Here is a 68,698-nt window from a genome sequence, read left to right as displayed (position 1 = left end):
AAAGTATATTAGATTAAATAATTGCATTACATATACATTACACAATACCATGTATATTGTGCACATGAGGCATGATGTATATGATGTATGCGGATTACAAATACTGGCTGGATGCTAATATGAATCATTACTGGCAATAATCTTGGTGCATGACTCGTCGAATTCGCACTATCTAATCAACTTTGTTTTTATATATAGTTATAGGATTATATGTGCTGCAATTATATGTGTAAGTATATATTAATATCAATTAAGAAACTAAGGTAGGCATAAACTAATATACGATCAATAAGAACAGTAATGAATAATACGAAAAACAAAATATATATCTCATACGACGAAGAAGGTGTGTACTGAGCAAGAGGGTTTGGTGAAAAAAGAAAATCACAATAATAAAATTGTAGTGTGCATAAAGTGGTAGGTAAGGTTGTATTTTTATTTTGTTCATTTTTTAGATATGTATGTGATCGTCACATTATGATACACTTATATAGCCACATAATTTTTGTTTATTTTTTCATTACCTATAACAATAAGCTGTGGCTGTGGTTATAACTAGGGCTGGAAGTGAGTCAAGCCAGCTCATGAGCCAGCTCGAGCTCGACTCGTTAACAGCTCGATAAGCTAAGCTCGTGAGCTGGTGAGCCAATCTTGAGCCTGAAATTGAGCTCATAAATTAAATGAGCCGAGCTTGAGCTTAGATAAGCTCAGCTCATTAGCTCGTGAGCTGGCTCGATATATATATATATATATATCTTAATTATTTAATATTTATATTTATTTTTTATATATAATTTTAATATAGGACATAAATAAAAAATTTATAATTTATTGATAGATAAACAATATATAAAATTGATCTTTTTAAATATTTTTAAAAATATATAAGTTATAATTTATTGTTATAAAATTATAGATTATGTATCTATGTTTCTCTTATTTGAGCCAGCTCGTGAGCTTTTGGTGAGCCGAGCTTGAGCTTAAGAAATAAGCTCGATTGTTAATGAGTCGAGCCGTGAGCCAAGCTCAATTTTCGTGAGCCGAGCTTGAACTTGGTCTAGCTCGGCTCAGCTCGGCTCACTTCCAGCCCTAGTTATAACTACGCATACGTATGCCCTATCTTAAATCCACGATCCTTTTTACTATTTTATATTTCATTTGTGGTTAGGGGTGGGTAGGGGAGGTTTTTATCTTATCCGATTTTGTTTTATCCCACAATAACTCACATAAAATTTGTTTTGTTTCTACTCACATGTAATGAAAAGTTAAATCTTAACTCATTCCGTCTCTATCCACTACGGTTATAATTAATAAAATTTAATAAATAAAATAAAATTTTAAAATTTATATAATTATTATCACATATATAATATAAATTAAAATAAAAATTTAAATATGATACAATATTATTAATTATTTTACTAATTATTACATATATTATATATTAAAAGGGATAAGTATTGTTTTGGTCCCTCACGTTGAGGGTCAGAATCGAAATAATCCCTAACGTAATTTCCGATTTAGAATCATACTTAACGTTTTTTTCGTATTAAAATCGTCTTTTTAATTTTTTTTAGACCAAAATACCCTCACCACTACCAACACAATTACCTCCTCCACCAGCACCACCACCAACACCAACACCACCACCACAACCAACACCAACACCAACACCAACCACCACCACCACCACCAAGACCACCACCAAGAAAGCAGGAAACAACACCAAACAGAAACAGAAAGCAAGAAAGCAGAATCAAGGCGTGAGGCGGAGGCAGAGGCGGAGGTGGCGAGGCATGAGGTGGCAGAAGCGAGGCGGAGGCGGCGAGGTGAAGGCGGCGAGGCGTGAGGGGGCAGAAGCGAGGCGGAGGCGGCGACGTGAGGCGGCGAGGCGTGAGGCGGCAGAAGCGAGGCGGAGGCGGCGACGTGAGGCGGCGAGGCGTGAGGCGGTAGAAGCGAGGCGGAGGCGGCAAGGCGAGGCAGCGAGGCGGACTCCAACGGCAGTGGCTCACCGTCCCCTCCCCCCTCCTCCTCCCCCTCTCCCCTTCCCCCCACCCCCACCCCCACCCTGCGACCTTTCTCCCTTCCCCCTTTGCCGCCGCCGTCCCCCTCCCCCCTTTCCCCTTCACCCCACCCCGAACCCGCGTCCCCTTCATTTTCTTCCTCTTCTTCTCCGACTTCTTCCACTTCCCCTCCTCCCTCTCTTCGCCGCCGGCGCCGTCCCCCCGTCGTCCCCCATCCCCCTTCCCCTTCCCCCTTTTCCTCCCCTCCCCCTTCGTATACCCTTTTCTCCCACCCAACCAACGCGTTTTCTTTTTTTTTTTGTTTAATTTTATAATTTTGTTTATTATAGGGGTAGTTTAGGAATAAATTAAAAAATTTTATTTGAAAGGACGATTTTAAATTCAAATACGACTTTAAGGATGATTTTAAATTAAAATATACACCAGGGACGGGTTCGATTCCGACCCTCAACATAAGGAACCAAAACAATACTTATCCCATATTAAAATTATATATCAAGACGGTTATTATCTAAATCCGACGTCAAAATCCGACGTCAAAATCTCGTTTCCCTAAAAACTTACCCTGACATCGAAACGGGTTCAAACATATAAGAACAGAATGGGTATTTGTGGATTTGGATAGTGTTACTATCTCTATTTGTGGTTAACTCTATTGATTCATATGTTACCTTTAACTATATTGATGCATATGTAGTAACGGGAATCTTCTTTGTACAATGCTGAAAGGCATCACTATGTAAGTATGTATAATTATTGAGAATTAAATGAGACACAAAATTAAACTTTATGAAGTTTATTTGCCTGTTTAATTTGATGATGGTGTTCCATCAATAGATAATATAGAAATTTTGAGTCCACTCAAATTAAAGTAAAGAAATTACTCCAACTACTAAAGTATTAACATTTTCTCCCACTATATATATATAGATTAATAGTAAAAAGAAGAGGCTCGTAATTGATGTTTGGTGTTAACTTTTAATAATGATAGACTAATTATCTCTATACATATATAAGAAGAGATCCATATACATCAATTTCTACCCTATTCTTGAAATAATACATAAAAGAACACTTTGACAAAGAAAGTAAACCCTACAATGGGCATTAGGAATCTAACATTTATTTATATCTTAACACTCCTAATGTTGGATTCTCATCTTTAGAAAGTAGATAGGCAGATATAACTAAAAATTGACTTAAACTATGACATATTATCATAATTTAATTGAATTGCACCTTCTATACCACCAGTATGTGAAAATCCTCTTCTTCGTAATTCTTTGTTTTTCCAAATAAAAACAATTTTTTTATGGTTGTAAGAAATTTCATGAAAAGAGAGAATGGAATAAAAACTAACAATACATAAGATATCAAGTTTCTGCTTTTCATTTTTTTTTTTAATTATTTTTGTCCATTTGGTGGTGGATTTAGATTTGTCCTTAAGTTCAGACAAATTTAATAAAATTTAAGAGAGCAAGTCCGTTGTTATGTTTCTTTTTTTGTCCATCAATAACCATATAATCAGATAAAGGAAGCCCATTACCTTTCTCGCATATTGAACAATATTGAAGTCCAAAAAAAAAAAAAGAAAAATATTGTATCTTACATAAAAAAATGATTGTTGAGAGTGGGATTTGAACCCACGCCCTTTCGGACCAGAACCTTAATCTGGCGCCTTAGACCAACTCGGCCATCTCAACTTCGATGTTAATTTGTTATATATTTTATAAATATTAATATTATTAAACGGAATTTCATCACGTGGCCATTGTTCTTGTCATGTTATACAAAAGAAAACACAAGTGAAATTATATTTAATCATGATAAACCTTATACAAATAATATATATAGCTGAAATGTGACCCAGCAAGGGTAGCACTAGCAAGTAATGCAGAGGCAGATGTTCACTTCTTCCTTTTCACTATTATTTAATTCGAATGTTAGTAAGAAATCATGAAATAACCATTAGTGGGTATTTATTTAGAATATTCCCGCTTTCCGTTATAATTCCTCTCCTACCATTGGCAAAGCCAATAGTATAGTTTGATGGCACATATTTTTGATACATGTAAAAAAATCCAATGTCGGAAAAGGAAAAGTGACCACTAACAAAAAAAATGCTACTAAGTTAAACTAACTAGAACTACGAACTATGCTCTATTTAATGAGGATCAAATCAAGATTGAAAAATTGCAACAGCAACAATAAATGCATATAGTTTGGTTTGAACTCTCTTGATTTGAATTTGAAAGTCTACTTGTTAATAAAAGAGAAGAGACAATTTGGGTCAAGGCCGTACATAGATAGCACAAAAGACAGGAACACCAGTTGACCTAAGCAAGCCTTAAATAGTTGACACGTGACATGTGTGTATATATATATATATATACACACACATGTCCCGCTTGATTATTCTGCTCCACCCGTTTGATCATCTGAACTCTGAAGAGATTCCTTGGAGTAGCTAGCTCTGCTAGTTTTATGAGATTCTTTAGGGTGAACTCTATGATGAAATAATTGCCACATTCTTGTCTTTGCTTTTAGGATGGGCCATCATATATATTGGGGAATCAAAAGTGTTCTAAATTTGCCTTAGTAATAATATAGTAGCAATAAGTTTAGAAAGTAAAAGATGATGTTTTAATGAGGACTAATATGGCATTAAGAATTATCAGAACCTAGCTATAATTACTAGTTTCTTAATCCTAATATCCATAATAAGATATGGACAAATTAAGTTTGGTATGTATGTGTTTTCTGGCACGCATGAGTTATGAACAATTGAACATGACTTGCCATACTAAGATACAGCAAAAATTTCAGACTGTTTAGTCAACACAATGACTTGTCCATTATTACTATGGTACTGTTGCATTTGTATTTTAGCTATATGCCATTTCCAATTATCAAATCAAATACCAACCATAACCATAACCTCTTTGCTTCACACTTTCATGTACCACCTTATTCCCATTTCTCAAGGGAATACATCCTTGTTTTTACATCCTTTAACTTTTTCTTTGTCTTCCTCAAACAGGTTATTGTTAGTTTGACCATGGAATGAAATCCATTCACCCTTTTTTACCTTATTTTCATAACTTTTCACTCTTTCACTAATGCTTGGTAAACTTACTTTCTTCACATAGTGCGTGGATTCAACAATGAGTCACAACTCAGAATTACTATAAAAAAATTTTACAGCCACCATTTAACCGTAAATCAATAACTACTCAAGTAAATTGTCTTCATATGAAAACGATATATGAAAACTGTTAGATGATCTGTGACATATTTACTAAATATTCATTTAACAATTTTTATCAATCATTTTTATATAAGATAATTTCATGTGAGTAGTTCTAAATATTTATCATTTTAATCCACCGATTTTTATTTTCTCTTAATATATTCCTTCTCTTTTTTTCTGGATGATAATATGATACATATAGTGGAATAATATAGCATTTAAAGAATAAAGAACTATATAGAGCTATCACATTATGGTTTAAGGCACGTAATGTTAACTAATCAAGCTTTAGAATAATCCAAGTCAGTTCCCAAAGGAATTGATCTCTAACCTGTGTATTATTAAAGAATATATGAATACTCAAATATATATATATATATATATATATATATATATATATATATATATATATATGCCGAAACTCAATTCCGACAATGGCTTCTTTTCCTTTAAATTGTTTATTACGCTTAGAGCAAGAGACAGAAAGATTTAAATCTTCCAAAAGAGGAGCAAAATCTAGGCTTCAAATCTGGCTCTAAATTAATATACACTATTGGTTCCACAAATCACAATAAGACCCGCTAACTCGAAATTCCAAAGTGGAGCAACAACGTAGTAGTATGCAACAACTTTACGCAATTTCCTATACATATATAACATAACACATACACCTTGCACTCTGCGAGGGAATATTAATTGGAATCTGCCATTTTTTTTAGATGCACATTAGCAAGTGATGAAGCACTATCAGTATTAAAATTAAATAAATCAATTCAGCTTTATATGAAGACTTATCCAAGGTTCATAAGTTTGCCAAGTATCACAAATGAACATTACATGGTGAATTAAAGTACAAATATATAATTAATAAAATGAATAATTAAGCTCGATCATAATTGAAATGTATTTGGAAGCATGCATATATATGAGAACCGTGTCTATCAATGATTTAATATAATACTGCCAATGAAGATAAGAAGAAAGTCATTGCTTGCATGTGTGTATGTGTGTGTGTCTCTTCCTCATTCTCTTCTTTATATATATATATATATATATATATATATATATATATATATATATATATATATATATATATATATATATATATATATTCTGATGTGGCACTACAAATGGTGGCTTTGCCACTGATTTTGTTTTAATTACCAAGTGGAGAGGCAACTTCGAAGCATTCTATTCATTTTTTAGTATCTGAAAATTTCTCAAGACTGATTTTATTTGGCCTCTATAACTCTTAGAATTTAATAAGTTTAAAAACTTGATCTATGACATTTGTAACAAGACGAAGAACGTGTAGTAGAAGTTATTAGTTGAGAATCGTTAGATGATTTCACATATTTGACTAAATTATTATCTAACGATTCTCAACTAGCAACTTCACATAAAAACAACTGCATGTTAGTTTTTACTTTGTAATAAACCTGAATTAATATTTTTTATTAGATATAATATATATGATAAGCGCACAAAAAAATGCACCTTTAGTTATAATATATGATATTAAAGTTTTAATGACTAAAAATCTAAAATTAATTTTTTATTGACTTTAAAAGAATAAAATTTTAATATAAAGCAAATAAAAAAAACATATATAAAATTTACACAAACTAAAAAATAAATTCTTGTGTGAAGAAGTGTGTTGGACATATAAATAATTATATATCTATTTTTATCAGGTAAATGATAGTTTTTTGCTTTGATTTAATTCAATCTTTTAAGATGAGTTCTTGTGATGCCTTAAATAACAAGGCAACTTCAAAATCAGAACAAAAAAATAGATGGCATGGTGATGAAGATTTTGGCAAAGGTGAAGAGTTTAATAGTTAAGAGAGGAGGGTTGGACAACAGCTGTCAGCAAGTCCTGATCAAAGGTTGACTTTTTGTTGACAGTGTGAAAAGAGTGCCACTATCTGCATTGATGTGGATTTTTAGGCAGTGTGTGACTGTGTTGCTTTGGACCACTGCTATGGCAGACAATGACTAAAGCACCTTTCACTTGCTACCATCAAATTGTGGTCCTGTCTTCTCTGGTCTCATCACACACTACTACCATGAACACTAGTTTATTAAGAGAGAATGATAATATAGTAAAGTCTACTCATCTAAAATTGTTTTCATGTGAAAAAAAAACTAAGATGTTAATATATATTATGTTAAGTAATTTGACTATACATATTAAATTGTCTGACAATTTTAAATTATCATCTTTACATGAAGATATTTTTAGATAAATAAGTCTCGGTATGATATGGCTATTAAGTATTGACACATATGCTAATAAAGAAGCAAATAGAGAGGATGATGATGGTGAGTGGGGCCATGTTGTAGTGAGGTTTTTTTTTTTAAATGGAAAAAAATTGCCTCATTTTTTTAGGAACCTTCATGTGAACAACAGTGTACTACTTTAATTAATTTGCTTGCATGATATGTGTGTGTATTTATATCCACTTTCTGCAACCTCTTTCTTTCAACACACACCTATCTATCCATTCCTCTATACTCTGCAGTTTGAATGATAATCATGATGAAGCCAACTCTTCACTATGGACTCTTTCTCCTTTTCTTTTTCCTTTTCTTTCAAGTTTTCTCATCAAAGCTAGAGGCTCGTCCACTTATCACTCAGCAAGGTACTAATAAGCACTATTTGGTAGCTCTCAGTTATTTTGATTATGTGTCTGTTGAATGTTATTTGACCAAGTGGAACTTGCTTTCTTCAGGGGAAAACAGAATATTGGATGGATCCTCTGGAGAAAGCTTTGTTTTTCAGGAAGGTGGTGAATCTTCCAAGGTAAATCCTAAATTGAAACACATAAGAAATGTTTCTAAACATAATTCATTGTATTAGAGTGTAAACGAAGCTCGCGCAACATTCAAATCCAATTTTCAATAGATGATATGTCGGCACAGAATACGATAATAACTGCTGATAAAATAATATTGCTGTTGAAGTTGAACTATACCTTACTATTATTATGTTTGCTTAATTGGAATCTAGCAGCTGCTGGGGGTGGAGGAATGCAATAGTGAAGATGAAGAATGCTTGATGAGAAGAATGACTTTAGAAGCTCACATAGATTACATCTATACCCAGCACCACAAGCCTTGATTATCTCAGATCTTCAATGACTACTATCTTCCATATATGGCTTAGATGTGTTAAAATAGGATATTTGTATCTACTATTTGCTTTGTTATCACTACCATACTTGGGGCTTTGCACTAAGCTTATTATTAAAGTGGTATATGTGTCATAACAAATGCAACTGATGCTGAACATGTATAGAAGAAACCATGACTATTATTACTTTATTAGGTATATAATGTTATGTAACATGTGATGACTAATAATTAGTTCATCCAATATGGGCTCCTTTAATGGTTTTGAAGTTTGATCTTTGGAATTTGGAGTGAAGAAAATTATTAACAAGTATATGAATAATCAATATATGTATTTATAGGTTTTATTTTTATTTTTATTTTTTTCCTAGTTTCCCATCTATTTTTTTATTACATAACCAAAGTCCAAGTAGGAAACTATATTCCTTTTAACTAACTTGATTTGGCCATTTCCGTTTGCCAAGCTTACTGTGCCATGTAAAAGTTCAACCAATTATTATCTTCGAATTTGGGGTTGGTTCTACATTTCTAGATTTCTTATGTAAAAGTCAAACAAAGTCATGACATGTTTATTTTATTCCACGATGTTATAGTGGTGGTTTATTTTATATCTCACTTCAAAAGCAGGACAGCATGGAAAGAATTTGTGTTTTCAATTTATGTCACCGTGAATGATATTGCATTTGGGTTTGCTCAATTTTGGCATTATAGCTTAAATAGAATTTTTACAGTGATTATCTTATGTCTAGTAGCATGTAAAGTTATAATGGTGGATTCAAAACAGAAAAAAGTCACGCGCCGAAAGCAGTGCTACGAATATTTGTACAAAAGAAAATAAATAAAAGCAAAGGATGGGTAAAGCTAAACAAGCATATTTGCGCAAAGGTAGAAAAACTATATGAGATTAGCCTATCAAATGCAAGCCTTGCATCATCGCCTTATTAATAGACAAAAAAAGAGAGAGGAAATTATCTTTATTTAACTTGTTCATGAAAATTGAGAAGCATCCTGGCCAGTTTCTTTTTCCTTGCTTTTCAAGAAACTCATGTACACCGATCATTAACACAAGAATGCTGAATTGCTGATCATCATCTACATTCGAATTAACACCCTACTTGTTTTTTAATTGGATTTAAATATATAGTAATTCCTTTGGTGAAACCACATGTACAGTCGACTTCACGTGAAATTGATTGCTGAGAACCGTTAGATGAAAATTTAGTCAAATCATTTAACAACCCTCAGTTATCAACTTCACGTGAAGTCGACTGCACCTAAGTTTCCACCAATTCCTTTCTTACCTTGTTTGTAAAAAAGAGATGATTAACCTCTAGGAAGTTGGCAACCTCCTCAAAATAGTTGAGCAAAGGTACAATGTAAACCGAGGGCAAATAGTTTGGAGTTTGAAAGGAACCTTTAAAAACCACCAACCATCAGTCCATCACCCATACAAAACTTTTTAACATTTAGGCTTCGCAGATTTGATAAGAGTTTTCATAGCAAAGCGCACTCTTCATTGTAGCAAAATGTACACACGCGATACCAATAAAGGTAGGATAGGATACATAATTTTTTCTGCCCGATCCATATTAAAAAACTAACTTTTTTGACAAATTACAGTGTCCTCGTTACTCTATTAAATTCTTAATACAATTCCTTGTCTCCCATGGGTTTTTCACTTTTTCTAATTAAATGTTAGAAAAAGAATGATAAATTATGGTTGATATTGGAAAACTCATAACAAGTCCACAAGGGAAAGAATTAAGTTTAAAATGATGGAATTCAAATGAAAAATTAGAAAACCAGTATATCAGTAGATGTATAGAAGTGGTAAATATTTAGACTTTCAAATAATTGAAGTGGCAAATTTTAAATCTTAATGCGTAAAGACTTAACTTCCGGAAATTCTTAATGCTATGGGTATAACTAGGATTAGCAAAACTTCATAATTTAATATCCATGATATACCTTGTCTATCATAACATGCATTTGGCATTTATGTTAAAAAAATGGCAAAAACTAGGACTGCTTGTTATTCAGCAAAGACCGAATTAATGAGAAGCTAATCTTCTTCATAACTTAAGAAGTCAAGCAAACAAAGAAGAAATCTCTAATTATAGAGGCAAGTTTCACCTTGAGCCCTGAATTGTAAAGAAATATAGAGCAATACTTCTCGCTCACACTGCTCTTACTAAAGCAGCCAGTAACCCCTTCACCCTACGGCCACCCTAACTCAAGAGGGAAGCACTATGCCTTAGGCGCATCATCAAGCAAATCCCCATTGCTTGTGTTCAACAAACAAGCCAAATATAAATAAGATTAAAACCCACCCAGAAAAGCATAAAAATACATATAAGAATCAGAGTAATATGAATCCAACATGTAAGATAAAATTAAAAATCTACCAAAATCATATGCAATATCATGAAAAGACTAAGTAGTATCATCAAGTTCTAGAGAAAGTTGTAGAACAAAGAGTCTTACAATTTAACAAAACTAAACATAAATATACCATAAACAGTTAAACAAAGACAGAAGGCATTGATCCTATCTTAGAAAAGCAAAACTTTCAAGAACTAAAAAGCAAAAAGATGTCACACCGATTTAATCCCCCTTCTTCCTAAAAGAGCAGCCCTCGGTCAGCCTCGCTCGGCCGCCTGTCGGCTGGCACAATACTGTCTGGCAGTTTCCGCACACCACGACGGTCTGAGAGTGGCTGAATACAGTGGTACTGCATCCAATCACAAATTTGGGGCGAAAACAGTTAAAACTAATTCAAGTGATTTAAAGAAAATTAGATATCACTAAATAAAAATCAACAAAAAAAAAAAAGGCAGAATCATCCAACTTACATGTTGAAACAACCTTGGCACTTCACATCCTGCAACAATAAAACGGGAAAACAAGAGACATAAAAGCTTGTTAGAGAAACAAATAACCGAAAAAAATAGGGAAAGATAATAAGAGAGAAAATACCATGAAGAAAGAGTTAGGAGATTGAACAAGACGCTTGAGTTTGTGTTTCCTCTTCTCAAGCTCAGCTGGAGGGTTAAGCAAATCGATGTCATTCTGAAGAACCTACTCAATCCACATAAAATTTCAGTTATTCAAAGAAACCACGTGGATAATCAAGAACAATTACGGATCTAATGAAATGCGAGGAAGAAGGACACTCACCATGATGGCTGCGGCACAGGATTTCGAAACCTTTCAGAGAAACCCTAATTGGGAGTAGAGTGCAACACCAACAAACTAAAACACTGTCTTCGGCGTTTGTGAATCAAAAACCAAATATTACTCCAAAATAGGGAAACAAAAACCCATGCATACAGAGGGTTTGGTTTTACACGCGGCCCAACATGTAACTGGCCCAAAATATAATAGTAAAGGTTTTATGAAGGTTAGGTCCAAAAACAGTTTTAACATAAGTAATGACCAAAACGAGGTTTATGAATTTAATTGATATAGAAGATATTACAAAACAATAGAAGATATTATAACCTAGTGTAGTTGCTAGGTTTGTGGTGGGGGGTGTTAAAAAAATTAAAAAGATATTATAACCCAAAAAATATATAGAAGAGAATCCCTCTATGTATATTCGTTCTGTATATATGAATATGTTGGGTATGACCAAGATGCTAAGATCATTGTCTTTTATAATTTGTATTTTTTTTCTATGAATAAAAATAATTATATTTTTATTATAAATTTGATTATTTTATTATAATTGTAAGACCAACAATTTTAAAAAAATTTATTATGAGCTAATTTTAATTTATTTATTTATTAAAGATTTTATTTTTATAAACCATTTTATTAAAAGTAACTAAATTATGTTTTAATAATTAAAATAAAAACTTTACTTAATTTTTTAATTATTGAATAATTTTTTATATTTAAACTATAAAATTTAGTAATTATAAAATAATAAGAATTTTATGTGACTTAATTTAAATAATTAAAATTTTAAAATTTAATATTTTAATTTTTATAAATAAAAAATTAATTATATTATCTCTAATTTTAAATTAAAATACTTGATAAAAAACTAATTAATAAATTAATAATTAAATAATATTAAAAGATTAAATTAAATTTTTAATTAATTATCTATATCCCTAATTTTATTAAGAGGAATGCTAGAGAGCCAACAAAATTTATGATGTGGAATTATCAATTAGCCATTATCAATAACTTTTTAATAATGTAAAATGACATCATTAGATGTAGAATTACTCATTTTTCTTTTAATAATTAAGTACTGGCCAAATTTTAATAAAAGTGCTAACCTTAAACTTTCTCTTTTATTAAAATTTTCTACACTATCATATCACTAACCCTTTTACCCCATGTCTCACCGTCGCTCACCCTAATTCTAAACCCTCAAATCTCTTAGCTACACAGACATTATGTGTAACTTTTGAAACGGGCTTCGTTAATAGCCTTCTTGCACCGTTGATTTAATCATCATCATCATCATTATTATTATTATTTGTAAATATGAGTACTCCATCCAGTCGCACACACACGCACTAAATTTGGTGTTGATGTCGGTGCTTGCGACGATGACAATGAAAGCTTCTATTGTGGAAGAGTTTTGATGAATTTTACTGGCTTAGTAGTTGCCTCTAATTATTTTTATATATTATGAGATTTGAGAGAGAGAGAGCAGAAGAGGGAAGAGAGGGCTCGGGGAAGAGAAAGGGAGAAGAGGAAGGAAGAGTGTCGCCGGAGGAAAGGGGACCGTCGCCACTTCTTGTCACGCCCTGCTGCGCTGTCATCACTGTCCGTCGTGCCGCCACCACGCCATGTCACCGTCAGAAACAGAACCGTGAAGGAGAAGGACGCAAGCAGGAGCCGACAAGAGAGAGAGCGCGCGCATGCGAGGGAAGGGCGGCGTTGCTGTCGCCGCTGTCGATGAGCTGCCGCCGTCGATGAGCTGCCGCCGTTGAGCCGCTGCAACCCGTCGCGTCTATCACCGCCATGCCCTTCCCCACCGCTGAACCGTCTTTGATGATGGAGACCCTGTCGCTGAGCTGCTGAGCCGCTGTTGCCGCCGTTGGGTTTGCCGGGAGGAGGAGCTCGAACGGGAGTGAGAGAGAACAAGGAGGTTGCCGTCGCGGGTGTCACTACCGGAGGAGGAAGAAGCCTCCTCGCTATTCTGGCCGCCGGGAGCAGTCCTGTGGCCACTGAAACTGCTGCCCGGACTGCCGCTTCTTGGTCCAGTTTCTTCTTAGTTGAAGGCTTTTTGTTTCAAAAAGTTCTTTTGTTACTGTTCTGTTATCTTAGTTGAGATTTTGCGGCGGTATTTATTATATGATTTGTTGGGTATATTAGTATGCGAAGATGACAAAATCTTATATTTGTGTAGTGGTTTCGAGGCACGATTAGATCGATTTTTTTAGAGAGATATTTGTCTCACACTTAGTTGCTATAGGGTTGATGACAATACTCTCCCAGGATACAATGAAACCTAAGAATTTCTTAATTAGCAATAGTAAGAAATTATTAACTCTCTTGAACAAAGAAAATTTCTTAATAGTTGATTAAAATGTACACTTAGTACTTCAATTTCTGAAATAGTGGACAAGGACTTATTTATACATATTGCACGTAGCAATTATGATTAGTTACGTATACAAATGGTTGTGTCTTTTCTATTGCCAATAGATACAATGTTTTGAACATATACAACTCTTAAAGAGTTGTGTCCCTTTAGCCAATAGACATAATGTTTTGAACATACACAATCCTTAAAAGGTTGTGTCCCTTCAACTAAATGGTACTAAACGGTTAGTAACCGTTTATTAATATTAATAATAATATCAATAATATTAATTAATCAAATTTGTAAATACCCTTCAATCCCCCACAATTTACAAAATTTTAAATGTCATACAAGTATATGCCTAAAGAATGTGTCACTAAGATTAAACATTCTTTTAGTGTAAATTTTAAAGTTATAACGAAGTAATAGGTGTCTAATCGATTAAACCTATTCTCCATATGCTAATACCAAAAATCACGCACATTACTTATACCCTCCAAGTTCAAGAGTTTACAATTTTAAACACTTATATGGCCTTGTGCTCATCCTGGTTTCATGAATATTTACGAGAATAAAACCTCTAAAATTCTCGATTAGAGCGGCACCACTCTTATATTCATATAGGTGGAATCTTTTGATAGATAATATTATCATTCCATTAAGAGTTTAAACTCACACTCCTAATTTATTATAAATAGCACTAAATCCTATACCTTAGTGCTCCAATTGCTAAATAACTTGTTATTACCCATTAAACCTTGCAACTAGTGGTCTACTAGAATAAGGTTGAGTTCCCATCATTTAGCAATAATAGGTTTTAATCCCATTTTAGCAGTAGTTTCTTTGATTTTATCCCTTGACAAATCTTTAGTCAAAGGGTCTGCTAAATTTCCTTGAGATCTTACATAAGTAATGGTAATTACACCATCATCTATTAGTTGCCTCACAAACTCATGTCTCAAACTTATATGTCTAGACTTTCCATTATAAACCTTATTATATGCTCGAGACATGGTTGATTCACTATCATAGAAGATTGAAATGGCTGTCATCTGCTGTGGCCACAGCTTTATATCATATAACAAATTTCTTAACAATTCCGCTTCTTTACCTGCGGCTGATAAAGCTACAAATTCAGCCTCCATAGTAGAATGTGTAATACATGTTTGTTTCTTTGAGGCCCAACTTATTACTCAACCACATATGGTGAAAATCCATCCTGAAGTGGATTTGTTATCACTAAGATTTGTAATCCAACTTGCGTCAGAATAACCTTCTAAAACTGTGGGATAATCACTATAATGTAATCCCAAGTATATGGTTTTCTTGAGATAACCAAGAACTCTTGTTATAGCTTTCCAGTGTTGATTGTTAGGCTTTCCTGTAAACCTTGATAATTTACACACCGCAAATGCTATATCAAGTCTAGTACAATGCATTGCATACATTAAACTTCCTATAGCACTAGCATGTTCTAATTGTGCTATAGGTCTTCCTATGTTTTCTTCTAATTTAAGATTAGGATAATAGGACGTATTGGATTCTTTAATTGTGAGATGATCAAACTTTTCCAATACCTTTTTGATATAATGAGATTGACTTCAAGTAAAGCCAACTTCATTCTTATGCACTTTTATGCCTAATATTGTATCAACTTCATTCAAATCCTTCATCTTAAATTTAGAAGTTAGATACACCTTCGTTATATGAATTCCTTCTAAATTTATTCTGATGATTAACATATCATCAACATATAAACAAATAATTACTCCATAATTTTTAGTAAATTTTGAGTAAATACATTTATCCGCACTATTATGTGAGAAGCCATTTGATAACACCACTGAATCAAACTTCCCATGACATTGTTTAGGCGCTTGTTTTAGCCCATACAAAGACCTAATTAATTTGAAAACTTTCTTTTTATTTTTGGGTAGCACATAGCTTTCTGGTTGCTCCATATATATTTCTTGTAAAATGTTAGTATCATTTTGGGGATATTCTAAATTAGAAGTTGAATAATTGATAAATTTATTTTCAATAAATTATACCTCTCTTAATTCAACAACTACATTAGACACTAAGTCAAATATTTATATGCTTTAGAATTTTGAGCATATCCTATAAAAGTGCCTTTTATGGCTCTTGACCCCAATTTGGTTCTCTTTTGATCAAGAACTCGATAAAAGGCTAAACACCCCCACACTTTAAGATAATTTAATTAGGTTTCTTTCCTTTCCAAATTTCATAAGGAGAAACCTTTCTATGTCTTGATGGTATCCTATTATGGATATTACATGATGTCAACAATGCTTCACCCACAAATTGTAAGCCAATTTTGCATTTAGTAACATTGAATTAACCATATCCACTAAAGTACGGTTTTTTCTTTTCGACTAACCATTTTGTTGCAGAGTATATGGAGCGGAAGATTGATGCACAATACTATGTAATTCACAAAAGTGATCAAATTCATTAAAAAAATAAAAAATATTCTTCACCTTGCAGTGATTCAGGGATCACCACTTATAGATCACGAAGTCTAATTACAAGGATTTATAATTCATGAATTTGATCCATAATATCATTCATAATAAATTCGAAATATTTTATCATAATAAATTTATCTGTTCCTTGTCGTTTAGTATTGTACTTTTCTTCTAAAGATTTTCAAATCTCCAATGGTGATTGAATTAATATATGACCTCAACATGCAAAAGTATCTTCATCACATTTCTTCTTCAATTGAACAATCTCTTTTTCCTCTTTTAGTGTGCAATTTTTCAGCAGCATTGACAATTGATGTAGTCTTTGGGTCAATCACATATGCAAGATTGAGAACTGAAAGAAGAAATATCATTTTGTCCTTCCAACGATTGAAGTTTGTTCCATCTAAGCGATCTAACTTGACAAACTCTTGATTCATGACCTTGAACGTGGTGTTTTGATCTTGTGCCATCTTCAAGTAATATCTCTCTAAAATTGTTGAGTATATTAGTATGAGAAGATGACAAAATCTTATATTTGTGTAGTGGTTTCAAAGCACGATTAGATCGCTTTCTTTAGAGAGATATTTGTCCCACACTTAGTTGTTATAGGGTTGATGACAATACTCTTCCAGGATACAATAAAATTTAAGAATTTCTTAATTAGCAATAGTAAGAAATTCTCAACTCTCTTGAACAAAGAAAACTTCTTAATAGTTGATTAAAATGTACACTTAGTACTTCAATTTCTGAAATAGTGGACAAGGAATTATTTATACATATTGCACGTAGCAATTATGATTAGTTACGTATACAAATGGTTGTGTCTTTTTTCATTGCCAATAGATACAATGTTTTGAACATACACAACTCTTAAAGAGTTGTGTCCCTTTAGCCAATAGACATAATGTTTTGAACATACACAATCTTTAAAAAGTTGTGTCCCTTCAACCGAATGGTACTAAACGGTTAGTAACCATTTATTAATATTAATAATATTAATTAATCAAATTTGTAAATACCCTTCATGATTCAGTTTTGGTTATTATATGCTGCGATTAGAGTTGCTATGGTTGCTGCGAAAGTGATGTGGAGCTGTGATTATGGCTACCGCTGTTGCGGGCTAGGAGAAAAACGAGTTTGTGATGCATTTTAGAGTTTTTGAGTTTCGGCTATTTTAGGTAGGAATGCTTTTCTTAAATTTGTTTTATTTTCAAGATTTGTTACAAGTCGATATTAATGTGAAATATATATATATTTTTGTGATTTCGTAAGTCTTATGGATTGGTTTGAGTTGCTTTGGATGATTGTAATTATTTGTGTGGTTGAATTATTGATTGTTTGATAAGATTGAATAATTTGGGTCATTGATTGATTTTTGTTAAATTGACAGTTGCCGAATTGGTATCTCAATGTTTCGATATTGAAAATGAGTTTCAGTTATTGAAAAGAGTTTGAGACATTGGATTTTGATTGTTGATTAATCGAAAATGACTTTTGAGAATTGAAAATGATTTAAAGGAGTTTGAGGAATGTTTGGATGGGACCTAAGAAGGGTGGTAGAGTTCGAGTTTTAGAGGAGATGTTGCCAAAATTTTTATAAAATTTGATGTTTCGTTTGAAGTGGTTATTTAAAAAGATTTGAATTTTTAAGAATTTTATAATTTGATTGAGTTATTAAGAAAAGGACTTCGTTTGAGGTTGATTTATTTAGAAAAGAATAAATTAAGTTTTGTGTATGAATTTTGATGAATGATGATGACATTGAGACTAATTGTTGACCCTCTGTCTCAAGATGTGACCAAGAACTTTAACTCTCCGAGTTCTCCCATGGACATGCATATATATATATATATATATATATATATATATATATATATATATATATATATATATATATGAATTTGAGCTTGAGATTTTTTCATGGAATATTAAATTATTGAGTTTGGAGTTTGATTCCATGGAATATTATATTTGAGTTTGGAGTTTGACTCCATGGATATTATATTTGAGCTTGGGGATACGCGCACAGAGGGACTGTCCAATGGTTAACTACCAAGACATGTCGAGTTGGCTATATAACCGACTGATAAGACTCATTAGCCATAGGGCAAACATGCATCATATGCATTAGTATGCTTTGTTTGAGTTTGAATTTGTTTTGGTTTGCCTAACTGCTTAACTGTCTTTAACTGTTATCTGAGCTACTTGCTGTAACTGCTATCTATATCTGTGCTTTCCTTGTCTGTTTTGCCTGTGTTTGTTCTGACGTGATACTTTTGAGATTATTGGTGCTGAGATGATGATTGTGTTAATTGATCATGTGATGGGTTGAAGGTTATGATTGGTTTCTGATTGAGTTATTAGTAAAGTATGAAAAATCAAGTTGGTTCAGTATAGACTAATGAACTTATGCTTGGAATAGGTTGGTTATTCATACAGTGTAGAAAACTTTTAAGACTTTTCTTATACGAAATGGAACGTTTTCGATTTGCATAATTAATTGATTTCTTTTAAAAAAATTTTGAATATTTGGGTGGTTAAACTGTCGGTTTTCAAAAGATTCATAAGACAACGATAATTATTGAGTTTGAAAAATAATTTTTTTTATTTAATATCTTCTTATGATAATTCTAAAACTCCGTGTGGTTAGGTTTTCACCCCTTACAATTTTATCTTTTCAGGACGGACGATGAAGCTTGCAAAGTTTTAGTTAAGTACTTAGATATGTTGTTTCTGTTTGTTTACACATGTTATAGATTTATCTCTCGCCCTTATTATTAAAATGTTATGTAAGAGGGATAGAAGTTATATGTTTTATATGTATATTATATTTATTAGCTACTTATGTAAGAAGTCTTGTATATAAATATATGTTTGTTTGTTTTCAAGATAAAGTAGTTTTTCAGTTTTCAAATCAACGTTATGGTTTCGAGTTAAAAGACTTCTATTTTATTATTAAGTGTATGAAATAGTTGTAATACTTCTTATTATCAGAGTTACACAGTCAAAAGCGAGACATTTTGATAATAAAAGTTTTACAATAATAAATTTAATTATTTTATAATTGATTATTTAGTTAAAAAATATATAAATCAATATGTATCAATATATAAATATAATAATTATTTTAATAATTAATTTTAGTATCACGAAATAATTTTAACCGTTTGACATATGATATAGGTATTGTCAAAGGAGCAGGCATTTCAAAATTTTTAATAAAAACTCAACCTCACGCATCAATAACTTAGTAAAAAATTATAATAAAGTCTTACTATTTTTAATTGTTTCAATTAAGTTATACTTAAAAAAATATGTCAATTCTTTGAATTGTTTTTTAAGGATAAATCCTAATTACAAACACTTGTATTATTCAAAGATTTAGTATAGAGACCAGTTAACAAATTTAATATAACTAGAGATGTTTGAATGAATTAAATCTAATAAGCTTAACTAGGATGAAAAAAAAATATTTCCTTAAAAGCGATCATTTTATGCAATCAAAAACTAAAAAACATCTAAATCTGAGAAGGCAGAAAAACTAATTCTCATAATTAATGTCGAAAAAAATGAGTTATGCATTAATAATCACTTACTTACTCATCATGCAATGATATATGGATGCTAAAAGAATTTAAATGTAACTTATTTTTGAAAAGGTCTTGTGGACCAACAATTTTTGTGTTTTGTGATCAATACTCAATCATAAAAAAAAAAGTGGGTGATCTCCCACCATTAGATATAATCTCACACCATTAAAAATACTATTAATGATCAATTAATGATTACATAATACAAAAATTATTGGCTCCCTAGCACTCTATCTTTTTTTTTTTTCTACAAAACTCTATTTAATTATCTATATTTTTCTATTTAAAATACATGATAAAAATCCAAAATGTTCCATTCCTGGTATTGCATCAACGGATCTTCATACAGTTTTATATTAAAAAAAATGCATAAAACTAAAAGTCTTAATATAAAAAAATAAAAGTAAAGAGTATTATGAATAAATACATAATTCGTTATCCCTTCTTTTTCTTGGATTGTCTTGTTGTCTGTTTTAACTTCTTTTTCTTGGATTATCTTGTTACCAATTTTAGCTCTGACAGTTGTGTTGCGGTGAAATCATGATAATGACTTTGGCGCTCCTGTCTTTGCATCAATTGCTCTCACACACACAACCTACAAACATGTATGTTGATTTCAATAATAGAAAAGTCTAGCTTCAACTTATTTAACAAATAACTTGTTAGAGAAACAAATAACGGAAAAAAATAGGAAAAGATAATAAAAGAGAGAATACCATGAAAAAAGAGTTAGGAGACTGAACAAGACGCTTAGCTTGGGTTTTCTCTTCTCAAGCTCAGCTGGAGGGTTAAGCAAATTGATGTCTTTCTAAAGAACTTACTCAATTCATATAAAATTTCAGTTATTCAAAGAAACCTTGTTGGATAATCAAGAACAATCACGAATCTAATGAAATGCGAGGAAGAAGGACACTCACCATGATGGCTGCGGCATAGGATTTCAAAACCTTTCAGAGAAATCCTACTTGGGAGTAGAGCGTAGCACCAACAAACTAAAACACTGTCTTCGGCACTTGTTAATCAAAAACTAAATCTATCTATCTACTTAATATATTAAAATTGGTTCCAAACTAGTGGAAGTGAGGTATCAATTTTGCATGAATTCATTTTTCCATCAAAATAGATGCACTCTTTTCTTTTTTAAGTTTATTTTATAAAAGTATATTTATTATAATTATATTGTAACTAACATTTAAGTAATAATGCATAATTATACTAATTTAGAAAACTATCTTTATGATAATTATATAAAATCTATATTTAATACATTATTAAACTACTTATCAATTATCAATCGAAAATATTTTTAATCATTTTAATCATTTTAATAATAATAATAATAATAATAATAATAATAATAATAATAATAATAATATGATAATTATATAATAATGGCACCGATTATTAATAACCAATTTATATTTCTCTAAATAAATTTATTTTAGAAAAATATATTTATTATAATTATATTACAATATTACTATTAGAGTAAAAAACAAATAGGTTCCTGCCTTTTTTTCGTGGACATTTTCTGACCATTGAAAAATATTTTAAAATCTGATGTGGCTCCGTAATGCTTGTCACGCATACGCGTCACCTATGAATTCTCCACGTCGCCATGAATTCTCCACTTTGCATGTCTTTTTCCATTTCTTTCAAGCTATTCTTACTTTCAAAACTTTAAATCACTTAAATAAAAAAAATGTTCTATAATTTTTTAGTACCATTAGTACTCTTTAATTTAGTATCATTTTGGACTATAAATTTTTATTATTTATGACTCTTTTGTTACTTATCATTAGTATATACTAAAAACGAAAATAAAGTACAGTGAGAAGTATAATAAAAACAACAAAAAAAAAGAAAAAAATTTCATACAAACATAATATATAATAATTACAACCAACAACATATATCATATGAACAAAAAAAATTATAATAAGTAAATAAAATTTATATAAATAAAACCAAATAAAAAAATAAAAAAATTTATATACAACATAAATATAGTAAAATAAAAGATAAAAAAAATTTATATAAACAAAAAATAATAAAAATATCATAAAAATTAATAAAATAAGAATTTATATTAACAATAGTTGTCATATGAATAAAAAAATATAATAAAATATAACATTGAAAAAAATAAATTCCTCATCTAATTTCTCACATGAACGTACGTTCAAAGGTGAAAGCAATTCTGGGCATAGTTGTCAGAACCGAACCGGTGAGATTACTGGGTCACTGGGTTACTGGTTCAACCGGTGGGTCATTGGTCGAACCGGTTAACCCGGTATAATTAAATAATTATGTAAAATTTATTTTTTTTCTTTATTATAAGTATTTTTATTTTATTTTTATAAAAATAATTATCATTTTTAAATTTTAATACTTTATTAATTAATTTATATTTATTGTATTATTATATTATTATAAGTAAAAACTTACATACAGTTAATTTTCATGTGAAGTTGATATTTAAAAATAGTTAGATAATTTGACAAATTTAACTAAATATCATCTAACGATTTTTAACTATCAACTTCATACGAAGACAACTGCATGTGAGTCTTTACTTATTGTTATATACTATAAGTATTTATTGAAAAAATAATATTAATAGATATCATATAATCATGAAAAGAAAAAATAAATTATGATTAATAATTTTTTTTATCTTTTTAATATATATATATATATATATATATATATATATTAATAAAATTTATAGTTAAATAAAATATAATTGATTTAAAAATTAATGACTTTAAAATTAAAATTAATTGAATATAAGTAAATAAAAAATTGCTATATCTATAACAATATATAATGCGAATACCTCAAGTTTGGTGTCCAATTTTCTTTCCTATTTTAACCCTGCTAAGTGCCAACATAATCCAAAACTAACTTTACAGTTATGTATTTCACTACCAGTTACAACAAAAATTCACACGTAACTTCTTTCTCAATCCTCCACTTAAATAATCTATTTTTTTATCATTTCTTTAATTTTCTTTACTTCTCTTACTCAACTCTAACATTTTTACCTTTTGAATAACTCTTTAGACAACTTCCTAAAATAGACTATGACTATGATAAATGTTGGTTTTAGAAGCATGTACGAAAAGAACAAAAGAATAATTTATGACGAAAGAAGTGTTCAATTATCATCAATAGTAGTGATAAGTAATTTTTGGTAAATTTTATTATATTTTGTGATATTCATTTAAATTATATTTTATTTAGTTTTATCTTAGTTTTAGTTTGTACCGTTTTGTTCTGAGTACAATGTACTCTGTAGCTTCACTCTAATTATTTTATTAGAGTTTTTGTTGTAGTTTCTTAAAAAAATTTATCATTTTTGTATTTCTTTTGATGTTTTTCTTCTCCTTTCTTTAACATTTTCAATTGAATTGTCTCCATCCTCCTCCTTTGTTTTTCTCCATTGCGGTTACAAATTTTTTTTCAATTTACTTACTCAATCTATATTTTTAATCTATTTTTTATTTTTGTAATTTGTTACCAATTTTTCACGTAGATAAATAGCGTTATGTCTTTTTCTCTCATTAATTTGATTTGACAAAAAAATAGTTTTTTTACATTTTACATGTACATTTTATTTATGTTTTTGACATGTTTGTATTTAACTATCTGTCAACGATGGGATGAAAAAATTTTATAAATATTTTTTATACATTTTTCTTTTTAAATTGCTTTTAATGGGATAATTTTTTTTAATTTTCTAAAATACTTGATTACTTAGAATATTGTATTTAAAATTTGAGTATATAAATATTTTTAAATTAAACTAAAATAAATAAATTATATTACAAAAAAGTTTATTAATTTTGTCTTTTACAATATTATTTATTTGGCATATTGGCTTAGTTATTTAATTGGTATATAATGCATGCAAGAAAATCACACCTATCAAGTGTTTTTTAAAATATTAGTATACTAATTTTCTATATAATTAATTATTTAGAGTACTAGATTTGATATTTAATTATGTAAAGTATTGTATTTATCATATGAAGAATAATAGCAAGAAAAAATAGTGTTTAATATAGTAAGGGATATAATAAAAATATAAATTAATAATTTTAAAAAAATAATAAAATTAAAGATAATTTAAAAAATTAAATATAAAATAAAAAAATAAAATATTTTTTAACAATTGAAATTATGCATGAAGATAGAGAGTGCTTTGAATATAAATTTTTATTTCGGCTTCAAATTAAATACTAATTAAAAATAAATAATTAAACTTAATAACGTTTAAAAATCGTTAATTTGTAAATAATGTTTTTAAATTTTTATTTTAATTTTGTTACACATAATTTTTAATTGAATAATCTTGAAGGGTTTATATATTTATTTTTATGGTCAGTAAATCTGGCCCTTAAATGGAGCTCAGTACCGCGACAGATTAGTCCTTAACCTGCCGGGTTGGGGGATACCGTGGGAAACCAAAAAAAAAATCTGGCCCTTTTTAAAACTAAAGAAGTCATTGATAAGAAGATATATGATAAATTACGAAAGATTTTTTTTATATACACAATTTTTATACTCTCCTATTTTATTTATTAATTATTCTTATATTTTGATATTTAAAAATGAAAAAAGTAAGCATTCTCATTTATTCTATTTTTTCACTATTTATAAAAAAATGAAGACATCTTCGTATTTAGATTCATATTTTGGCCTATCATTTAAAAAAGAAGAAGACAAATATGAGTATCCATGACATTTAAGTAAAAATTATCTTCTGTAAATAACTAACATGTATTTTGGTTTATATATACTCTTTTTGAATAAGAATAATGTTATTATTATTATTTTTTAATTAAATTTTGGTTTATAGTAATTTTAAATTTAATAAATATAATATAAATAAAGCCACATCAACATTAAAATAAAAAAATACTTATCTAATAAATTTAAAGAGTGAATGATATATTAACAAAAAAATAAAATTAATTTCTTAAAAACAATAGAAAAGCGGCTGAACAGGCACGTTAGTGCCTGTTGAGCCGCTAGTGTATTATAATTTGGATATGCATTAGTAAAAAGCAATGTAGCTTGGTGGTCAGATTGTCTTTCTTGCAACTTTGGAGTGAGCAGTTCAAACTCTATGCGAATACGCATGACACACGCGTACGCGTGAGAGGAAAGTCTGCCAGGCGACGCGTACGCGTGACAAGCACTTTCCGTTGGGTCCAACGGAGGCATTTGGACGGAATGACTGATCCGTCCAACTTTTAAGAACGTCAGGGACTTAAAAGTATTTTTCAATGGTCATGGACGGAAATGCCTACAGAAAAAAAGGTCAGGGACCTATTTGTCTTTTACTCTTACTATTAATATTTAATGAATAATACATAATTATAGAGTAAATGCCCAAAATGGTCCCTGAAATTCAAATCGGTATTCAATTCAGTACTTTATTTTTCTAAATGACCAAATAAATCCCTAAAATTGAGAAACGTGCGTCCCCGTTAGTCCCTGCCAGAATTGCCGTCTTAACGTTGCTGATGTGGAACGTTAACTGCCATGTGGGCATTCTATTAAACGACGTCGTTTGAGTTGTGGGTTCCCTAAGCCTGGAAAACGACGTCGTTTGAAATAACGTATTCTCCCCCTTTGAATAAACAATTGTTGTTGGTCCCCCCTTCCACTTCAACGTTTCCCACCAAAATTTCAGAAAAGCTTTCTCTTCTCCTACGTCCCTTCATTCTCCCATACTTCTCACTCAACATTTCATCGGCGAGGATCATCCTTAGAATCTGTTCTCTCCAGTCAGTGAAGAAGTCATCGACGAAGCATCACCTTCGTACACTGCCGACGGTGAGAGGTAACAGTTCGACTTGATCATTCTCTTCCATTTTTTTGGTTTTCATTGAGGGTTGTTGATATTTATGTGTGAATGCGTTGTTGTATATGTAAGGGAGTGGTTTAGAATGTTGTGGTTGTTGATGGCGCAAATGTTAGGGTTTAGGGTTTCTAATATGAAAATTGTAACCACATAAATCATAATCTTGTTTAAGTTATAGTCAGTAGGAAGTAAATATATGCATCCTTATTACAAATATAGTTTGATTTCTAGTTCTTTGCAATATGGCTGTTTTGCGACAAAATGAATAATCCTGTCTGTTTTGTGCATTGTGCTGTAAACTTCAGATGCCTGATCGATTGAGACTTGTTTTCCACCATGGTGGAGCGTTTGAGACAGATCCTAGGGGAAATTTTATCTACACTTCTGACTTGTATGATGAATGGGTTGGAGTTGATGAAGACTATCTTGACGTGTTTGCGGTAACAGGTTATTATAAAGAGTTGGGGTATGATAAGGCTGAAGCATGTTGGTATCTGGAGCCTAAACATGTGTTGGAATTTGGTCTTAGGAGATTGAAAGTGGACCAGGACCTTGTTGATATGATCAAGCACTGCCATGAGAATAACAACGTCATCCACATCTATTTTGAGCACGGAACTTCGATTCCTGAGATAATTGATGTAATGAATTTGTCTGAGGAGGATGGTGCTATAGGCCAGAAGGTCGGAATGGAAGGCATGGAAGAAGATAGAGTAGAAGGTGTTGAATCTGTGAAGAAAACCAGCACAATATTAAGTCAACTTGAAGAACTAGTTACCTTTATCCCAGTTGAACTGAAATCCACTGTACCAAGTCTACTGTCCACTACCCACTGCCCCATCTCCACTGCCCCATCTCCACTGCCCCCCAAGCCACTGCTCCCCAAGCCACTGCCCCCCAAGCCACTGCCCCCCACCCCACTGTGACACAGCCCGTTGCTCCCAAGCCCATTCCCCCCCAACCCACTGCCTCCCAGCCCAGTGTGACACAGCCCGTTGCTCCCAAGCCCATTGCCCCCCAGCTCACTGCCCCCCAGCCCACTGCCTCCCAGCCTACTCCCTCGAAGCCCAGTACACGAAGTTCAACTGCCCTGAATTTTAATGGCGACAAATCATGTTCACAGGCGAAGTCCCCTAAATCTCTATCCCAACCAAATCCCATTACATCCAAACCTGTATCTCAAAAAGTTTGGTCTCAACCCACTCCTTCAACCAAGAATGCACAAATTAAAAAAAACAGCGCATCAAAGAAACAATCCAAGCCTATTAACTTTAAATTCAACACGTTTACCAAAATGCCTAGAAGGTATATCACAAGATCACAAGGCTGGAGAAAACAAGCAAGCAAGGAGCCAGTTCAGTTGAATGTTGATAGCTCATCTGATTCTTATGAGTCTGCAGAGGACAGTTTATACAAGCCACACATGCCACTTGACTCTCTCGACTCAAGCAGTGACAACAATGATGATGTTAGTCCTAGCAGCGATAGGAGAAAAAGGAAGACTGCCAGTGACAAAGACAAAGGCAAGAAAAAGGTTGTTAATGATGAAGATACTTCTCGTCCCCCATCAATGGATGCATCTGATTATGAGAAGGAGGTAGATGATGATGAGAACGAAGAAAACTTGCAATGTATGTACCGCATATTATAATTAATGTGCATATGTATTGATTTTATTCTGTTTCTGTTGGTGATGTAATGTATGAATTTGTATGGCAGTGTCTTTCTCTGATGATAGCTGGAAATCTGATGAACTGAAGACTCCACCAGACTCTGAAGATGAAGCAGACCCAGCTGCGAATCCCATCTTCAATGATGCTGCCAAGTTTGGACATGTGAGATTAGAGCTAGGTATGGAGTTTACCACTAGGGATGCCTTTAAGAAAGGGGTTAGAAATTATACATTGCAAGAGGGTAGGGGTGTAAGGTACAAGAAAAATGATACTACTAGATGTAGGGTGGTATGCAAGAATGAAGATTGTCCCTGGATGGTGTTTTGTTCTTATAGCAAACCGAATGGATGTTGGCAGATTAAGACCTTTAATGATGATCATACATGTGAGAGAACTTTCAAGAATAGATGTGCAACTAGGTCTTGGGTAACTGACATACTTGTTAAGAAGGTTAGGAAGCTCCCAGCTTTTAGACACTGTGAGGTGTTTAATTACTTTAAAGCAAAAACTGGAATACAACTGTCTAGGACTACAATTACAAGAGCTTTGGGTGATGCAAGGAAAATAGTGAGGGGTGATGAAGCTGCTGAGTATGCTAAACTCAGAGATTATGCGGAGGAGCTGTTGAGGTCTAATCCGGGCTCAACTGTCAAGTTAGGTGTTAGTCCAATGCCTAACGGAGAAGGTGTCTTCGAAAGGTTTTATGTGTGTTTGCATGGATACAAAAAAGGTTTTGTGGGTGGCTGCAGACCCTTGGTAGGACTTGATGGGGCTTTTTTGAAGACCTATTATGGAGGATGGCTGCTGTGCGCCATGGGTCAGGATGCGAACAATCATGTGTATCCAATTGCATGGGCAATTGTTCATATTGAGAACAAAGACAACTGGAAGTGGTTCTTGGAGCTCTTGCAGGAAGACATTGGAGATCAGACAGAGCATGGTTGGTGCTTCATCTCTGATATGCAGAAGGTAACCTAACCTATATGCTTTAATTAGATGCACGATAAATTATTTTAAGGACCATTTTGGATTAATGAACCAAATTTGAAGGACTATTTTGGAGAATTGCAGAATTTAAGAATTTAAGAATTTAAGAATTTCAATATATAGTAACCTATATACTATTGTTATGGCAATTGCAGAATTTAAGAATCCTTAAGCGCATAAGTTCAAAATAGAACCTGTTTTTCAATTTATTATTATATATCTGGTAAAAATCAAGAATCTGTTATTTGCTCAGGTTTTTAGGTGACTACTTTGTTATCTTGTAGGGTTTAATCCCAGCATTGCGTGAAGTTATGCCAGGTGCGCATCACCGCTTCTGTGCATGGCACCTTTGGCAAAACTTTCAGAAACAATGGAAGGACTCACACTTGAAGAGTTTGCTTTGGAAGTGTGTTAGAGCCATGACTGTCCAGGAATTCAACGGACATATGCAGTCTATAAAGAGGGTGAATGAGAAGGCGTGGGCATATTTAGACAAGTTTCCTAGGCAGGCATGGACCAGGGCTCACTACAAGGACTTTCCAAAGGTTGACAATGTCTGCAACAACATGTGTGAGGTGTTCAACGCTGCCACCAAACCATACATATGTAAGCCCGTCTTGACTTTACTAGAGGACGTTAGGAGGTATGCCATGACTAGTATGGCAAGGAACAAACTGAAACTCTCTAGCCATATGGGATACTTACCTCCGATTCAACAAAGTAGACTTGCAAAGGAAAGGCATTACAGCAGGTACTATACACCAATGTGGTCTGGAAATGCGGCTGAAGTGATGTTTGAAGTGCATGGTGAACCACATAATGTGGTGGTTGATTTGGGAAACCAAACATGTAGCTGCAGGTCTTGGCAGTTATCGGGTAAGTACTATTTTGTTTGATTGTTTTTATTTTTTTGTGTAATTGCACCGTAGTATACCTATCAAGACACTTAGTTACTCAAATTTTTTATGTGGTAGGGTTACCTTGTCGTCATGCAATAGCTGCGATTTCAGTCATGAATGGTAGACCTGAGAATTATGTCCATGCATGGCTAACAATGGGCTCATACAACAAGACTTATGAGTACCATATCAACCCGGTAAGAGGCCAACAGTTGTGGGAAACATCAGAATACCTCCATTGCTTACCTCCTGTAAGGAGCAAACCCCGTGGCAGGCCATCACATTATGCAAGAAAAAAAGATCAACATGAGGCACCTGTTCGGGGGAGCCAAGAGCGCACAGCAACAAAATTGAAGAGAAAATATGGCAAATTCACATGCGGGACATGTGGGGATGTTGGTCACACAACAAGGAGTTGTAGAATATCAAAGAAACAAAAGGCTGATGAGCTAGCTGCTGCTGCAAAGGCTGCTGAAGATGCTGCAGATAAGGGTGACACTGGTTCTAAAGGTAACAAAGGTGAGGTTGTTACTGAAGAATGTGAGGTTGGGGCTGAAGGAGGACAAATTGATACTCAAACAGAAGTTGCTGCTGAAGGGGGTCTAGGAGATGAACAAGAACATGCAACTAAGGTATTGTTGTTATTGATATTGTTGCTATTGATAAATCTGGAAACAAACAAATCCATATAATGACACTTGTATTGTTGTTGTTGATATCATAGGCTGTAAAGACTACAAAGACTGCAAAGAAAGGCCATCTGAGAACTAAATGTGAGAGACGCATAGACAAACTCCCTGTCAAGAGGACAACTTCATCCACTGCTGCTACTGCTGCGGCTGCTCCACATCCGACTGAGATTTCAAGAGAGACTATTCAGGGAGCTAGTGCAGCAACCTCTGAAAAACTTGCCTCCTTCTTGAAATTTGTTCCAAATCCAGGATTCAACCCACCAAGGAAAACTGTCTAACCAGCACAAAGTGTGGTGGCTTTTTGAGTTCATGTTGTTGTAGCTGAATGTTATGCTTAAAGAATTCTACCTTTTTTTAATGTAACCTATCAAACTTGTATGTATGGCCTTTGAATGTTGTTATGGCCTATGATGCTTTGGGTTGTGATACTATGTTATGCACAATGTGCTTTAGTACAAACAACACTTGTTCCATGTTCCGGTATTAGTTATCTTAAATTAATGAAGTTTTTGGTTTAGTTCATGTTGTGATTTATCTCTTTCTGGTTTAGTTGAACACAATTTTTAGCAGAATAAGTGCAGCATCAAGAGTTGAACTCATGTCAAATTAGTGTTTCATTTCATTTCATTCCATCTTCATCAAGACATTACATACCACTTAAGAAATTTAAAATTTCATAACATTATCATCATTTGTTGAATATAAACCCCAACAAACTAAAACCTAAACACACACCAAAAGTAACAACAAAAGCCAGCAGCATCATTGTCATCATCTTCACGGTCTTAACATCACTCTCCAAGCTTGTCATCCTCCAACTTAACTCATGCAAAACTTCTAGTGGAATGGGTGCTGCAGAAACTTGATCTTCACATCCATCAGCCCAGCGAAAAAAATTACAGTGAATTCCATACTGCAAAGTAAAAAATGCAGGTGAATCCAAACTCAAACTCAAACCATCTTAACATTTTCTTCACAGCCATAACCTTACCTCATAGTTCGGACAACCATAAAATGGTCTACCAGGATTTTCTGCAGTTGTTGAGTGCTTCATCACCGTTCGAAGCCCGCAATAACAGAAAACACCGTTCTTACCTCCCCTATTTCGCATTCCTTTGTTGCCATAAGGTCTGCCTGCAGCGTTGTTCCTACTTGAGCTACTTTGGCTTTTCTCGCCACCACCCATCATCACTCACACAGACAAGAAATCAATTTGGGTTTTACGGCGAAGAAGAGAGGTTGAACAGAAGAGAAGGAGAGTCAGAGAAGAGAAGGAGAATCGAAGAAGACAAGAAAATTAGGGTTTTATAGTTGCAATGGACTAATTTGGGTAATATTAGGCAATTCCAGATACCAATTTGAAACAAATTCAACCTTGGCACACATCAGCATCCAGCTGGAATGCCCACATGGCAGTTAACGTTCCACATCAGCAACGTTAAGACGGCAATTCTGGCAGAGACTAACGGGAATGCACGTTTCTCAATTTTAGGGATTTATTTGGTCATTTAGAAAAATAAAGGACTGAATTGAATACCGATTTGAATTTCAGGGACCATTTTGGGCATTTACTCCATAATTATACTAATTTAAGAAAATATCTTTGTTATCTATCTATTCTATCTATCTATCTATTCTATCTATCTATTATCTATTATATTATATAAAAATCGAGTTTTTGCACTTAATGATGGAATTAATGTGGCATGCTCTTGAGGTGTTTCCTGATTTATTTCATTTAATTCGTTAAAGCAGATCAATTATAATTAATTAATTATATCAATTAATTAATTTAGTTAATTATATTAATTATTTGATTTGATTGGAATAAATATCAAATTATTTAATAAATAATAAATATGATAATGAAATATATGAATTAATTTGATTAGTTTATTTTTTTTAATACAATCTATTTATACAAGATCAAATATTTTTTACTCATTCGCTCTCTTTTCTCTCTCTCTTCCTCCCTCCCTCCCACACTCTCTCTCTCTCTCTCGTGTTTAAGGTACAATTTTTGTAATTTATTTATTTTTTGTTTCTTTTATCTTTATTTATACATTTTATTTTTTTTATATTTTGTTTAAATTTTTTGTTTATTTTAATTGCTTATTATTAGGCACATACTTTTTTTTTTCTTTTAGCTTCTGATTAACAAAAAATATGTGTCATCTTTACGTTGTTTTTAAATAATCTTACTATAATTTTATATATTGTCTTTTTTTTGTGATTCACAATTAATATATACATTGTTCATTGATTTCTCTGTATTGATGCTCTTTTTATTTGAAATTTCGTAACAATTTAAAGTGTATGTTGTGACCCATTTGATATTCGTTAATTTGGTGTATCTTTTTAGATGCTTTATGTTATAATGTGTTTAAGGAGTTGACTTAAAATTATAATATGATATATAAATATATAATATGATTTATAGTATGCTAAAATATTAGGACATTATCATATAGATATTTTTTTTTATTTGGTCATTAGATTCAACTATATAGGATCTTGAAAATTATGCAATTATGTGATTAGTTATTTTTTCATATAATTATTGTATTGATCATTTATATTAGTGAGACTATTTTTATTATTAATATTTATAAATATGCTATTATTTATATAATTGATTGAATCATCTTATTTATTTAAATTTAATTCTATTGAATTAATTATTCAAGGTGCCATGCTATTTTTATTTTAAAATAATTTTTAAATATTATTTAACAAATCTAGTAACATAATAACAATTAAAAAAGACAGAACAAAAAAAATTTTAATGTGAAAATAGGATAAAAAGATTAAATTTATTTAATAAATTTTTTTAGGATATATATGTTTTTTTATAGATAATTATTGTAAGACATGAAAAATTATTAAATTCTAACAATAATTATTAAGGATAAATAATTTTTATAATTAAAAATAATGTCAATTTAAATGATATACAAATAAATCATGCCAAACATAACAACTTAAAAGGGTTACTTTTGAAAGAATATAGTTTATGATATTTAATTTTTTACTATTTAAAAAAAAGCATAATTACTTAACGATATTTATTTTTTAAATTCACTATATATGCAATTTTATTCTTTTTTTTTGACAAAATTTCACTCATATGATAATTCTTCTAATGGTGTAAATGCGAATAATTATATTTTTACTTTTTGATATAATTGATATATTATTAATAATGAATCGTAATTAACCCCTCATATTTTTAATCAAAGTATTTTGACGATAGTTTATATTTATAGATATTAATGGATGATTATTTCTTTAAAAATAAAATATATTATGATTTTAGGTTATTTTATAATTAACAATAATACTTAATTATTTCTTTAAAAATAAATTGCATTATGATTTTATGTTATTTCACAATAATAATTAATGTTTATAATATTGAATTATTCTAAATTTTTTTATTTTCTATCATTAGTTATTCCCAAATTAAAAACATTATGTTGATGAATTGTTGAATAGTCTAAGTATAACCAAGTTAATTTAGTTTATTTATTTATTAATATAATTGATTGAAAGCATAAGTGATAAATAAGACAAGCAAATAATCAAAAAAATAAAATATTAGTAATTACTTAAAATAGATAACATAATAAGTTATAGGGTATTACTTTATTTAAATTATTAATAATTAAAAGAATAAAAGGTCAGTAATTATTTTTAAAATAGACATTAAATTTAGTTTTATGGTACTAATTTATTTGAGTTGTTAATAAAATTTTATAATTTTTAGATTTATATCTGCTCAATTTATGTATTTTATTTTATTCTACTTTTAAAAAAATGAGACATGTATTTTTAATTATTTATTTAGATAGTATAGTGAAATGAGTTATATTAATTATAATTAATTATCGATAATTGATATCAATTAATTGATTGTATTAATTTATAAGATGAATAACATAAATAAATATTGTAAAATTAATTATAATAAATTAATAATTAATAAATAAAAAACTAAAAGAGACTTTTTTTATTGCATTTTAATGGCTATACGTTTTTATAATTTCACTTTTTCTTTATCTCTTCCTTTCACATTTATTTCTTTTAATTTATTGAACTAAATCAATTATACTAATTATTTGTATTAACTAATTAAGTACTTTTTAATGGGTTATTATAGCTATGCCTTTAGACCATAGGTTAAAAATATTATAAAAAATATTTTATAAAAGTTGTTAAAAAATAAATATTTTTAAAATATGTCTTTAAGACATAATTAACTAAATTATTTTTTAATATAATGTGTTTGATTCATTCAATTGTATTAATTATATCTAATCAATTATGTAATTTGATTTTATTAGGATAAATATTTTATCATTTAATATTTTATTTGATTCATTAAATTACATTAATCATAACTTCAAATATTTAATTTAATTAGAGTAAATATTAAATTATTTTAAATTTTGTTTGATTAATTAAACCAAATTAATTATAACTAATTTATTATTTAATTTGGTCTAGATAAATATTAAATTATTTAATATAAAATATATAAAACAATGAAATAAATGAACTCAATTAATTCAATTTATTATCTCATTATTTTATATATCCTTTTTTTCTCTCTCTATTTTGTACTTCAGGTAAAGTATTTGTAATTTTTTATTTTTGTTTTTTTATCTTAATTTTGCTAATATTTTCTATGATTTTGTTTTATATTAATTATTTTTTTATTTATTTTGATTAATAATTTTTAAGGTTATTATTATTTTATTTAAAGATAATTTAAATTTTTTGTAATATTTTTATAAAAGTTGATTAATAGGTTCTTTTTTAAAATATTGTTTTTGAATTTTTTTTAATAAGATCATATTTTAATTTTTCTTTTTCATCATTTGTATTAATTAATTATATTAATCTTCTATTGCAATACATTTTTTATCTACTCCTCACATTATCTTTTCTATCTTTTTTTACTTTTTTTTAATTACTTTTTTTTACTATTATTTTAATTGTTTATTTTACTTTTACTTCTCATATATAGATTTATTATAATTCATCAAGGTTCTTTTTTAATTTAAGTGATTTTTTAGGTTATATTTTATCATTGATGCTTTTATTTTGTTTAGTGTATTTTTTTAATCTGTGTTTAATATAATATAATAATCTGTAAATATCTATTCAATTATATAAAAATTAAATTTCTGCACTTAATGATAAAACTGTCGTGGCATGTTTCTGATGGTATTTTTTGATTTGTTTCTTTTAACTCATTAAATTCAATTTATTATAATAAATTAATTATATCAACTAATTGATTTAGTTAATTATTTAAATATCATATAATTTATTATAATTTCTATCAATCAATTAATTGTAATTCAAATTGAATGATTATTTTGTTACAAAATTATTATTTCTTAATCTATTCATGGGAAATACATATATTAATTATAATCACAAATTAAGCTATTTTACATTAAATAACTTATATAATGCCCATCTCATTTATTATCATAAATGCTGAATTAAATAAGTCATTATTACTTTTAATTTAAAATTAGATGAGAATAAAACCAGAGATACTATTTTATTTGGTCTTTCGGGTTTACTGGGTGTCACACTCAAATATAAATAGAGACTTTCAGATTTTGGTCTTCAACACATCAAAGCCACATCCGTAACTCTTTTTCCATAAAAGGAATTGCAATTCAACTCTATTAGGGATACAGAAGGTTTTCAAAAAATAAGAAAATGGTCTGAATTTACACGAATTCTCTAAATGTTCGAGTTTATGATGTTGTTTTAGTTGGTTGTCGTTACGAGAATGACTCTAATCTATACGTGTCTAAGGACTAGATTAGATTAAATATTATTTAAGTAATTTATTTCTAATATTGATATTTGATTAAATTAGTTTTAGAGAAATTTAAATTGTTGACTCAATTTATATATTACGACTATTCTTTTTGAATATATTATTTTTACATTTTTTAATATAAAATTTCTTTTTTTTCTTCTGATTTTTAAGTTTATTTTCTTTCTTGGATATATGTATCACTTTTTTTTATTTTATATTTCAGATTAGTAATGTAATTATTAAGAAAAATATATTTAAAAAAAGAAAAAAAATATTAAAACATCACTATTTAAAAAAAAAAAGAAAGATACATGAAAAAAAGAAAAATGAAAAATTAAAACATCACTATTAGAAAAAAAATGTTAATATGTGTATGAATAGAGCTAAAATTGAGGAATATATATGGATATAAAAAATAAATAATAAAAAAATTATTGCACGATTGTAGAATAAAAAGACATATATAAAACAAAATAATTATAACAAAAAATAATTAATATATGTAATTTAAATATTTTTAATAACCGGTAACATAGAGTTTAATAAAATATAATTCATATATTTTTTTATTTATGTATATGTATAGAATTATTTATGTATATGTATATATATTAAAAAAAACTACCGTAATATATATATATATATAACAAAATTAATATATAAGATTATGAAAAGTTCCATCCAAATTTGATAAGAACAAGACGACTTACATAAAAATAGTTCTCATGAATAATAAGGTAAGTTGATTATTTTTTATGATTCTTTCAAGTGATGCTAGGTCCATTTTATAAATATTTTTGGTTTATATTTTAAGTTTATTTGGTAAGTAAACCCTTGCACGAATCAAAGACAGTGTGATTTTATAGATTTATAAGTGCTAATATATTTAATTTGTTTTATAGTATGATAATAGCCAATATATTTGTTGGTAGATTTAACTATTACTATATTATTTATGATCACATTCAATATATATGTCTGATTTATTAAAAAAAATAAATTATTAAAATCGATTAATAACTACTTTAGAGTTAATCCAATTAAAACTGGATTAAAAAAAACAAACAATACATAACATGTTACTTTTTTATTAATACAATTATTATAATTTAAAATAATTTTAAAAAAAATCATTTAAAATTATAATTTCAATCTTATCACGTCTTACTATTACATTTGTATTACTTCAAAAGAGGGATACAAAAACCCATGCATACAGAGGGATTGGTTTTACACGCGGCCCAATAAGCAAGTGGCCCAAAAAATTGTAATAGTAAAGGTTTTATGAAGGTTAGGTAAAAAAAAAAGGAGAAAAAGACAAATAGGTTCTTGACTTTTTAAATTTTTGACAAATACATTTCTTACAAAATTTAAATACAAAAAAGTTCCTGACTTTAACAAACTAAGGACAATTTAATCCTTCCGTCTATTTTCCTCTCATACGCAAAACGGAACTGGCTGACGTGGTGAAAACGGTGTCCAGGTGTCTGTTATGGTGCCACGCTGAAAGAGGAATAAAGTTCTAAGGACAAATAGGTCCTTACTGATGAAAACGACGTCGTTATCATAAGGTAGCCCATTCTTATTAAAAATCCTTTGGCAACACAGAAATTACCATATACTGCCCTAACCCCTTCATCAAGCCAGAGCTTCCTTCCCTCTGAAACGAAACTGAAGTGTCATCGAAGAAGGTGGAGTAGGAGAGACTTAGTTCGTATGCTGAAGAAGTTCAATCATCAATCAACGTAAGCAAGTCCACAACGTTTATGATCACATTCACATTAGGGTTCCATTTAATGTATAGTGTGATGCATGCAAATGCATTCTGCTATGGTTGCTTTGTGTTTCAATCTATTTGAAAAAAGTTTATGTGTCTTCATTTTAAAGTTTCTTAGGGTTCTATGCATTGTGGGTTGATTTTGTTTTTGTTTGAAAATTACAGATGACTGATAGATATGTAATTTCTATTTTTTACCATGGAGGAAAGTTTGTGAGAAATGGTGATGGGGGACTTGTTTATGTGAATGAAAAAGTAGAAAAATTTTCAGAGACGGACATAGATTTTATCAACTTTGGTGATTTGGTGAAGTTGTATGAGGGTTTAGGATATCCTGGCTACAAGGCAATATACTGGTTTGATAGTACGGCCAGTGATATAGAATCTGGGTTTCATCGTTTAACAGAGGATAATGGGATTCGTGAATTGTGTGACGATTTGATTAGGAATGAAGAAAAAGATGAGTTCCATGTTTACTTTGATCATGTTGTCAATGAACCTGAGTATGTAGAAGAAGCAGGAGGCGGGAATGCAGGAACTGAGAATGTTGAGTGCATAGAACTAGATGACATATGTGATAATCTGATGACATCGTCCTCTGATGACGGCTACGAGAGCACGGAGGATGAACCTTACAAGCCTCCACCTCCGGGGTATAGTGATGACAGTGATGATGAGAATAGCAGTGGAGAAGAGAAACGTACTAAAAAGAAGAGAAGTATGACTTACAAGGGAAAAAAATGGTTGTACCAAAGAGAAAAATGAAAGAGAAGAAGAATGATCCACTAAAGAGGCAGGATGCACCAAGGAAGAATAGATCGAATATTGGTGGAAAAAGACCCAATGTACAACCAGGTGTTGGGCCCAGTGTAGACCAACGAGCTGGGCCTTCTTTGAAAACTGGTGGGCCTAGTAATGGGCCTGACCAACACTCAAGCTGCACTGATTCAGAGTATGACTATGAATACTATTCAGAGGATTTGCATACCCCTGTTTTCTCTGATGAAGAAGCTGAGAAACAACACTGGCCCGAGTTCAATGATGAGTATGGATTTGGAGAAGGCCACTTTGAAGTAGGCACTAAGTTTACAACTCTTGATGATTTTAAAGAAGTGGTGAATGACTTGTTCATATCTGATGGTAGGCAGCTTCAGTGGATTAAAAATGATAAAGAAAGGGTTCGAGTGAGCTGCAAAGGAGAAGAATGTCCATGGGTTGTACATGTATCCTACAATAATTCTCTTAGGTGCTTTCAGGTTAAAACTTTTAAATCTGAGCATACATGTGCAAGGGACATGGGCAGTAATGCTGCTGATCAACACTGGCTGAGCAACAAAATTGAAAAAAGGTTAGCTATCCATCTTTAGATGACTAAGAAGGAGGCTAGTGATTTTTCTGAAAGATGAGTTTGGGATACATCCTCATGATAAGATGGTTTACAGGGCACTAAAGGAGGCAAGAGACAGAATTGTCGGAAGTGAGAGTGAGCAATATGGAAAGCTGAGGGATTATCTATTTGAACTCTTACGCAGCAACCCTGGATCTACTGCACTCTTAGAAGTGATACCAATTTCACAATTCCCAGCAGTGTTTGATAAGATATATATATGCCTGGATGCATGAAAAAAAGGCTTCAAGAGTGGTTGTAGACCTCTAATATATTTGGATGGATGCTTTCTTAAAGGGTACTTTGGTGGACAGTTACTTTCAGCGATTGCACGAGATGCCAATAATCATTTCTATACCATTGCTTATGCCGTTGTCGGATTAGAAACAAAGGAGTCATGGAAATGATTTTTAACTCTCTTACAAGAAGATCTTGGGAATGCAAGTGTGCACGGATGGAACTTTATGTCAGATCAACAAAAAGTTAGTAATCTATTGGTTTATGCTTATGTTCTGATATCTAGTTCATTATGCTTCTATTATGAGGTTTTTGGTTTACAAAATTATGCAGAAATTGAGGGTTGTTCTGTTTCTAACTTTTTTTTACTAAATTGCAATCTTTAAGTTTTATCACATTAGTTAACATTAGTTAGCATTAGTTAAGATTAGTTAGCATTAGTTAACATTAGTTAGCGTTAGTTAACATTAGCCAAGGTTAGTTAAATTTAGGCCAAAACATACTCATTCCAAAGCACCAGCTAAATTTAGGCCAAAGCAACTAATAAAAAGGCCACCTGCACCAACTACAACTCAGACTCAAATTGCTCCACCAACTTCAACAAGTGTGACAACAACATCGAATGGAGGAGTATCAAAGGAGACACTGGCAGCAACAAGTTGTGCCACAACAGGACTATTCAAGTTTATACCAAATCCAGGCTTCAAGAACCAGAAAAAGTGACGTGCTTGTTCTTGACTTATTTTGGAAACAAAAATTAGTTTTTTGCTGCAATAGTTGGTTGCAATACATATTGGCAAACTTTCTTTTAGCCAATTTAGTTACTTTTGAATTAGTATTTTGGAATCCGATGACTGATATACCTGCTACATTTTCTTATCCTAGACGTTATTATGTTATGGTATGACAATATTCCTATGTTATGGTTTAGGTTGAATGAATGAATTATTGTTGATTGAATGAATTATATATGGCTTGTTTCTGGCTTAGGTTCATCTCTTGAAAATAAACATTAATTTACACGCATTCTATATCTATTTCAAGCCAACAAGATATGGATAATTCAAATTTTCTTTCTTTCATTTATATTAACTAAAATAGTTAACAGATATAATTTATTACAATCCACATTTTTTTTTTCATATTTTTCATACCCTAAATAAACAAAGACCAACAACTTCAACAATCAAGTCTAGAACTATGACCCAGAAGTTACTGCTTTTCTTGTTCTCTAGGTAAATTATCCTTTGCTCTAGATCAGCCATACTGTTCTCCAATTCTATCTTTCTAAACTGTTCTTCAACATTTAAGCTCTGATTGTCACCCAATTCCTTTGTTGGCTCCATGCACCCAATTCTTCCAATATGGTCATCAACCCACAAAAGAATTTACAATATGGTTGTTTCACCTAAATCAATTCAGATAGTATGAAAATATGTTGGTAAAAAAAAAACTCTCAACTTCATCCATATACATGAAAAATTGTGAGCTTACCTCGAAGAATGGGCATCCGAAAAATAGTCTGTTTGGGTTGGTATTTGTCTTCGACATGTAAAATATCACATACATCCCGCAGAAGCATTTTGGAGCGATGCAATCTTTCTCATCCCCAGTTTGAACTGAACATGGAGCTGCATTTACAATCGAGCCTTCCTGTCGTCTGCCACTACCTCCGCGTTGTCTCTTGATTGATGAGCTTCCATCACTGGCCATCAATATAAGCAACACCACCATGAACAAATCTGAACAACTGCTGCGTATGTTACTTCAGAAAATCCAGTTTAAATCTCATTAGGGTTACCTTATGAAAACGACGTCGTTTTCATCAGTAAGGACCTATTTGTCCTTAGAACTTTATTCCTCTTTCAGCGTGGCACCATAACGGACACCTGGACACCGTTTCCACCAGTTCTGTTTTGCGTATGAAAGGAAAATAGACGGAAGGATTAAATTGTCCTCCGTTTGTTAAAGTTAGGGACTTTTTTATATTTAAATTTTATCAGGAATGTATTTGTTCAAAAATTTAAAAAGTTAGGAACTTATTTGCGTTTTTCCAAAAAAAAAAAAGTTGTATCACGAGTCATAACCAACAATGGTTTTATGAAGGTTAATTGATATAGATATTAAAAACAATAGAAGATATTATAACTAGTGTAGTTGCTAGGTTTTTGGGTGGGAGTGTGTTAAAAGAAAAAAAAAAGTTATAACCCAAAAAATATATAGAAGAGAATCTCTGTATGTATATGCATTTTGTGTGTATAAATATGTTGGGTATACCAAGATGCTAAGATCATTGTCTTTTATAATTTGTATTTTTTTATGGTTTTCTATGAATAAAAATAATTATATTTCTATTATAATTTAATTATTTTATTATAATAAATTTGATTATTCTATGATTGATTATTTAATTAAAAAATATATAAATTAATATGTATCAATATATATAAATATATAATGATCATTTTAATAATTAATTTTGGTGTCACGAAATATTTTTAACCGTTTGACATTTGACACGAAGTATTTTCCAATAAGCTTAATTTTGAATAAAAAGTTAAAAACTCAATTTCACACGTCAATACTTAGTAATAGCTAGTCAAATACTTTGGAGTTTTAAAGTCTTTAGACATAAAAAAAATTTATTAAAGTCTTTACTATTTTTAGTTGTTTCAATTAAGTTATACATAAAAAAAATACGTCAATTATTTGAATTCTTTTTTAACATAAGCCCTAATTACAAATTTTTTTATATTATACAAACTCAAATACAAAGTTTTAGTATAGAGACTAGTTAACAAATTTAATATAATTAGAGAAGTTTGAATAAATTAAACCTAATAACCAGGATAAAAAAATGTTTCACGTGGTTTCAGGAAAGAGAGGAGTCTATGTGTGGTTGAGGAGCCTATGTCTGATTGTTGGAGGTAAATAGGTTAATGTAGGAGAGCTTTAACTAGATTTACTTAATGAATTTTAAATTTTTAAATTTTAAATTTAAAAAATTTAAAATTAATTATTAATAAGGTTTAATTACTCGATTGATCTCTATAATTTCGCAAAAATTTTAATTAAGTCCCTTTACTTTTTTTCCTTTTAATTGAGTCTTTGTACCAATTTTTTTTAATTGGGTCCCTACACTTTTTTTTTAATTGGGTCCCTGCATTTTTTTTCTTTTATTTAGGTTCCTATACCAATTTTTTTTTAGTTTGTTCCCTATAAAATTAAGCCAATTACTACTAAGAGGGATTTAATTGAAAAAAAAAAATAGTGCAGAGATTCAATTAAAAAGAAAAAAAAGGTATAGGAACCTAATTGAAAATTTTACGAAACTATAGGAACTAACATAGTAATTAAATCTATTAATAATTATAATTAACTGAGTTGTTCATTTTTTGGCTGGTTAGACATTTAGTTTCCTATACTTTTCCTTCTCACAATTGATGTCGAAAAAAATGAGTTGTGCATTAATAATCACTTACCTACTTATCATGTTATATATGGATGCTAGAAGAATTTAATTATAACTTATTTTTTCCTAAAAAATCTACTTTTCTATTTAAAATACACGAATAAAAATCCAAAATGCTTCATTCCTGGTGGTGCATCAACAGTTCTCATACAATTTTATATTAAAAAGAAAAAACATGCATAAACTAGAAGTCTTAATATAAAAAATTAAAAGTAAAAAGTACACATAATTCATTATCCTTCTTTTTCTTGGGTTGTCTTGATATCAGTTTTAACTTCTTTCTCCTGGGTTGTCTTGTTACCAGTTTTAGCTTTGACAGTTGTGTTGCGGTGAAATCTATATGATAATGGCCTTGGCGCTCCTGTCTTTGCATCAATTGCTCTCACACACACATAACCTGCAAACATGCATGTTGATTTCAATAAAAGTATAGCTTCAACTTATTTATGTGTACATTGTTATCTTACCTTTCCAGAAACAATCTTTAATCTCATCAGCTGACAAACCTATTTTGATGATTGACAATAATAAAAATAAGAAAAATAATCAATTTATATTTGTTTTGAAATATATATTATTGAAAAAAAAAAGCAAATTAAAGATTCATATTTCAATTGAATAAATATATATAGCTATACATTATAATTCATATTTTGTTACCTTTCAAAATGGACGATGCTCCTGCTCCAAAATATGCAATTCTTTTCTCTAGCTGCCATAACCAAGTTCTGGGAACATCAATTGGATTTTTCATTGAATCATAGTCAGCAAAGACCTAGGTCAAAGATAAACAAGTATCAAAATCAAAATCTTATGGGATAACCTATGAGACAATATATACTAGCAAAACATGTATATGTAACCTTCACTAACCTCGTTGACTTGAAAGTAGGTTCCGTTCAATGGAAAACGGCCTCTCATTGCAGTGCGACATGGTATCTATGTCATAAATTTATGAATCAGTACATATCTCACCTATCAATGTTTTTTTGTTTTTGTTTTTGCTTTTCCTACTCACCAAAAGAGTTCCAGGCACTGTTAGAGAATCTTTTTCTTGTAAGTTATTCATGATTGATTCATCTGATCTTTCTAATTCGTCTAGTAAAAAAACATCGTTAGATAAAAAAATCTCAAAATTAAGCTTGACTATTAAGCATACATTTATACCTGCACTCCATATAACTAGACTATAAGGGCTAGGATCACCAGGTTCTAGTGGAGTACGCTGCAAATAAATAAATAGAAAAGGTCAATATTGCATATACAATATACATGTTTAGCTAACTGAGAGAAAAATAAAGAGTAAGACTATCTACCTCTGCAAGAAGTGGGTGCCCATCATTAAGTACATATCTGCATTGAAGAAACGGAAAACCAAGAAAAATAGGTTAATTAACTCAATATATTTTTTTAGAAACTTTTTCATTTTATTCTCAAATTTGCATTAACTTAGTGTGTAGTAGTTATTTCTATGCTAGTTAGTACAACGCATTCAACTTAACTAAAGTCTAAATATCTAGGTTTTACAAATAAATCACCGTGAAATTTGTAATGGCTAGGAAATTAACAACGGAGTACACTAAAAAAAAGTAAACTGATAAACAAGTGATTAACAAGTGAGTACACTAAGAAAGTAAACGTGATAAACAAGTGATTAACAACGGAATACAACAAAGGGTAACTTACACAAGGCGCTCGGTTCTTAATCGACTGGCATTTTTCATTTTTGGTGCAGGCATGCTTCCAGCATAAGGCAATGTTACTAATGACGCTGACATGTTCATATGATTCTTATCCTCCTGTGTAGAATGATTATGAGTTTTCTTACTTTGACTGCTGAGATTCATTACCAGAATCTTCTCATCATCAGGACTATGATAATCCTCTTCCTCATTGTTTGCTTCAAATTCAAGCATATATATCCTCTCAGGTTCTGGTTCTGGTGACGATGGCATCTCAATGATTGGCTCACACTCTCTGTATTCTTGGTATTTTGTTGTTGTCGAAGATTGATTCACTTTAAAAATAGGCATTGGTAAAAAGTTGTCTGTCACCATTTTGTCCTGACTTGGTTGCCTCGATGTTGTTCCAGGTAAGGATTTTGCACTGTGGATATATCAAAATGATTTAACAATAAATTAATTATTTTTTCATCTTTCACTCAAAATTTAATGCAACAAATACCTTGCAAAGGCACTTTTGAAATGCTCACAATTTGTGCTCATTGGACAAGCATCGCAATTTGGATTTTTCTTTGTGCAAAAAACCTACAAACATGTTGAAATGAATTGAATATCTCTATTAACCTGATAAAAAAACATTTGTCAAGACAATATCACTATATACCTTTCCAAAAGTTATTAGGTGATAATGCAACTGGTACCTACATATATAACATGACATATAAATAAAAAGAATGTTAACTAAATATAAAATAAAAATAAGTAAAGTCTCTGTTAATTACAAGTCCTTTGGAAGGAGATGGCACAACCGTGGCCAAAGATATTTTTGAATATTATCAAACAATGGGTACCTAGTTGAAAAGGAAAAATATATATTAGTGAATAAAATGACAGAGAAATGAAAAACTTAATATTAAAATTATTGAAAATTTACTTCTCTAAATTATGTATTTGTGTTTCTTCAGGCAAGGGTTGGAGGGGAACCCATCCTAAACGCACAGCAATTCTTCCAACATTTACGTCCACCTAAAATGAATACCATGCAATGAAATAAAATAAAAATATTCATGAAGTTAAAGAATTCGATACTTTATATACTTACAGGAAAAGCTTTGTTCTGGAGGGTTAAAAGTCGTATACACTCTACACTTTTCAGTCCTAATCCATAAATGTCCAAGAGGCATCTCCTGTGATATAAGCAAATAAAAGAGTTCATTATTAAATAAAGATAATCCAAATTAATTGAATAGACGTGTATAATCATTACTTTGCTTCCGTTGGTGGAGCATATCGCAGCCATTCTAAATCCAAATCTCCATACGAGTCATGTAATTCATTGAGTAAACTCTGAAAATACAAATAGCATAGACTCATTTAATTGATTGGGTAGGTAACACAAATTCATTTAATTGATTGAGTACTTATTGAGAGTTAATCTAACAATTATTTTGTACCTTTATTCTTTCAGCAATAACATTGTGTTGACCACGACCTGCAATAGCTTTAGCAATTTCCTTCACATCTGCACATCTCACTGCTTCCCAATCAACAGAGTCATCATGGTCACTGTGTCTTTTACTTTTACCGTACTCTTTTCTAAGTTTATCCCAACGTTCTCTAGTTTCTTTATCCACCTCTTTTAGTAACTTTACTCTTGTTTCCTCTTCCTGCATGTTCATTTTTTCCTCTTGCTAAAATTCATATCAAAAGAAAAAAAAAAATTCACTTCTACTAATATCTGTACCTTGGATTTAAAAGGCTCTTCTTTTACATTATGAGCTCCCATTTCTTCAATTTTGATATTTTCTAATTCTTCAGTAAGTTTATCTCCTGGAAAAATCGCATTGCTTTCAATGAATTGTAATCTCTCAACACGAGGTACATCCTCTATACATAAATCAGAGCTGGTTGATGATTTGATGGGAAATCTTGCAGCAAGTGACATGTAAGCAGAACTGTAAAAAGATGGATAAACATTAAATTTAAATAAATCCTACTTAAACAAAAATTATATTTTATATAACTCAACTAAAAAAATATATTGCATTGCATAATTCTAAAATAAAAGATTCTAAGTAGTGTGTAATAGAAGTTTATTTATTTATTTCTAAAGAAAAGGTAAAAGTTTTAATAATATAATTAAATAATGATAGTGAAAGAACATGTAACAATTAAAGAGCTATTTGGTTATAGTTAATCTATTTTTCCATTTTTAGGTGTATATAAGAATTGTTTTAGAAATTCAAATAATTGGATGCCAAAATATATTATCTCACCTAATCACCTTTACCGTATGTATAAAGAATAATTAATAATATTTTTTAAATGAGATGAATTACAATAATTGTATAATAAAAAAATTTGACATTATTGAATATAGTAGAATTACCTTGACAAATGATCAGATACATTTTGAGTAAGGTAAGCTCCAATTACAGAATCTAAGACAGAACCTTTCCATGGTGAGAACTCCCTACTGCCTGTGAAAATTTATAACATAGCTTCAAACACACATTTTATTTCCATAAATAAATAAATAGTCAGTGACACTTATCAAATTTATATACAACAGAAGTCTGGTTTTAACATTTTGAGATGTCAAATTAAGTAAACCCTCTTCTTATATATTTTTTTTAAAACAAGATCAACTAAACTTTTTAAATTCAAATGAAATATGCATGAAACTTAATTACTAATTGAGCTCAAACGAGATATCATGAGACTTAATAACTTTAAAGGAGAACCAATAAGATCATACCTTGCAACTCATGCATTTTAACCATGAATACTCCAACCTTACATTTATAAGCAAATCTTTCACGTTCCCATTGCTGTTGCTTCAAGTCATCACTATCTTCATGTGTTTTTCCATCCATGATTAAGTTCCACACCCTCAACGTCTCTTCATCAAGGGCAACCTCTACTCTCAGCTTCTTATTATTAGGATCATGTTCCTTATAAGGTACTAACATTCGATCACCACCCAATCCTTTTTTATATACAACTAGTTGACCATTTTTTCCTTTCGTCTTTCCACTTTTTTTCATCCTCTTCAATGATCGTATCCTCCTGATCAGAGACTTCATTTCCTTTTTGGTAGTAGTCAATCCTTCTATGGTAAACTTTTCTAGGCAACTTTTTTTCTTTCTAATGAAAATCTTTGACCTCAAACCCTTTTTGAAAGGGGTCAAGTATTTCTCTAACCTTGCTCTGATCCTTTTCATTCTTTTTCTCCTGCAAATGCTTGGAAAATTTGCACCAACTTGCCTGCTATGCATCAAACAAGAACTTGAAAATGATGCCAATTTTTGGTAAGTCTCAAGTAAGTTGTATTGAGAACCTAATGCATTCTTGCAAATTGAACTCTCAAAGTCAAAATATTCTTGATCAAACTTATTGACATTATTCCCCAAGAATGGGAGAGAGGCTCTTCCTTCATCGTTAAGTAATGGCAATAGTAATAACTTGCATGAAGGAGCTCTTTTTGATTGGTTTCTCTTCCTACTGGGAGTTGAAGGTTTTGGGGTCCTACTTGGAGTCTTTTTCTTCTTTGGGGTTTTTGGGGCTTTGGGTTGAGATTTTTTTCCTACTTTCTTAGTGTTTAGGCTTTCATCAATCAATATTCTTGGTCTATATATTTTTTTTCTAACTTTTGTATGCTGCCCATTATTATTTGACCCTTTCTTCTTGTTGTCCCCTCTTCTTTTCTTTGAAGCCGGTGGATTTAGAGTTTTCAATTCATCATGGCTGGTGTAGCCATCATCACCTACATTTGAATAAAAGCATAGACTAATTAATTGAATATACAAACTAAGTAGCTATTCACATGAAATAAAACATTATATTAAACAATTTAATTAAAATATCAAATATACCAAATTGTTTAATAGTTCTCAACTAATTATGGATAAAAAAAATAAAATTCACCATGAATGTTATATTAGTTATTGTTACAATGTCTAACAATAAATACTAAAAGCATGGACGTTTACATCTTGTACTCTTTCTTAGAATGTCTACATTCTTGAAAAATAATAATAAAACATACAAATCTTAAAATGTACTCTCTTTTTTTTTTTCTCTAACTGGTAATAAGAGTCTTTTAATTTTGTGTATTTTCAATGGATTAATTATTAATTTTAAAAATGATTGATTTAAAAAATTAATTAAAAAAATATTCTTGAAAAATATATATTAATATTCATTCATACCCACTTATTTTCATTATTGCATTTCATATAAATGTGAAATTATAAACTTAAAATTTTAAATTTCAAATCTTACATTCTTTTTTAAAAAATAATAAATTTTATTTATTGAATAAGGAGTACAAAAATAAATAGTGATTCATCAATCAATTTAATTCTTCAAAAGAAAGAATTGGAAATTAAATCTAAAAAAAGGCTGTCGTTTTAGCCATGGAACTTTTTCCTGATAACTCGGAATTTTGAATTGTAAGTACAAATAATAACAGTAGGATCTGTAAAGATTAAGAGAATAGGCAAAACAGAATAGTGACCTATCAATCAAAATAGAAAACTGAAAATTAAATCTAAAAAAAAAGACAATTCAGTCGGTTGAGTTTTTTTTTTTTTCTGATACTTCACAATTGAATACTGACTCGTCAATCAAAAGAGACAACTAGAAATTAAATTAAAAAAAAGTTAGTCAATGGAGCTTTTTCCCGATGACTCAAAATTTTGGATTGTAAGTACAAATAACAACGTAGGATCTATCTTCTATAGAGATCAAGAGAATAGACAAAATAAAATAGTGATTCGTCAATCAATTTGACTCATCAGAAGAGAAAAGTAGAAATTAAATCTAAAAAAAGGGCAGTCAGTTAGTCAATGGTGATATTCCCCATAACTCAAAACTTTGGATCGTAAAAGACGCCATTTTTGCTGATTAACAAAAAAAAAAAAAAAACTTGCTTTATAAAGTAGTAAGCAAGCTCAATTTAAAACAAAAATACTAACTCAATTATGATAATTAAAATATTTACACGTATTAAATAATTTAAACAAACATATAACATCTTTTACCGATTAATTTGAACACTCACATTGAGAAGGTGCATTGGGGACTTGATTGTTTGCAGCAGCGGCAGATGCATCATCCTCATCTCCGATGTTTAGTATATCAAAATCCAATTTATCTGCAGAAGTAGAGTCATCATCCCTATTTGATATCCTCTGCCTATTGGGAGAAGGTTTTACCGGAGTTTCTGGTATCCATGGAAACTGTATTCCAGCCTCCATTTCCATGTTCTTCGGTTGAGGTTGATTAGTGTCTTCACTCATCACTCATTACCTCAATTAATTGGGAGATTTTGAAAAGGTTGCTTTGAAAAAGAGATACGCCCTAGAGAGAGAATGAAAATGAAATGAAGAGATAGAATCAAAATGAGAACGTTAACACTTAACAGGAATTAATGCAAATGAAAATGAAGAGAGAGAATGAAAATGAGAATGTTGACAGGAATTATATGAGAGAGATGTGGTAGTCTGTTATTGATATCTTCTTTCTTTTAAGTTGACCAGGGTTTCTCAATTTTAAATTTTTAATTGTGTATTTCCCTTAAAGACCATGAGAACAAATAAAACTATATATATGTTCTCGTTGAAAAGGACAATGACAATAATTAGATGGATAATTTTATGAACTTTTATTTTAATTAAAAGTGAGTTGATGTTAATATAATTTATGTTTTGTAATTTTTATATTAAAATAAATTTTATTATTTAAAATTAGTTTAAAATGAAAGATTATTAAAAATGATATAAATTTATATTATTTAAAAACACTTCTTTTTTTCTTTAATTTTTTTTAATAATTTTTTTAGTATAATTTTGTTGAGAAAAAATTAGACTTATATGTTGAAATTTAATACAATTTTGACTATAATTCTTTTGTATTTTCTTAGTTTTTTATTTAGAATTATTTGAGACTCAATAATTTATATTATAAAAATTAACAATACTAAACAAAATATATAATATTTTAAAATTGTACAAAGCCAACAAAATGGAATAGATCACTAAGAACGACGGAAAAAATTCAAATATATAGCTGGAAAAAAAATGTTGTATAGAGTTTCTAATGATTACTTTAGTCTCTTTTTGAAGATGAGATTGAAGGATAAAGTTAATAAAAATATATTTGTGTGTTTTATGTGAATAGGAACTAAAACATAGAGTTAGGTGAGTTAAAGTCTCAAATTTCCTAAAATAATTTCTGTACATTTCGGAAGGACCCAAAATGACGTCTTTTTGTATTTATACCAAAAAATTTTTTTTGATCTTTTAAATTTTAAATTTTTATTTTAGAGGGTAAAATATAATTTCTTTCTCTTGAATAATTTTTTTTTTTGGTCCCACATATAAAATAAATGACACTTTATTCTCTAAAGTAAAATTCAAACTTTAATAATTTAAATAAAAAAAAAAAATACTAATCTCCAACACGAAGTCATTTTGTATTTATAAAAAAAAATATAATCTCCAGCTACCTTCACCAATTCTCTTCTTTACCCTGTTCTTGTTTTTCAAATTCACAGTAACAACATCATCATTACAAATAATAATTAAACTATCAAATTTATATTAGTTTATGTAGACATCCAATAATTATGCTCAAGCCAATAATTTGATTTAAATAACAAAAACTTTTATAAATTATAGCAGTGGCAACAATAAATATGTAACAACATCACATCGATCAACAACAAAAATTAAAACATAAGCAACTAAAAAATGAATAAATGGGAGAAGAAGAGGTAGAGCAGATCGGCGGAGTAGAAGAAAGAAGCAGGCCGCCGGAGCAGAGAAAAGCAAAAACACATGCACGAGAGGAGGCGCCACGGTGGCCCAAAAAAATTAACGACAGGGAGCGACGGCGACAAGAGAGGTAACGCTCGCAGGAGGTTTGCCTTCTGTAATTCTTTCCATTTTCTATTGTCTGTCTGTGAATTAACAAATTATTATTTTGTTTCTTCTGAGAGAAAAAAAAAAAGAAGAATTAGGGATGAATTGGAAAAAAGAGAAGGGGAGCGTGGAAGGAAAAAAAGGAAAAAAAGATCGGAGAAGAAAAAAGGGACTGGTGAAAAAAAAGAAAAAGAAAAACTGGGAATGGGGAAGGGAAATGGAAGCATGAAAGGAGTGGGAGAAGGGGAAGGAGAACTGAGAAAGGGTTGGGAAAGGGAAAAGGGAGTGTGAAAGGGAAAGAGAGAAGGGAACTGGGAATGGGGAAGGGGAGCGTAAAAGAGGAAGGGAAAGGAGAAGTGAAAAAGGGTTGGGAAAGAGGAAAGTAAAAAGGAAACCGGGGAAAGGGGAGGGGTGTATTTTTTTTTTAAATATAAAACGATGTCGTTTTAGTCATTTCTAATAATAATGATGGACGAAAATTATTTTAGGGACTACTATGAGTCTTGGAGGACAATTTCGGGGACAAAAATATTATTTTAGGGACTATTATGAGTTCTGAAGAACAATTTTAGGGATGAATTTGAATAATTATTAACTCTAAAGATCACTTTGAGGCTTGGGTGCAAGTTCAGAGACCATTTTAAAATTTAACTTAGAGTTGGGTTGGTTTTTGAAAAGATAAAAAAGAATCAAATAAAAAATTAAAACATTAAAACATAGTAACTCATATACTATGGTCTTGAAATTGATAATTAAAAGTTGTTATATAATAATTTGAGTAAAGTATCGTTTTTGTTCCCAACATTTGGGGTAAGTTTTAAAGTTGTCTCTAACGTTTCAATCGTCCTATTTATGTTCCTAATGTTTTAAAATTGACTCAATATTGTCTGCCGTTAGGGATCCATTAACATAATTGACGGCGGGACAAAATTGAGACGATTTTTAAACGTTAGGGACTTAAATAGGACGAAAACGTTAGGGACAAAAACGATACATAAAAATAAATTTTTTAATTTAGTTTTATCTTTCAATAATATTAATTTTTTACTTTACATAATATTCAATTATTTTTTAATTACATCTAAATAAATTACACTTAATCACATTACTTTTATTTTAAATAAATTTATTTTTTTATAATTTTAAAGAATTTTGATACATTAGAGGCAAAATGTATAATTTATATTTTATTATATATATATATATTATTTTTTTCTTTTCTGCAAGTTTATATACTAGTCATTCTATAAACATTTCATAATAACTAAAAATCTTTAAGAATAAAATTATAAAAAAATTAATTTATTTAAAACGAAAGTAATAGGATTAAGTATAATTTACTTATATGTGATTAAAAAATAATTGAATACTATGTATAGTAAAAAATTGATATTATTAAAGAATAAAATTAAATTAAAATTTATTGTTATGTATCATTTTTGTCCCCAATGTTTTCGTCCTATTTAAGTCCTTAACGTTTCAAAATCGTCTCAATTTTGTCCTGCCGTCAATTCTATTAACGGATCCCTAACGGCAGGACAACATTGAGTCAATTTTAAAATGTTAGAGACTTAAGTAAGACAATTGAAATATTAGAGACAACTTTAGAGCTTACGCTAAACATTGAATACACAAACGATATTTTACTCATAATAATTTAGTTAAAGATATCAACTAATTCAGTATCAATGTATCATTCACTAAACTAAACACATTTGATATTCAAGTTGGTTTTTAGTTTTTACACAAATAATTTGATAGGCGGGGTGCTTTGTGCCATAAATTTGGTTGGTATTTCCAATACATGTTCCTATTTGGTTATTGAAGAGTGGAACGGGAGAAGGCACAAGCGAAACGACGTGCCTGAATGTTGTCGTATTGGTGATAACTGATAAGCCAACCAACGAAACCCTCCTAATCTTTCTCTGCTTTGTGACACTCGCCACTAGCTGCTACCCGCCATCACACTCACTCACTTACCTTATCTTTATCAAATTCACTCGCTCACTCACTCACTCACGAAATGGCGAAAGAACAAAACCAAGAGCCGAACCCCGATGAGCAGCAACGAGGCCCCAATGGCTCCTCCGATTCCTCCGACTCCAACTCCGACTCCGATTATCCCTCCGATTACTCCTACTCCGACTACTCCGACGGCGAGCAGGACGAGGACCAGGACCAGGACTTCCGCAAGGCTTTCAGATTCCGGCGCAGCGACGAGCCGCTCCCTCCTCACAAGAACAACCCTGAAGTCAACTACCGCGACTTCGCCGAGGTGCTTGACAGCAAGGTCATGCAGAGTATCCACGAGGAGGAGGACCCTCTCTTCCTGGAGGACGAAGAAGCCTTCAACTTCCCCAAGGACCCTCTCAACTGGACCGAGGAGGATCTTGGAGAAATGTGGGCCGATGGGGACAACAACATTGGTGGCACCGGTTGGGACCCCGTTTGGGCCACCAAGGACGAGTGGGAGTATGTTAAGGATGAGATTGCTGAGGGCGGGAAGCCTCCCATTGCTCCCTTTTATCTTCCCTATCGGAAGCCTTTCCCTGTTGTTCCTGATAACCACTTTGACATTGACAGCCCCAAGGCTGTTGTTCATGAATTGGATAGGATTGAAGAGTTCTTGAAGTGGGTCAGCTACATTTTCGAGGATGGAAGCTCGTAAGTCGTTGATATTGTCAAATGGACGGAGTGCTTTGTTTCTAATTTGTTTTGCTACTGCTAATTCTTTTCTTTTGTTGATTGAATTGAAGGTATGAAGGCACCGTTTGGGATGACTATGCTCAGGGAAAAGGTGTTTTTGCCTCTCAAGATGGTCTAGTCAGGTTTGTATCTTTTACTTGATCCTTGATTTTTGTTTATTTTTATCATGTTTGTTCTTTTAAGGCTGGGATAGTCTAGGTGTTGTATTAGGCATGGTTTGCTTATAATTTAAGATCCAAATGTGGTTGGGCAATCAAATTCTTTATAATTATAATTAATAATTAATGACCGTGGATTGTGGTTCGTCTTGGGAATCCTTGCGGCCTATGATTCTTTGCTGACTGTCAACTTTTACATTTGCCTCTTCCTTTTATATGTATAAGCTCATCATTTCTTCATATGTCATTGTGTCTTGCATCTGATGTTGCCTGATTAATGTTTTCACAGTGTATTTTTTCTTTCCTAGGTATGAAGGCGAATGGCTCCAAAACAACCCGGAGGGTCATGGGGTAATTGAAGTAGATATACCTGTTGTAGAACCTGTTCCTGGATCCAAGTATGTACCTTACTCAGAGGATGCTTCCTTGTATGTTGCAGTGTGAACGTGCATTCATTTATTTGTAATCAAATTGGATTGTTTTTATCAATTCTCTCAGGCTTGAAAAAAAGATGCGAGCTCAGGGAAAAATACTGCAAATGGATTTTATGTCTGAGGAGGACAGAAAATGGCTTGAGATGGATATTGAAGATAGTTACCGTCTTGCAGACGGAAGATTAGAAATCCCATGGTATGAGAATCAGGAATGGGTTAGGCAATTTGGAAGCAAACCGTAAGTGTTACTTTACCGTATCTTCATGGATAATGAGAAATTGCAACTCCCCTGCATTGTTCTTTTATATCTTTGTCTGGTGCATTATAACACATTAACACTGACCTGAGAAAGCTTTTTATATATTGATGACAGGGAGAAAGGTCGGTACCGTTATGCTGGTCAGTGGAAGCACGGTAGATTTCATGGATGTGGTGTTTATTCAGTTAATGAGCGTATCACATATGTAGGTCCTTCCAAACTAACCCAATGTTTAAATTTATTAAGTCCAATAAGCCTCTTTTTACTTTAGAAATTCTTTAAGTGGGGAGGGAGCCGGTGTACGAGGTGAAGAAATAATTGAAAAAAACAATAGATGAAGTGCTTTAGCCTTTAGCTTCCTGTAGAGTGTCATACATTCTACCTACTTATTGAGGCATTTACTTTTATTGTGCATGACACCGTTTTGAGCGTTACTATCAGAATTATTTGATTGAACCTTGCAACTTAGTATATATACAGTGGTGGAGGATATCCGTCATCTCAACATAAGGGGTGATTGCATTATCACCATATAGAACCATGTTCAAAAATTATTTCTTTCGTACTCACATAATTTGTGTGCGTGCAGGGTAGATTCTATTTTGGAGAATATGTGGGTGAAGGTGAGGGATGCAATGACGAAACTTCAGCGGTATTAAATGCTCTTTTCATGTACAAACTTTTAATCTTTGAAAGAACTTTACATTCTGGAGCTATGGTGATAATGATATGTATTCTGTCAAATTCAGCTGCATTCTGGTATAGCAGAAGTTGCTGCTGCAAAGGCTCGCATGTTTGTGAACAAGCCAGATGGAAGTACGCCATTTGACTATCTTGCATTTTATTGAGAAACTTAAATTCATGTATTTATTTTTTCTTTAATGGGTTTTCATTGTTGATGGTTTATTTGCTAGTTCCATTGATTACCGAGTCAGATATTTTAGATTTAGGAGTAAAACTTCATTCTTCACCTTGTCCATTTAGGCTTTCCACAACCAGTTTAGTAACCAGTTTCTGTTTCCTAATATATGGTTGTCTCATTAAATATGGGCCTACAGCTGGGATTTTATTTTATATATAGAATGTTAAAAATGACGAGGTTTACCTCTCTGTCCTTTGGATGTTAGCATGTGTGCTTGGCATGTTAGTACTTAGTAGAGTCTATTCCTTTTCTTACACAACAAAAACCAAGTCTTTTCCAAGTAAGTGGCATCAAATACATAGATCAAGTGATATTGTTGCTTCATATTGTAAACCTTGTCTATAAACAAACTATTTAAGTCTAAACTTATCTTTGTTGTGCATCCACTTATTCAACAAAACATTCTCGTAGATTTAATACTGAGCTTATGGTCAGCCTTTTAAAGCCCAACATTCAGTCCCATTTAATATTTCAAGTCTTTCTTCTTTGTTATACATTGAAAATTTGTGTGCTATATTGTAACAAGAACTTAAGTTATCTTTCCCTCCCCTCTATAGATTGACCCCATGCTGGTCATCCTTTTTGTTGTTACTTATCATTTAATACTTTGCAGTGGTTAGAGAACAGAGAGGTCCATATAATGATCCACAACATCCCTATTTCTATGAAGAAGAGGATGTCTGGATGGCACCTGGCTTCATTAACCAATTTTATGAGGTAAGATTCTGTTGGCAAAGTTTCATTCTAGTACAGTTCTTATTTTCATTGGATATATGGAAATAAAAAAATGGATATAATCCTGTTGCAGGTCCCTGATTACTGGAAAACATATGTGCAAGAAGTAGATCAGGAAAGGGAAATGTGGTTAAACTCTTTCTATAAAGCTCCTCTTAGGTTACCCATGCCCTCAGAGCTTGAATACTGGTGGGCAAATGGTACTTATACATTCTTATCTCAGTTTTGAACGATTTAGTTATATCATTTTCTCATCTGTCAATGAATACACATCACTTGTAGTAATTCATTGTGCAAATTTTAATCAGAAAAGTATCATGCGCCTCCTGAATTCATCCTCATCAACAAGGAGCCAGAGCCTGATCCTGAAGATCCATCAAAGCTTATATATACTGAGCTTCCTCTTATCCTTCACACACCAACTGGACATCTTATCAATTATGTTGAGGATGAAGAGCATGGGATTCGTCTATTCTGGCAACCACCTTTGAAAAAGGGAGAAGATGTGGACCCAGATAAGGCCCAATTCCTACCCCTTGGTTATGATGAGTTTTTTGGGAAGGTTACAGAGAAAGTCAGGGGGGAGAGCCTGTGGGACCGACTTTTACTTGCAATTGGAAATACATGCAAACCATGGTTTGACAAGCTAAATAAATGGGCGGAAGAACAGAAGAAAAAAATTGAACAGAGACAGAAGGAACTTGATGAAGAAGCTGAACTAATAGAAGCTGAAGTGCGTCTGGCAGATGCCATGGAGAAGATGGATGAGTTGTTGAAGTTACGAGAGAAAGAAGCACAAAAGAAGGCCGAAATGGGCTTACCAGATGAGGACGAAGCTGAGGATGACGATTTGTTCAAAATTGAGGATGAGGCCGAAGATGAAGATGAAGATGAAGATGAAGATGAAGATGAAGATGAAGATGAAGATGAAGATGAAGACGAGAAAAAAGATAAAACTTCTGTAACCAAACAAGATAAAAAAGCTACAACTTTAGCCAAACAAGAAAAACAAGCTGCTCCAGTAGCCAACCAGGATAAAAAAGCTGCTCCAGTAACCAATCAGGATAAAAAAGCTGCTCCTGTATTCAAACAAGATGAAAAAGCTACTTCTATAACCAAACAAGACGAGAAAGCTCCTGCAGAGGAGGAAGAGGAAGGGGACTATGAAGGGGATGAAGAAGAGGAAGAAGATGATGCACAAGCAAGTTTTGGGTCTGTTGAGCAGGAACAAACAACGGATCGGCAGAAGGGAAAAAATGGGAAATCTCCATTTTCTACATCTTCACTTGCATTTGCCTCTGCCAGCCTTATCACTGCAGTGAGTTATGATTCCTTGCATTTGATGCATGTTTTTCTAAATGAACGAACATGTTCAGAAAGCTACCAAAATCACTTTTCTTTTTTTAAAATAGAAAAAACTTCATAATTAGAAAATAAACTTTAATTAAAAACTAATAATTTAAGTTCAAAATATAGATCAAAAGCATAAGTAGCTTTTTGAAGATTATGATTATAAGCAAGGTCGATTATTTTGGAATTATTATGTTTTAACCAATTTGTCCATAAGGATAAAAGATATAGTATAATTAATCATTCCATACCCTTTATAGTAATCTTATCATAGAAAAACAAATATTTTCATACAATTAAAATAAAACAAATTATCAGCTAAAATACGCATACATAAATTAATTCTCATTTAGTTGACTATATAAAAATACGATTATACAAATAAGTGATTATCAAAGTAGTTTCAATCTTACTGCCTTTCCAAACATATCCTATGTATAGGCCTATAGGGCTACATTTGATCAAACTTGTTAAAACATATTCCAGTATTCTTGGGTCAAATGTTTCTCTTTATTACATATTATGTCCCACTGAATAACTTTGAATCTGACGTTTCATACTAAAATATTTTTCTTATCAACAATTTAGTTGACAGGTTATTTTACTTTTCTTCATGCTATGTAAATAACTTCAATGAGTCTCGTTGCCATTTACTATGGAGTTAATCAACCTAGTATTTGTCATTTTTCCTGCATATCTTCTTGTTCATGGAGTAACATTTTTTTTATATGTCATCTTAATTTCAAGTGTTTTTGTTGTCTCTAAAAACTTGTTTGCATTCAAGTTTGGATTTGATCAAAGTCAGGTTCCTGAATCAAATTTGTCTGTTGCCTTATCAGGTTCCATGCATGCTGCAACAATCATTTACATTCTGGAACAAAAGTAGATCAAAACCGGAGCCAAAGTCACTGCACAGCTATCGAACCAGTGACCTAAAAACAGTTGATTCAGTCAAATTTCATCATGTAACTGGCCAGAAGATTTGCTTGAAGGCTATAGGCAAAGCACATAGGAGTGTCAAGGCTATAAGCTATTCAGGTGGCAAATTTAGCGAGGTGCGTTCTTTATCTAAGACTCGATCTTATTTATTGGATTCTGGGAATTCCAAGATGGAGCCAAGAGCTAGTTGCATCATGTGGTTGCATGAGGCACCAGAGAGGGATTTAGACAGCATACTGTCGTTGCATTCGTCAATATGTAGTTTTAATGCGAAGAGAGGTTCACAACCTTGTTTGTAGGATTATTCAATTCATGAAGGCCATTTTTAATGCTTTGCTGGCCTTTCTGTAGCATAAAACCGGCATGTTTTTGTAGCTTCTTGCCTGAAAAGCACGTTCCGATTGAATTGTTGAGTATTCTATGCATTTACACCTTCATATTCAAGGTTTCATTCTATTTCTTTTCACGCAATTTTGTAGTACTATAAATGGTTTTCTGCTTCTAGTACTTCGGTAAGTCAAAGCTTTATGTTTAGATATAAATATTTTAGCTTAGAGTTATTTTATTCTCGTGTAAAAATTAATATAAATAGTTTAGTTATAATCTAGTCATTTTTAATCCAGTTAATCAAATAAGTTAATCTCTTTTTTCCTTGCCCATATTTATGATAAACACAAACCCAAACTAGGAATGTGAAGAACGAGGGACATTATAGAAGTAACAACTAGAATTTATGTCTGAAACAGTGAGCTTTTTACTTTTAAGTTTTACCTCTTGTTACTTGTTAGCAATTTATGTGTGCAAAGTAGTAGATGGGTGTGAAGCGAAATTTACATATTTATCCTTTGTATATATTGCTTTAATTTTGTGATAATAATATTGGACAAGGGCATAATAGGAAAAAAAAGACTTAATGAAAGTGGTTGAAGGTGCCACAAAGGTGTCACATAATAATATATAATGGTAAGTCTAAATATGGTATAGATTTTTTTTTTTCAAAGTTAAGAGTGAGAATTGAACTCGCGACCTCTAGATGAATATGGAGAAATTATGTCATTTGAGTTATAGCTTGTTGGCATAAATATAGTATAGATTAGTAAAGAAATAAAATGTTTTTTATCTTAAAAGTTTATTTAATCCTTTATCACATTTAGATATGTTTTTATGAAATAAAATAAGTATTCCCATATTCTATATATCATAGAGGAAATAGTAAAATATATTGCCATTTCTTTTACTTCTAAATTAATTATATACACTGTTGCTAATATAATTTAATAGAAAATATTGATCAATTCTTGAAAATTAGAAAATGTGAATGTCAGAATGGACAAGCACGACAAGCCACCAGTCGTTAAAGTTGGATAATTAATAATTATGTTACACACAAAACCCATTAAAGTTAGATAATTATGTTACACAAGACCATATATATACTTATCTTCAATTAGAATATTATTAAGATATTAAGAATATTTGAGTGGAAAAAATGTCACCTACATAGACTGGAGATTGTTTTCAATTCATCAATTGCGTTAACCGTGTGTCCGTGTTGCACATGTAGTAGGTCAGTATTGTGTAAACCAATGATAAATTAGTGTTGATAATATTGTGCAAATGTTTGTTATTTGATTTGTAGATTTTTGTCAACGACGACATTATTTTCAGGGGAATAATAATTTGAATATTTTACTTTTTTTTTTCTTTCAAACGCCACACCCTAAAGACCACTATATATACACATGCTTGGAATTCTCGATCTCGTAGCAAAGACACACAAACACATTCATTAAACAAGAATTACTACTATAATACAAAAGATGCAGTTCACGATAATTGTAGTAATCTTGTTCTTTATCGTTCCCTTGGCATTGGCTGATCTAAGGGTTGGTTTCTATAGTTCAAGCTGCCCAAAAGCAGAAGCCATTGTACGAAAAGTTGTTCAAAGGAACTACTTGTACATTGATAGATCCATCGCCGGAGGCTTGCTTCGCTTGCACTTTCATGATTGTTTCGTTCGAGTAAGACACAAAACACATACATACATACACTAATTATGAATCATTAATTCTTTCTTTGAATTATATTTTAAATACATTACCGGAAGTATATATAAAGCATATGGAATGATATAGAGCGTTATGTTATTTTCTCATTTACATAGAATACTTATTAAATTTATAAAACATGTATGTCATTTTGTTTTTTTTATTATTATTATTATTACAAATTATCACTTTAATTAAGAAAGTAGTTGATAATATTTGAGTTACAAAAGATAAAAAAAAAACATTTTATAAAATTGCTTTTAATTAATATTTTCAGATATTCTTACTTATCCGTAAGCATTATTTACTAAATAATAAAAAATATGTTCTTTGTTAATTATAAAAATCTTAGTTCGATACACTCTAATACAGATGCGGAGCTACATACAGAGAAAGAAGGGAAACGACCTCCCTAATTTTAATTTTTTACATGTAAATTATATGTAAATTTCAGTTTAGCTTCCTTTAAAATTTTATTTTAGTCTTATTTTACTGTGTAAATATTTTTAACCTCCACTAACATTTCATCTAGCTCCGTCCTGCTCCAATGCGTTGTTTTCTATTTCTATCTTTCTCATTATATTAAATAAATAAATAATTAAAAAAAACAAATTATATATGAATTTAATCTTCATGTTAAAAGAATTCTACAGAGTTATATCTAAACACATAGATTTATAAATTTAATTTAATAATTTTATAGAGCTTTTTACATTGAGATTCAACTATGTTATGTATATATCAATAATAATCACTAAATTAGTCAATAAATTAATTACTTATAAAAAATATATATTAAAATATAAAATAGCTAATTTATTGGTTAATTTTAAAATTAGTAAAAACTCACATGCAAATTTGATGTGAAGTTAATAGTTAAAAATAATTAAATAATTAGACAAATATAATTAAATTATCATCTCAGTTTTCACCTTTAAAATTAGAGTAAATAAACATGGTCTCATGGATGATTATTTCGTTTTCAGGGTTGCGATGCCTCCATATTAATAGACCCAACAGAGGACAACGAATCTGAGAAAGATGCAGAAGCTAACGAAACCGTTAGGGGTTTCGAGATCATCGACAAGGCCAAGAAGAAGCTAGAAAAAGTGTGCCCTTCAACAGTTTCGTGTGCAGACATCATTGCGCTGGCAGCAAGAGACGCCGTCTCCATCACCGGAGGTCCATGGTACGCCGTTCCCACCGGCCGACGCGACGGGTTTGTCTCGAATCCTTCAAACGCAGAGATCCTTCCAGGACCAAGTTCAACAGTGTCACATGCCCTTCAAATCTTTACATCAAAGGGCATGACACTTGGCGAAATGGTAACCCTTATGGGAGCACACACCATTGGTTATGCTCATTGTGGTTTCTTCAGGAAAAGGCTTGAAGGTAGAGACTCAACAATGGATCCTTCTCTGAACGAGAAGCTTGTGAGGCTTTGTGGGAATAGTAGTAGTAATAATAACAACCCTACGACGTTTTTGGATCAGAACACTTCTTTTGTATTTGACAATCAATTCTATGAAGAGATCGTTAACAAGAGAGGGGTGCTTTTCATTGACCAGCAGTTGGCTCTGGATTCTTCGACTAAAGGGTTGGTCTCCAAGTTCGCCACAGATGCTGAGAGCTTTCGACGAAGCTTTGTGAATGCCATTGTCAAGATGGGAAGCATTGGTGTTTTGGTTGGAGATGATGGCGAGATTAGAACTCGTTGCTGGGATTACAATAATAATAATAGTGATCCTTAGATTGTGACTTTTTTTAGATTTGTTTTTCATGCTCACTCTCATGGAAAAATATACATATTATGAACTGTGATAATTATTAGCTATCCTACCTGATGGTAACGTCGAAAGAAAAACGATATATATAACTTATTTTTAAAGGAAAAGTATTGGGAGATAATATAAATATTAAATAACGTGAATAATGGTTTAAAAAAAAGAAAGTAAATTAATTTTTAAATTTAAATTAATAGGATTAGATAACGTAATCTCTTCTATCACATTATATTTTTATTTGGGGTAAGTATTGTTTTGGTCTCTAAAGTTAAGGGTTAGAATCGAAACCGTCTCTAACGTAATTTTCGATTTAGAATCATTCTTAACATTTTTTTTCATATTAAAATCGTCATTTTTAATAAAATTTTTAAGTTTATTCCTAAACTACCCTTACTTTAATAAAAATTTATAAAATTAAAAAAATAAAATAAAACAACGCGTGGGGGAGGGGGTGGGGGAAAGGGGAAAGGAGAAAGGACGCGAGGTGGGGAGGGGGAAGAGGAAAGGGGGGAGGGGGGAGGGGGACGGCGGCGGCGACGCTTGGAGCCGCCGTCGCCGTCGTCGTGGCCGTCGCTGTTGGGGATCGCGAGGGAGAGAGAAGACGCGAGCCACCGCCGCCGTCTCATATGCCTCGCCGCCTCGCCGCCTCATATGCCTCGCTGCCTCGCAACCTCGCCGCCTCGTCGCCTCACCGCCTCATATGCCTCGCCGCCTCGCCGCCTCCACCTTGCCACCTCGTCGCCTCGCCGCCTCATCTGCATCGCTTTCTGCTTCTGCATATTGTTTCTGCTTTCTTGCTTTCCTGCTTTCTTGCTTCTGCTTTCTTGTTTTCTATTTCTGCTTCTTGGTTTGGTGTCGTTGCTGTTGTTTGGTGTTCTTGGTGTTGGTGGTGGTATTGGTGTTGGTGGTGGTGGTGGTGGTGGTGGTGGTGGTGTTGGTGTTGGTGGTGGTGCTGGTGGTGGTGTTGGTACTGGTGGTAGTGGTAGTGTTGGAAGTAATTGTGCTAGTAGTGGTAAGGGTATTTTTGTCCAAAAAAAATTAAAAGGACGATTTTAATATGAAAAAAAATGTTAAGGATGATTCTAAATCGGAAATTACGTTGGGGACGGTTTCAATTCTGACCCACAACGTTAGGGACCAAAACAATACTTACCCCTTCTCATTTCATCTCAATTATTTCTCTTCTCCTACTTACGTTTTCTCTTTTTATCACGTCACGACAGAAACAGCGTCGTAGCTTCAACCATCACAAGATACAGTGCCGTTGAACGCCATCTACCATCGCAACTTTCTCCTCGTGCACCGCAGCCACCACCAAATGCCGTCCACCATTGCGGCGCCTCCTCACGCGCCACCGAACACCATCTACCTTCGCGGTTTTTTTCTCGTGCACCGCAGCCACCGCCATCGCAGCCCCACCCTACTATTATGATTGCAAGCATTATTATGTGTGCTACCTTCAAGACCACAAAAAAGATAAGTCAAAAATACGAGATTACAGTTATTGGAGATATGCTGATCACAACGTGGTTGGTTTCATTGATAATAGTAGTTAGTGAAAGAATAGCATATGGCAAGCAACTATTTTTTTTATTGGTATTCGGTTGCATAGAGGCTATTTATTTCTCATATGGAATAACAAAGTTTATGGAGGGCGGCTATATTCCAATTGTGTCTTCTTTATTCTTGAGAATGATTATGAAAATCTGGTTCCAGTGATGACATGTTTATGATTGCATGCATTATTGTTTGTGCTGCTGATCACGACCCTCTTTTTCTTATTTTCACTTTGTTGTGGTCAATCCATAATATGTCGGATGGTCATTTTAGTAGGTATGTGAATGATTATTTTAATTTTTATGTAGATGGTTATTTGATTGAATGAGTTTAGTTAGACACAATTAAAATATATTAGATGTTCAATTCACTAAATATGCGGATGATTATTTTTTTCCTTAAGTGGATGGTTATCCTTAAGCGCCGATGAGGTTCCTTGTTGATGAACTAGAGACGGTGAGGTGGATCTCGACGACGACGATGAGGGCTAGTTGGCAACCAAGCGACAATAGAGGATTTGGGGGTAAAGCTGGTGCTTTGGTAAATTAGAGTATAATAGATGGTTAAAATTTTTGAATTATTAAATGAGATTTTTTTGTTAGATAATTTTAATGGAGTGTTTTTTAGCCCATTATTCACGTTTGTTGTTCAGACTTTTCGTTGTCTACCTAACGGAACCAATTTTTAAAATAGATATATTAGATATTTCAATTTTATATATACGGGTTGAATAGAGGTGGCAACATGCATGCACCCTATCCGCGGATATCCAACCGACCCAATCTGATCGAGTATGATTGTCAACCCGATCCGTAACTGGTAGAGTAGGATTTTTGTGCAGGTTGAGTAGCCTCAACACTATCCGACCAATTCGCACCCTAATATGTATGTTTTATACTTATATAAAAACATATTTCAAGTTGATGGTGAACCAAATACCTCTCACTAAATACAAAAAATCCTTAGTTACTATGAGAAGATCATTAATTGATTAATATGTTATTTTTTTTTACATAAAAATCAGTTCTATTTTAAATTATCATTAAGTTATATAATAATACTGCATCTTTTTTGTAACCCGTGGATAAGATCGAATACCCACAAATTAAAAACAGGTAGAATATAGTGGGAATTTTTTCAATCAGCAAATAGAATTAGAGTTAAATCCAAATCCTACCCTACTTTGTCCATTACCATCCCATTGAGATAATCAACATGTCATGTTATAATACAAACCAATTATGAATGTAATATTTTAATAAAATTGATTATGTATCAATATATAACTTTTGTTGTTGACTTTTTAGTTATGTACCTTGAGATCTTGTCTTATATATTTTCCCTTTAGTTGGGCTTGAAGTATTTATTAATAATAATATTTCCTAAATTGTGACTATATTATTAGGCCACTACTAAGATAAAGATCCCAAAAATAACTTTTGTTAAAGACGCCTACGTGGCAAGATCTAAACCATACATTCTAAGCCACACTTTTCACTATAAAATACTTAAAACCATAGCATTTTATAAGAAAAGCGTCACCTAATGAAAAAAAGTAAATTAAAAAATTTAAGAGAAGAAATAATTAAATTATCAAAATTAATAGATCAAAAACTAATAATTTTAACTAATGTTAATTGTAATGACACCGAAATTCTTAAAATCAATATAAAATGATTTTTCTCAAAATCTTTATTTTACTATAAGTTTTATTGAAGGATTTCAAAAACCTGAAAAAACTTATATTTCACACGGAGTTTCTAAAAAATGTTACCATAGAAATGATTTCCCACATCTTTATCATACTTTTAACCCACAATTAAATTCTATAGTAGATACGCTTGAAGAAATATTAGTATCCATAAAATTTCAAAGAAATAAGGAAAAAGAGGAACCTAATATAAATGAAATTGAACAGATATTAAATAAATATTTTCAGAAAGATAATCCCAAAAAAGAAAAATTTCAAAATATAGCCAACATAACAGAACTAAAAGTAAAACCACCATTAAAATTATGAATATTGAAAAAAAAATTAGAAGAAGTTACAATACTTTTTAAACAATTAAAAATGGCTCAAGAAAATAATATTATGGAACAAGAATTTCAAATAGAAGAAGAACTAGTAAATTCTGAAAATATAGAAAATGAAGAACACATCCTAGATTATTCAAGTGATGAAAAACCAGCAATTCCAATACAAGTAAAAAATGAACCTGGAACATCTAAGGATAATCAATCTCAATTTAAATGGAAAACAGGTTTTGAAAATTATACTTTTAAAAAGGGATTTATGAATAAAAATTCAAAGTATACAAAAATACCATCAAAATATGTTCCTAAAATCCAAGAACTGGAAGGAAAAAGAATGCTCGATTTAGACTGTAAAAAGAATGAAAAAGAAATTTTCGAGAACTGGTTGATTTCCTTCTTATTAGAAGACTTTACTAATCCAAAACTTAGTGAATTGTTTGGAGGAGATATCTGAAATTATATAGGGTTTCATTACTAAAGGAACTGTAAGAGATTATATGACATCAATAGAAAACCAAATAATAGAAGAATTAGCAACAAAAACAACAGTTTATGATAAGATATTACATATAATGATGATTCTGTATAGAGAATTTTTTGGAAAAAATATTATAGATCATAGACAAGAAGTTTATAATAAAGAATATCAAGAAGCAAAAAACCATTTAGCTAATATTCAAATATATGATTTATGTAATGTGAAATCTTATATATGTGAATATAGAATACATTATTATAAATTAAAAGAATAAGATAAAGATCATTATCTTAGTATGTATATAACAAAACTTCCATACCCTGCTAATGAATTTATAATGGGAAGATTTATAAGATAAATAAATAGAGGAACAATTGAAAATAATTTGGCGGAGCAACTTCTGCAATAAGAGGAAATAAAAGAACGTTGTATGCAAGAAGCGACTCAAAAAAGATTTGAAAATATAATTAGAATTTGCTGTCAAGATAATGAAGAAATTCCTCAAAAATATGGTCTTAATAAAAATTTTTAAAGAAAAAAAAAATCAATTTAGAAAAAGAAAATACTATCCAAACTAGAGAAAAAAAAAAGGTATTTTAGAAAAATAAATAACAATAAAAACAAAAGACAAAAAAATAACTATTGCCCAAATAAAAAATAAAATTGTAAGTGTTGGTATTGCCAAGAAGAAGGACACTATGCAAATGAAAGTCCAAAAAAGAAGGATAAAAAGGACCTTACCAAACAATTAGAAATTACTAAGTCTTGTTTCATGGAACCATTAGAAGAATCAGATGATAATTTAGACTATATTTTTGAATATGTCTCAGAAACAGACTCAGAGACTGAGCAATAATGCTACATTTATTACTATAAAAATAACAGAAAAGTTTATAAATGCTTTCATAAATACTGGAGAAACAAAATGCTTTGCAGGTACAAATATAAAACTTGATTGGAAAAAATTAAAGAAACCGTTAAGAGTTAGAATAGCTGACAAATCAATACATAAAATTGACCAAAAAGCAGAAATGGTTGAAATATTTATTCAAAATTATAGGTTCATTGTTCCATTCATATATATGTTAGATTCTGGAATGGATTTTATCATAGGAAATAATTTCTTAAAGCTATATCATCCATTCATTCAAGAATTAACATATATAGTTTTAAAAGCTCCACACGATTCTTCAATAAATCAAAAATCAAAACGTATAAAAATACCAACTACTACTATAGATAAGATTTTAAAATTTAAAATATTTTCTATATTAGAAACATGTTATTTAAATTTATATTTTCAGATAAATATCCCAAAAAATAATCTTGAAATAAAAATAGAAGAACTTTTGGGTGAAATTTGCGCTGATAATCATTTAGATATTAAAAATACAAATAAAGAATTAGTAAGCATTAAATTAAAAGATCCTACAAAGGAAATAAATGTTCCAAATAAAATTCCTTATTCCGTAAGAGATAGAGAGGAGTTCTCATTAGAATGTAAAGATCTTTTGGAAAAAGGAATTATAAGATTAAGTAAAAGTTCTCATGCGGCTCCAGCCTTTTATGTCGAAAACAATAATAAAATTAAAAGGGGAAAACGAAGAATGGTAATTAATTATAAGAAGATGAATGAAGCAACTGTTGGTGATGCTCATAAACTTCCAAGAAAAGATTATATTTTAGAAAAAATCAAAGGAGCAACTTGGTTTTCATCTCTCGATGCAAAATCAGGATATTGGCAACTTCGTTTAGACGAAGAAACAAAGAAATTAACTGCTTTTACTTGCCCAACAAAAGAATCAA

General features: G+C 31.2%; 5 protein-coding genes, 1 non-coding gene and 1 pseudogene across 7 annotated transcripts; 4 read left to right on the top strand and 3 right to left on the bottom strand.

The window, feature by feature from the left end:
* Positions 1-3,646: 3,646 nt before the first annotated feature.
* TRNAL-AAG (transfer RNA leucine (anticodon AAG)) lies at positions 3,647-3,727 on the bottom strand. Its single transcript has one exon. It is a non-coding gene; the product is annotated as a tRNA-Leu (tRNA).
* Positions 3,728-7,680: 3,953 nt separating this feature from the next.
* LOC107614300 (phytosulfokines 5) lies at positions 7,681-8,640 on the top strand. Of its 2 annotated transcripts, none has more exons than XM_016316517.3 (3): positions 7,681-7,919; positions 8,010-8,080; positions 8,288-8,640. In XM_016316517.3, the coding sequence occupies exons 1-3, from the start codon at positions 7,805-7,807 to the stop codon at positions 8,396-8,398; spliced, it is 297 nt and encodes a 98-aa protein (XP_016172003.1). In that variant the 5' UTR covers positions 7,681-7,804; the 3' UTR covers positions 8,399-8,640. The 2 variants fall into 2 exon arrangements, with proteins under 2 accessions (XP_016172003.1, XP_016172004.1); XM_016316518.3 differs by having other exon boundaries at positions 7,688-7,919; positions 8,291-8,640.
* Positions 8,641-10,802: 2,162 nt separating this feature from the next.
* On the bottom strand, positions 10,803-11,708 carry LOC107614326 (small ribosomal subunit protein eS27y). The gene is made up of 4 exons (XM_016316537.3): positions 11,587-11,708; positions 11,386-11,487; positions 11,262-11,290; positions 10,803-11,140 (listed from the first exon to the last, which is right to left on the bottom strand). Exons 1-4 carry the CDS (start codon positions 11,587-11,589, stop codon positions 11,014-11,016), a joined length of 261 nt encoding a protein of 86 aa, XP_016172023.1. The 5' UTR covers positions 11,590-11,708; the 3' UTR covers positions 10,803-11,013.
* A 26,241-nt stretch (positions 11,709-37,949) lies between these two features.
* On the top strand, positions 37,950-39,407 carry LOC148547060 (uncharacterized; annotated as a pseudogene).
* A 3,602-nt stretch (positions 39,408-43,009) lies between these two features.
* LOC107610406 (DNA glycosylase/AP lyase ROS1-like) lies at positions 43,010-50,086 on the bottom strand. Its single transcript, XM_021108669.2, has 19 exons — positions 49,628-50,086; positions 47,321-48,328; positions 46,952-47,042; positions 46,307-46,517; positions 46,017-46,229; positions 45,830-45,909; positions 45,665-45,749; positions 45,497-45,588; positions 45,345-45,413; positions 45,227-45,263; positions 45,065-45,147; positions 44,567-44,986; positions 44,197-44,233; positions 44,048-44,105; positions 43,899-43,978; positions 43,754-43,819; positions 43,541-43,655; positions 43,348-43,386; positions 43,010-43,277 (listed from the first exon to the last, which is right to left on the bottom strand). Exons 1-19 carry the CDS (start codon positions 49,863-49,865, stop codon positions 43,114-43,116), a joined length of 3,186 nt encoding a protein of 1,061 aa, XP_020964328.1. The 5' UTR covers positions 49,866-50,086; the 3' UTR covers positions 43,010-43,113.
* A 3,165-nt stretch (positions 50,087-53,251) lies between these two features.
* On the top strand, positions 53,252-59,445 carry EMB1211 (MORN (Membrane Occupation and Recognition Nexus) repeat-containing protein). Its single transcript, XM_016314978.3, has 11 exons — positions 53,252-54,152; positions 54,245-54,316; positions 54,661-54,750; positions 54,851-55,024; positions 55,160-55,250; positions 55,635-55,697; positions 55,795-55,861; positions 56,581-56,684; positions 56,776-56,902; positions 57,011-58,020; positions 58,892-59,445. The coding sequence occupies exons 1-11, from the start codon at positions 53,512-53,514 to the stop codon at positions 59,288-59,290; spliced, it is 2,838 nt and encodes a 945-aa protein (XP_016170464.1). The 5' UTR covers positions 53,252-53,511; the 3' UTR covers positions 59,291-59,445.
* A 1,309-nt stretch (positions 59,446-60,754) lies between these two features.
* On the top strand, positions 60,755-62,903 carry LOC107612225 (peroxidase 44-like). The gene is made up of 2 exons (XM_016314030.3): positions 60,755-61,012; positions 62,026-62,903. Exons 1-2 carry the CDS (start codon positions 60,812-60,814, stop codon positions 62,788-62,790), a joined length of 966 nt encoding a protein of 321 aa, XP_016169516.1. The 5' UTR covers positions 60,755-60,811; the 3' UTR covers positions 62,791-62,903.
* Positions 62,904-68,698: the final 5,795 nt, after the last annotated feature.

The sequence above is a fragment of the Arachis ipaensis genome, chromosome B8, assembly GCF_059453495.1.
Source record: "Arachis ipaensis isolate K30076 ecotype BB chromosome B8, ASM5945349v1, whole genome shotgun sequence".
NCBI classification, from domain to species: Eukaryota; Viridiplantae; Streptophyta; class Magnoliopsida; order Fabales; family Fabaceae; genus Arachis; species Arachis ipaensis.
This window is presented reverse-complemented; position numbering and strand designations above follow the sequence as displayed.

Bases quoted from the DNA above. Each gene is read 5' to 3' on its own strand.
- LOC107614300 (XM_016316517.3), top strand. From the start codon at position 7,805: ATGATAATCATGATGAAGCCAACTCTTCACTATGGACTCTTTCTCCTT. The intron at 7,920-8,009 runs GTACTAATAAGC...TGCTTTCTTCAG, and splicing joins TCCACTTATCACTCAGCAAG to GGGAAAACAGAATATTGGAT. The intron at 8,081-8,287 runs GTAAATCCTAAA...ATTGGAATCTAG, and splicing joins AAGGTGGTGAATCTTCCAAG to CAGCTGCTGGGGGTGGAGGA.
- LOC107610406 (XM_021108669.2), bottom strand. From the start codon at position 49,865: ATGAGTGAAGACACTAATCAACCTCAACCGAAGAACATGGAAATGGAG. The intron at 44,234-44,566 runs GTAAGTTACCCT...TCTTCAATGCAG, and splicing joins TTAAGAACCGAGCGCCTTGT to ATATGTACTTAATGATGGGC. The intron at 44,106-44,196 runs GTAGATAGTCTT...ATTTATTTGCAG, and splicing joins GGCACCCACTTCTTGCAGAG to CGTACTCCACTAGAACCTGG.
- EMB1211 (XM_016314978.3), top strand. From the start codon at position 53,512: ATGGCGAAAGAACAAAACCAAGAGCCGAACCCCGATGAGCAGCAACGA. The intron at 54,317-54,660 runs GTTTGTATCTTT...TTTCTTTCCTAG, and splicing joins TCTCAAGATGGTCTAGTCAG to GTATGAAGGCGAATGGCTCC. The intron at 56,685-56,775 runs GTAAGATTCTGT...ATCCTGTTGCAG, and splicing joins TCATTAACCAATTTTATGAG to GTCCCTGATTACTGGAAAAC.
- LOC107612225 (XM_016314030.3), top strand. From the start codon at position 60,812: ATGCAGTTCACGATAATTGTAGTAATCTTGTTCTTTATCGTTCCCTTG. The intron at 61,013-62,025 runs GTAAGACACAAA...TTTCGTTTTCAG, and splicing joins TTCATGATTGTTTCGTTCGA to GGTTGCGATGCCTCCATATT.
- LOC107614326 (XM_016316537.3), bottom strand. The intron at 11,291-11,385 runs GTATTTTCTCTC...TTATTGTTGCAG, and splicing joins CTCCTAACTCTTTCTTCATG to GATGTGAAGTGCCAAGGTTG. The intron at 11,141-11,261 runs GTAAGTTGGATG...GATTGGATGCAG, and splicing joins TGCCAAGGTTGTTTCAACAT to TACCACTGTATTCAGCCACT.